Raw genomic sequence first — 72089 nt, 5'->3', positions numbered from 1 at the left:
TCGAAAAGAATGAGTATTCTGTTGTTCTGGGGTGTAGTGTTCTATATATTTCTATGAGGTGCATCTGGTCTAGTATGTCATTCAAAGCTCTTGTTTCTTTGTTGATTTTCTGCTTAGGTGATCTGTCTATTGCTGTTAGTGGAGTGTTGAGGTCCCCTACTATTAACGTATTTTTATCTATATGTCTCTTTATTCTGGGTAAGAGTTGGCTTGTGTATCTTGCTGCTCCCCTGTTGGGGGCATATATATTTATAATTGTCATATCCACTTGTTGGAAAAATCCTTTAAGAATAATATAGTGCCCTTCTGTATCTCTAACTACAGTCTTTAGTTTAAAATCTAACCTGTCTGATATGAGAATTGCTATCCCAACTTTCTTTTGAGGTCCACTGGCATGAAAAATGGTTTTCCATCCCTTTACTTTCAGTCTGGATATATCTTTAGTTTCAAGATAAGCCTCTTGTAAACAGAAAATGGATGGGTCATGTCTTTTTATCCAATCTGCAACCCTGTGACATTTTATGGGAGCATTTATGCCATTCACATTGAGAGTGATTATTGAGAGATATGATTAATGATGGCATGTTGCCTGTGAAGTCTTTGTTTCTATAGATTGTAAATTTCTGTTCTGTATCACTCTTGGGGCCTTTTTACTTTTATAGAACCCCCCCCCTTAATATCTCCTGTAGGGCTGGTTTCGTGGTTACAAATTTGGTCAGTGTCTGGCAATCCTGGAAGATCCTTATCTCTCCATCAATTCTGAATGACAGCCTTGCTGGATAAAGGATCCTTGGCTGCATGTTTTTCTCGGAGAGAGCTTTAAAAATATCCTGCCAACCCTTCCTCTCATTACAGGTCTGTGTAGACAGGTCTGCCGTAATTCTGATATTTTTGCCTCTGTACGTAAGAAATTTCTTCCCCCTGTCCACTTTCAATACTGTACCCTTGGATCTAATATTTGCGATTTGCACTATGATGTGACATGGCATAGGTTTGTCGTGGTTGACCTTGGGAGGGGTCCTCTCTGCCTCCTGGACAGGAATGCTTGTTTCCTTTGCTAGATTAGGGAAGTTTTCAGCTGCAATTTGTTCAAATATCTCTTCTAGACCTCTCTCTTTCTCCACCCCCTCGGGAATGCCGATGATTCTGACATTGGAACGTTTCATTGAGTCAGTAACCTCCTGTAATCTACATTCTTGAGATTGGATTTTTTGGAGCCAAGTTTCTGTTTTAACTTTCTCTTCTACCATCCCATCCTCCAATTCACTGATATATTCTTCTGCCTCATTTACCCTGGCCATCAGAGCATCTAGTTTTGACTGCATTTGATTCATAGCATTTTTAATTTCTGCCACATTCGCTCTCATTTCTGCCCTTAGAGATTCTATATTCTCATTAATATTTTCATTAATATTCTTTTCAAGTCTACACATCATCTTGACCATTGTTACTCTGAACTCCATTTCTGATAATTTGGTTATATCCATATCCATCAGTTCTGTGGCAGAGGCCACAGACTCATTATCTTTTCTTTGCTGGGGGGGGAGGATTTCTCCTTCTCGTCATTCTGATGAGGAGAGGTTGCGGGGTTGCCCAGAGCCCAAATTATTGATCAGGGTCCAGGCAGAGTGCACTTGTTTTATAGGGACCTTAGGGATGTGGGCTTCTTGATTTTTCAGCCTGCCTTCCGGGGGAGGGGCCTCCCACACTGATACTCAGGCAACCTCTTTGGGTAGAGTCTCCCTGTCCCCTGCGAGGGGGGATGGGGATGGGCACAATGTGAGCCTGTATTTCCGGGCTTTTGTTCTCTGGCGGCTTTCCCTGGAGGTTTTCTGAGAGTCAGAGCAGCAGTGGCCGAATCCTAGCCTCTGTCTCAGAACAGAGAGATCGCAGTCTGCTCTCCACTGAGGTCTCTTGGCCTCTAACTCAGTCGGTGCTGCTAAACCCTGCAACGTCCCGGGTTGTGTGCCCTCACTACCCAGGGCCTACACGTCTCTGTCCTTTGTGTTTCTAACACCGCCAGCCACCCCTGGGTCCCGCGTGTGCTCCCAAGCTCTCTGTTTCAGTGTGGTTGGCGCGCACTCTGGAGCACTGGTTTTCAGTCTGGTTGCACACGTGCTTCCGAGCTCCCGGTATCAGTCCGGTTCCAGTGAGCGCTCCGGAGCTCCAGTTTTCAGTGTGGTCGCACACCCTCTCCCGAGCTCCCGGTTTCAGTCTAGTTCAATTGTGCGCTCCGGAGCTCCAGTTTTCAGTTTGGACACACACTCCCGAGCTCCCGGTTTTAGTCCGGTTCCAGTGAGCGCTCCGGAGATCCGGTTTTCAGTCTGGTCGCAGGCGCGTTCCCAGGCTCACGGTCTCAGTCTGCTTTCTCACGGGTGCGGACCGCGAGTCCGCCTGCTCCCCTGTGCAGGTGGCTACCACTTCCTGGCGCCCGAACGCGGCGGCTCCCTCCCCCTTCCTTTTATCTTCCGATATCTGTGCGCGGTTTCACGACTCCCCACTTCGTACCTCAATACTCAGCTCTGGAGATGTTCATTTGTAGAGATCCAGATGTATCTTCCTCCATCTCAGGCTGATTCCGTGGGTTTTCAGGATGGTCTGGTACCTATCCAGCTCGACTCAGGGGACCAGCTGAAAAAGGAGACCCCTACTCCTCTGCCATCTTTTCCCCCTCCCCACTCTGAAGGGGTTTAATCAGGAAAGGAGGCTGTATTTTGTCAAATGCTTTTTCTGCATCAATTGAGAGGATCATATGGTTCTTGTCTCTTCTCTTATTAATGTGATCTATCACACTGATCTATTTGCGAATGTTGAACCACCTTGCATCCCAGGGATGATTCCCACTTGGTCATGATGGATAATACTTTTTTTTTTCAAAGATTTTATTTATTTATTTGATAGGGAGACAGCCAGTGAGAGAGGGAACACAAGCAGGGGGAGTGGGAGAGGAAGAAGCAGGCTCATAGCGGAGGAGCCTGATGTGGGGCTCGATCCCAGAATGCTGGGATCACGCCCTGAGCCGAAGGCAGATGCTTAACGACTGAGCCACCCAGGCGCCCTGGATAATACTTTTAATGTACTGTTGGATCCTATTAGTTGGGATCTTGTTGAGAATTTTGGCATCCATATTCATCAGGGATATTTGTCTATAATTCTCCTTTTTGATGGGGTCTTTGCCTGATTTTGGGTTCAAGGTAATACTGGTCTCATAGACTGAGTTTGGTAGTTTTCCTTCTGTTTCTATTTTTTGAAACAGCTTCAGGAGAATAGGTATTATTTCTTCTTTGAATGTTTGGTAGAATTGTCCAGGGAATCCATCAGGCCCTGGATGCTTGTTCTCATTTCTATCACCTGTGTTCACCACAGGCCTAAGCCCAGGGCAGACAGTAACCTGGTTAACAAGTGAGTCACTTCTCAGCTGGGGCCATGGGATGGATGAGAAGAAATCATTTTTCTGTGAGGATATCCTTAAGGGGGTGGGGGATGGAACAGAATAATTCTGGGTATCAGATTATTTCTCAATCAAACCCTGACCTCCCACAAGCCTCCCTGAGTCCTAGTGAAGTTTGACTGACACTAATATTTCATGAGGGCACAAAGAAGATCCAGGCCATGAAGATAAATCTGCTTATCCTCTGGAAAAACAGGTATCCATGAGAAAGAGCAAATCCTACTCACCTGTGGTTGCATTGTCTAGAAGTCAGTTGACCCTTTCTTCCTGTGTATTCTCACCAAGAGACAGTCCAATAACTAAGCAGACGAAGCTGAGGAAAGAGAAAGAACCCATGAGACTCATCTTTTCCAATATTCCTAGATATGCCCATCTTGAATCTGCAAATCTTCATATGGCAGTGACACCCCCCCCCATAGTCCAACTCACATGTACCAGCAGAGTAAACAAGGACAAACAGGGAGGGGAGCTCCCCTCTCCAAGAATCAACAATAAGAAGACTTTGCCTAATATGCTCATAAAGAAGATATTAATATCTCATTAAAGAGATAGCAAAAGCATAGAGGTGTCTAGTTTAATTAGACTTGGTATTCAGAGGTCCTGCGTATTTACATCCCTGGCACCAAAATCTTAGGAGAACCTGATTCCTGTCACATGGAAATTCTTGTATCAATAACTCAGGACACCATTTTGGAATTTCATATTTTATCATTCTTGGGTAGGTCTGCTAGCACTGTTTTCCAACACCATCTCAGCTCATGAATGCCCCGTGCTCTCCCTCAAGCAACACCTGCCCTCAGTCACCTTGGCTCCTCTATATGTGGGATTCAGGCAGTGTTAGCGCCTTAACCCAAATGTATACCTCGTGGCCTTGGATATATGGCCAAGCAACTACGGAATCTCTTTAAAGTTGGGCTGGAACATTTCAAAGACCCGACCGTTGCTCAAGTGTTCAGTGACTTTCATCATGTAAGTCTAGTACATACAATCCCTTGCACAGGAAAGGAGGAGCACATATGTCATAATGCTACACATTAAGGATTGCTACACAATTCCCACAGAGCAGACAGGCTCATAAAATATAGAGCGAAGAGGTTTAGTTTTAGAGGTAATTTATTGACTTCTTGGGGTCTGGAGTTCTAGTTATTTTTATCAACAAGATTATATCTACATTTCATAATTTACGTAAAAGAATTTGTTACCTCTACAGTACTATCTCAAACAATGTTTATAAATAAATAAACTGCATCAACAAACACTGATAATGTGTCAAGAACAGGATATGATTAAAACCCACTGACTCTGAGGACCTGGAGAGAGAGAAAAAACTACTGGTATTAACTGAGACTCTGTGAGTGGAATTTACATACACGTTGACATACATTGCACTTAATATTGATCAAAAATCCTGCCTTTATGGATTACTTACACATTTGAGTGATGTGCACTAGGTTCAGAAAACTATTTATATGACAAAACTACATGGCTAAAAATTGACAGCTAGGATATAAAATTAGCTCTGCCTGTCTCTGAATGTCAAATAACTTAAAAATTTCATCTTGAAGGACACTAGACACCAGAACAGTTTTACCTGCATATATCTTCTGTCAGATCCATGACCAGAGACTCCTCCCTCAAAACCTCTTCCTTTCAGCCTGTTCACACAATTTCTCCCCATGTTCAGGATTTCCTACTACATGGGAACCTCCAGTTCAGTGACCTCAATTTTCAAATTCAGCCCCCACACCTAATTTTTTTTTTTTAAGATTTTATTTATTTATTTGAGAGAGAGAGAGCCAGCCAGCCAGAGAGGGAACACAAGCAGGGGGAGTGGGAGAGGAAGAAGCAGGCTCCCAGCAGAGGGGCCTGATGTGGGGGTCGATCTCATAACACCGGGATCACGCCCTGAGCCGAAGGCAGATGCTTAATGACTGAGCCACCCAGGCGCCCCCCCCACATCTAATTTCTATCAATCAGTATAACATACACTTACTCATTCCAACATATACACCCCAAGACCAACAATTCTAATGCCCCTTAGTCTTTCCTAACATCTACTAATTGAAACCCCAATCCTAGATGATGCCAATATCTTACCTTCCCCTTGGCTGCATCTGTCACAGCTCAGAATGAAGTATTGAGCTGGTCTAATTATAGCGTCACAAATCTCCCAAAACCTTTTTCTAAATATCTGGCATCCGACTTTGGCTTAACAATCACTCTGTTATGCTTCATTAATATGTTAATATTCCCTGTGCCTTTCTAATTTTCTAATCTCACAAAGTCTCACTTTTTCCCTTAGTTTTCAAAAATCATTTCACTTCCTACTGCAGAGATGAAACTGGTAATTTGAAGAAATACTTCAGCTCACTGGCAAGAAAACTACAATTATTCCTGATTTCCAACCCATCAGTATACTGCTCTTGTAAAAACTGAAAAGTAAACTCTATTCCTAATTAAATCCAACTTCTCCAATTGTATCTTGTTCTTTCCACCTCCCTGAAATATTTTATGTTATTGATTATAAACCAGATTGCTTTTTACCAGTAACCCCTTCATCATTTCCCCATTCATCTCCTTACACTCATTTAGTCTCTCCATTCCTCTAAGAAAAACCTCCTCTAAAACAATTTATATCTAGTTGCTGACACAAGACCTTTTCCCTTCAAAATGAACCTGAAGAAACAGTACGTATTTAGCTACAGTTTCTTCACATTCCCTCACTTTGACTTACAAAAATCACTTATGATTTCTATGTTTAATGAATCTTGTTAAGATCAGTTATTCCCCATAATTAAATCTGGCGAGTGTTTCTCAGCCTTTTACTTGGAACCAAAGCAGTATTGGCACATGATCTCCATTTGGGAACTTTCTTTTTCCTAGGCTTTTCTGCAGCTCAGGTTCCTAACTGCCTTTCAAACAGTCTAGCCACTCCTTCCAGGAGTCCTCTGCAAGGTCCTCCTCAAACAAAGTGTCTCAAGGTTCAGTTGTACCCCTTTTCTCTCCTTTTACAATAAACTACCTCAGAAATCTCACTACATTCACTTGCTTCCATTTCTTCCACCATTATCTCTAAATCATAACTAAAAACATACCTAGATTCTATTTCTATGCTGTAATCTCTACCTGCGTGTATTATAGGCACATAAAAGGAAATAAATTTCAACACAAAGACATTAACTCTTCCACAATAAAAAGTTCTTCTAGTCTTCGAAGTCAGATAATGGTTCCACCAGATATCCAAGGATTAATCTTTGACACTACTTTTCAGAACCACACAATTAAACACTGCTGTTATCTCTACACTGAGCACTATCTTTCACTTCCATCTTGATATCTACATATATACTGCACTTCATACGTCATTCTGAGATTAAATGCTATTCTTTAGAGATCCCTCCTGTTTAAACTACTACCCAAGTTGTTCCTTCTCACCTCATTGTCTTGCATAGGACCTTACTTTTTTTCCTTCAGATTATTCTCCTAGTTTCTCACTAAGCATTTATATCTTTGCTCCTTTCTTTATTGGCAAGACTACCTGCAGAAAAACCACCTGCAGAATCCTAAGGCAACGTTCCCTTTGACTGTGATTTATGAAGTATGAATAAACAGAAATTCCATGTCCTCATCACCTAACCTACCTTAGATGTGGTATTACAAATGGCCCCCATCATATCAGTCATTTTCATAATTAAAGTTCACTGGCAAAATAAAAGAGGTTGGATTGGGCTGGGGAAATTTTCCTTCAATACTCACCAGAACCTAAGTAGATGGAAAACCTGTGAAGCCGTGTGGTTATTGAGTGTGCCATCACCACAGTCCTGAGCTCAGAACTTCATTTACTTTAAGAATAGACATATTTCGTTTTTGGACTCACTTTGACATAGTTGATAACTTCATCAGATTTATAATCCAATGGACAGACCCTGTTTATGTTGGATGTCAATCAAGATAAATATAACCAAGGAATAACTAGTTTAACAAAAAAATTCCCCCTCTAATTAATTAAATAATTTAGATACAACTATGAAAAACAGAGTAATTCCTTAAATCCTTTTGGGCATTCTAAAAGCATTCAAAGGCCTCTTTACTTTGTGGGTTTGGGCCTGTTCTGGCACACACTGCAGGGAATTTACAGCAAGATGATCAACATTTTCAAGTGGGTTTAGCCTACAAAATATTCTCAGGCTGCAGTTTTGAATGTGGCAATTCTACTTCCAAAGAAAACAGAAACACTAACTCAAAAAGATATTTGCACACTCATGTTCACTATAGCATTATTTTTTTAAAGATTTTATTTATTCATTTGAGAGAGAGAGAGACAGAGAGAGTACAAGCAAGGGAAGAGGCAGAGGGAGAAGCAGACTCGCCACTAAGCTGGGAGCCCAACAGTCAGGATATGCACATCATGACTTGAGCAGAAGGCAGATACTTAACCATCTGAGCCACCTAGATGCCCCTACAGCATTATTTACAACAGCCAAGCCATGGAAGCAAACTTAGTCTCCATCGACAGATGCATGGATAAAAAAAAAAAAAAGTGATATATATACACATAACGGAATATTATGCAGCCATAAAAATAAGGAAATCTTGCCATCCGGGATGATGTGAATGAACCTTATGGACATTATACTAAGTGAAGTCAGTCAGACAAAGAAAAATACTCTTATGACCTCACTTTTATGTAGAATCTAAAAACAAAACAAACACAGACCCATAGATACAGAGAACAGACTGGTGGTTGCTAGAGGTGGGGGTGAGCAAAATGGGTGAAGGTTACCAAAGGCACGAATTCCAGTTACAAAATAAATAAATCACAGGGATGAAATACATAGCACGGTGACTATAGTTAACAATATTGTATTATATACTTGGAAGTCAATAAGAGTACATCTGAAAAGTTCTTGTATAGGGTAGCTGAGTCGGTTGAGTGTCCAACTCTTAATTTTGGCTCAGATAATGATCTCAGGGTTGTGAGATTGAACCTGGCATTGTGCTCTGTGCTGGGGGGTGGAGTCTGCTTAAAATATTCTCTCCCTCTGCCTGCGCCCCCTAAAAAATGTTCTCATTATAGAAAAAATTTGTAACTCTGTGATCATTTTGCAATATACACAAATATCAAATTATGTTGTATGCCTGAAATTAATATATTGTTACTCTATTAAGCAAAAAAAAGGTATGAGAGGAAGGCAAAAAGTGAGCTCTAGTTTTGGCTCATCTCTAACTACTTCTTTGTCTTTGGTTAAATTCCTAACTCAGAGTTAATCCTTGTTTTCCCCTTATCTAGTCAGAACAGGCTATTTTTGCGAGCCTGAGAAGCCTCCTTTTCACCTCACAAGCTATTCTGCAGACCTTTCTTCGCTGTCGCTGGCACCTTTCTTCCCCATTTCCTGGGCTCAGGAAATGCACAGCTAGCTGATCCATACACTGTTGTGAGAAGTAGCTAATTCAGGAAGCTACTTTTGACCAATACCTTCCTACTGAGCACTACCCCACTTGAGGTGAAACAAGGTAAATACACTTTTTAAAGTAAAGCAAAAATTACTGTCTTTATAGAGCACCTTTGAGCCTTTAGCTGGTCTCTTGTTCCCTGATTTGAATTTATTTAAAAAAAAAAAAAAACTGAGATAGAAACACACTGGTGACATATCCAAAATTAAAATGGGGGCTAGGCACAAGAGAAAAAATGTTTCTTCTCATACCTATGATATAGTCAAGAAGCAGAACACATTGAGGGTTCTGTGGTGTGCATGTTTTAATACAAAAGAAGAGAAAGCCAACCCATCTTGCATCTGTCCAAAGACATTCAGGTATGTCTTAAGGGCTGTAAATCAAGAAGTTTAAAAATATTAGGACCTCCTGGGCACCTGGGTGGCTCAGCTGGTAAAGCGTGGGATTCTTGGTTTCGGCTCAGGTCATGATCTTGGGGTCCTGAGGATCAGGCTCTGTGCTCAGCGTGGAGTGTGCTTGTCCCTCTCCCTCTGCTCCCCCCCCCCAAATAAAAATCTTTAAAAAAATAAATCTTTTTCAAAAATTATGAAAATACATATTAGGACTTCTCACGATAATCGAACCACAATTTAGAAGTGATCTGAGTATAAACAGACTGTGTTTTAACTGATTTTTTAAAAAGTAAAATTTAGAACTCTCAGGTATTTCTGCAGTAAAGTAGAATAAACGATTCTGAAGAACTGTATTTTCATTTTTAGTACAACCGCTCCTTTAGAAATCCGGATTTTCCTTCCCTGTGTTTTTATGAACATCCTATAAATTTGGAAGTGTTCTAGATTTATTTGCAAACCCCTGTTACTGGGAGGTCCTACAGAAGATGACGTTTCAGTGACCTGACCTTTCTTCCCAATTCTCTACGGCTGTCACCGCGGCACGACATGAAGGCTAATTGTGCTAATACTTCAGTCTGACAAGGAGACGCGCTGAGGAGCATCATTTTAAACAGATTAGAGACACGGCAACTTCCCTTAAAAGGCTGGAAAGTGAAATTATAATACATTCTCATTTGGATGTAAATAAAATACTGCTGTGAGTTTTAATACACCTACGGTTCTATTTTTTGGCACTCCCTCGACTACTTTCACTTTCTGGGACAAACCACCCACTTCAACGAAGACAAGCGGGCGCGGCAGCGGCACACGCAGAGCCCTTCCGCCCGCGGCCGGATGTCTCGTCCCCCGGCCCTTCCCGCGCCCCGGGTTTCGCCTGAACACCCCGACATTTTGATCCGTCCCTTCGTCACCGCCCACGCGGTTCCCTGTCACTGAAGCTGCATTGGGGTTCCCCACCCACAAAAAACAATCCCGAACCCATAAAAATGACCACAGCATACTACAATTTCGCCCCCGAAGCCCCTCAATGAACGGACCTCCTGTAAAATACGTCCTGGTAAAACACTACACGGGAAAGAGTAAGGTACACGCGGCAGGGTGAAAAACGAGTTTCTTTTTCACTATTTATGAAAAACATCCCGCAGTAAAGGGGAAAAGTCCCTTCCCAGTGGTCCGGGCCTCACAGGGATGTCACTCACCAAAGATGTAGGCCCTCGTCCTCCGCAGCGTCGCCGCCTCAGTCAGTCACGAGGAACGTCGCTCCGGCTCTCATGCAGACGCGGCGTCGAGGGCAACGGGCGCGACGCGCATGCGTTCCACGCGGGCCTAAGGCACCGCGTCAGAAAAGGAGGGTTGGCGCGCCCCCTGCCGGCCACCAGGGTGCAGCGCAGAAAGCTCCCAGCTCTCTATGTCCTGGATGAGACCCCGACAGGTGCCCTCACAGGTGGAGTGGGGAGCAAGGGGCAAATGAGGAGACGGCTAGAATGGTCCATGTGTAGTGGATTATAGATGGCAACACTGATATGAATTTAGCTGTGTTTCCCTTAATGTAAATGAGGACTATTCCTTACCAAAATGCATCTGTATGTATTGATGAGTGGATGGGTAGACACTACTCATATGTATGTACACAGGTTATGATACACATAAATTTCTTCACGCTGTCATCTGAGAGGCCAAGGAACAAGCCTCCCCTGCTTCAGTGAGTACATTCAGATCTACGGTGGTGTTTTATCATGTTCACCAATAAAAAAGAAACCATATTCCCCCGAGACACAGAAATCCCTAGTCCATCCCTAACCCATTCTCTCAACCTAGGCTGTTCATTCAGTGCTGGGGGTGAACAAAAGTAGGAATCTGATTCCAGAGGATTGTTGTCAACTTTGTCATACTCCATGAGAACTATGAACCACGTGGGAACCTTGCTCCCGAAGAAACCCAAACCAGAGTCCTAAATCTGGCATCTCAAACCTCCCTTCTCCCTTCAGCCTCTTTGCAAACATATCTCAAGTACCTACCTAATTTTGGGGGGTGACTCTCACTTGACCATGTATGGAGTGTCTGCTCCTATTTTTAGAATGTTTTTCTTTACATTCGTACCCCCTATTAAAGGAATCATAATGAAAGAGGGACTGGTCATCGGGGTGTTTGGATGGATGGGCCAAGGGGACCCAGGATCTCCAAGTTCAAGTGAAAACTCTTCTGAAGTGTCCAGGATGAGAATGGGGGGTGACAGGATACACCAGAGTTTAGTGGTTTTCCAGACAGCAGTGGTGGCTTCTACCTAGTATTGGCTGAAGAACTTTCTCCTTCCTGACAGCCCATCAGAGGCCCACTAGGATTGAGACAGGAATGTTTTGGGTTGTGGTCACCCTGAGACTCAGACATGGATAAGATGAGGCAAGTGCAGGCATGTGGGGATGCCCAAAAGCAGTAGGGCCTGTGGGCAGAGGACCCTCCCTGATCCCTAGTTTTGCTCCTAACCAATAGGACTTAGACCCTGCCCAGGTTCCTCCCCTTCCTCCACCATGAGCTGAGAGTGAGGGCTTGCCAAGGGCTCCAGAAAAGAGGATCATGGAGGCTAAACCAGCTGAAGCAAAATAACCCCTTTTAGGATACTTTCCTTTAGAAAATGTCATCTTTAAAAATGTCATGGGGTAGGGGGTGTTCAGGGATGGTTTAAATAGATAATGGGGTTTAAGGAGTGCACTTGTTGTGATAAGCACAGGGTGATGTATGGAAGTGTTGAATCACTATATTTTACGCTTGAAACTAATATAACACTGTATGTTACCTAACTGGAATTAAAATAAAAACTTAAAGTAAAAAAAGTAAAATAAAAAATGTCATAAGGAAATCTGACTTTATTTTTTTTTTTAAAGATTTTATTTATTTATTTGACAGAGAGACAGCCAGCGAGAGAGGAAACACAGCAGGGGGAGTGAGAGAGGAAGAAGCAGGCTCCCAGCGGAGGAGCCTGATGTGGGACTCGATCCCTGAATGCCTGAACGCCGGGATCACGCCCTGAGCTGAAGGCAGACGCTTAACGACTGCGCTACCCAGGCGCCCGGAAATCTGACTTTAAAGAATATATGTAGATTAGTTTTCCTAGAATATAGAACCATTACCCTTCACTTATGTCATTGCCCACTTGGGAAAAGTGGGAAGAAACTCTAAAATGGTTCTGGAATATCTGGATGGTGCTGAAGGAAAATATATAACTCAATCTTACTTATGGATGTACGGATCAAGTATTAATTGAAGTAACCAAAATGAAACCAGCAGCGGATTTAAAATAATTTATTATAAACATATTTTCTAAGTAATGCACACCTGCTTTATTATTCCTTGTTTAATTGAAACATTCCCCAAATTAGAGAAAATAAAATGAAACTCTATATACCCTTAAGATAATTTCAAAAATTACCAACAATTAACAGTGTTGTGTAATTCATTCCGAACTCAGCTTGGTGGGTGGGTAGGAGGGGGAAGGAAGCTGGATTCTTTAAAGCAAACCTGGAATCATATCATTCTTTCCATGAATAATGTCCTAATGAGGAAAAAGTGATAGGATGTGAAAATATATCTGGAAAACCATCTGTCATTTAGGGACGCTCTTAGTATTACTTCATGTATGTGTGTGAGTGTGAGTGAGTGAGTATGTGTGTGTGTCTTGCAGGGAGATGGGTCTCCTTGAAATATGGCCACATGCAGGGACATCACCCCACTCCCCATCCTCCAAATCCCCCCCCCCATGCTTAACATTAAGGCTCTAGCACTTTCTCAGCCCTCACGTCCTTGCTGCCCTTTCTGCCATCTGCTGTCAGGATTAAAGAGATTGTGCTTTTGGGACTAACAGTAGCAGCAGCAATAATAAATCTTAACTGCTGTAATAATTAAGATCATGGTGATTAACAGCAATCATGACAACAGTCTTTATGATGAAAGTCATCATCATCATCATAATAGTAAACCTATGGGGATGGGAGAATAGACTACAGACCACCATGATGTAGGAGAAGATCAACTTTCCACGTGACGCTGAAAGACAAAGACATTCAATAGTGATGCAATAATGTTAAGCTGTCTCAATGTCTTCAGACTGATCACTTAACCAGCTCCTACTGAATAGGATGGTGCAAGAAAAATATATCGTCCTGTACTGCAGATGGGAACTTGAGGGTGCCATGTTGGGTTACACAGCCTGCAAAACCTATTCACGTTGAAAATACAAGCAAGCCCACAACCAGCATCACACCTGCGACTCTCCCTCAAAGTAGTAAAACCTATTAATTAAACAAAGACATTCATGTTGACATCCTTGCAAGAGGCAGAGAAAGGACACAAGCATATTAGCCAAGCACTGAGCAAGTGGTGAAACAATTTGAGGGTCACTTTTGCATGGCAACAATCAATTCATTGAATTATGTCTCAGGCAGAAGACCCAAAAAGCATTTCAGCCTGTGATTCTTTTCATTATTTTTGTAAGATTATGTATCACCAAATTAACAATCTTAGCAATTTTAAGGTGTCCAGTTCAGTGGTATTAAGTACATTCATACTGTTGTGCAACTATTTCCACCACCCACCTCCTGAACTCTTTTCATTTTGCTTAACTGGAATTCTACCCATGAAACACTCCCCATTTCCCCTCCCCCTCCATCCCCTGGTGACCACCATTCTACTTTCTGTCTCTGTGAATTTGACTACTCTAGGCACCTCGTATAAGTAGAATCACACAGTATTTGTCTTTTTGTGAATGGCTTATTACACTTAGCATAATGTCCTCCACGTTCAGCCATGTTCTAGAATCGTTATGTCAGAATTTCCTTCCTCTTTAAGGCTGAATAATACTCCATTGAGTGGATATACCACATTTTGCTTATCAGTGTATCTATAGCCTATGATTTTAACTCAGAAACATAATATGAATGGATTCTTCTAGAAAGTGTGGAGGTTTCTTAAATGACCTGGCTCTACCTCTGTGAATGATGACAAATTGTTAGCCTAGATGAGATGGACAGGGATTACAAGAGGGAAGATGGAGGAGATAAGTACCATCTCTACAGGAAAGACACCACTTTGTTAAAAAAAAAAAAAAAACCCACAAAAAACAGCAACAACAACAACAACAAAACACCCAAACCTTCAGCGGACAGCAGATAGCCATTTTTCTAGAGGATCCAGTTGGCAAAGGAAGTCCTCCTCAGGGCTCCCCTATCATCACAGACCTGTCAAGATCTCTAGAGGGGGACACGCTCTATTTCATAGGGGTCATCAGAGTAACACACTCCAACTCATACAGTGGGGATGTGGAAGAGAGTGTGTGAATTATAGGTTTTTGGGGGAACCCTCCATAATCATCTTCAAAAATCTGAACTGTTCAATGAAAAGAGAGACTATAATGTCATACAGCTTCAACAACAAAGATAATCCATGATAAAAAATTTACTGATAAAAATAATGAATTACAGTTGTCATCATGAGTAATATTAATTCCACTACTATTAACATGGGAAATAATGAAAAATAAAGAGGTTGGGTATTGAATCCCCTAAGTGAATGACGAAGGGACTGTACTGGGCCTTACAGAGTGGAGGGTTTGGAGCAATGGGTGTGTACATGAAATCTGTGACATGAGGCAGATGAAAAACAGGGAAAAAAGCCAGTCTGGAGGAGGGTCTGAGCCAACTTGGGAAATTGCATGCAAACCCCTTGAGGGCATGCCTTTGGGGCAGAGGGAGTGGGAACCTGGTGTGGGCCCACTTACAGCAGGACAGCCACCAGATTTCAGGAGATTGGCCCCTATGTAGGAGAGGCAGGACTCCATGTCCACGCCTGGCACAAAAAAGCCCAGCATTGAATGGACACCCAAGCTGCCATTACTATCTGCCCGACACCCCTTCTGCTTCTTTTCCACTTAGACCCTGGAGCCTCCAGACTTATCAGTTTACATCTTCAAGGTCACTTAAAATATTTGCAGAGGATCAGATGGCTCTGGGCTATAGGAGGCATCACCCATGGTGCTTCCTTGCCAGCAGGGAGGATACGGCCTCCCGAGTGGCTGCCAGCCTCCCTTGGAAGACTGAGAAAAGTCATGGATTGTACAGCATGGGAGTTCACAGTCTCCTTGCCTTCTGGTACTGCACCGGCCTATCCTGTGTACCTGAGGGGACTTAGATTTCTGGAGTCTCAGGCTGGCCTAGGGAGCCATTGTTGCACCTCCATTTTTAACTACAATGGTCCCATGGTTCCAGATCAGATCTAGAAACTCATGTGGACATTCATATGGGCAGAGACGCCATCTCCCACTTCTCCAGGAAAGCAAGAGTGGTTATGGGTACTCCGATTTGACTAAAATAATTTTAGTCAAATTATTGTTCACCCAAGGACAACTTCCCTGGTCTTCCAGGCTGGCACAAGCAGTTTGTGGGCCCTAGAGGGGATTTTAAATTTTAACAGAGGCATGTGTGTAAAGGACGCCCTCCAGGAGGCTCCCCTGGTATCAGGGGCTGGTCCTGCTTCCAGAGGCTGACTTGGAACATTTCAGGATGCTCCTCAGAAAAAGAAGTATCATGTGGTATAGCAGGAATTGCTTTCCTGTGGAGAAACTCTGTTGAAGGTTTTATATCAACCAACTACAAAAATAATTCCTAGTAAGAAAAGTAGCAATGAAAATAATGATGAATAACAATAACAATAATAGTAATGCTCATAGTCAGGGAATTACAATTATTATGTTAACGATAATCATAACCTAAGGAGATGGGAGATCAGAAGACAGGAGTAACATGGTAATATCAGTTCTCATGGGGTCGTTGGAGTCAACATTCTAGATTTAACAGTGAAATATGTTCCACAGGGGCAAAGCCTATTAGCAAGAAAAAAGAGAGATCCAACCCAGTGAGGGCATGAGAGCTAGTGTCACAACCATGGAAGAAGAGCCTTGTGGGCAAAGGTAGAGGGACCATGGTATGGGGCCCTGAAAAACCCCCACCACCCTCTAGGAGTGAGGGTATGGCTCCGTGCAAGGAAAAGCAGAGGACCCGAACCGCACCGGGCGTGCAGAAGTACCACTCGGACAAACCCTGAGCTCCCAGTGTTCTGTCAGCCCTTGTATGCTAGCTGCCTTTCTGCCATCTGTACTTTGCCAGGCCCGCCAGTTTCAGACGTCTAGATTTGCCCATCTGGGTCAGTTCTCGTAGGAGACCATCCTTATTACTCTCCGATCTGCAGGTGGTGACAGGGAACGGGAGGAGCCATACACAGCCTTCCCATAGGACTTTGTCAACAGATGCAGGGTTTGACTCAGCTGCAAAGAGCCACCTGCCTCAAGGCACTCGCTCCCCAGAGTGACTGACATGCAATCATTATTGATAGAGGTGGGGAATATATAGGCCTGGTCACTTTGCTTCAATTTAGGACAAGTGTGATGGCCCGGATAGTTCTCCAGCACCCTGTGGGGTGGGCTGACGCTGTAAGGCTGTGGCAATGGTGGCTAAGTTTCTCCCTCCGCCTGTGTTTCTTCCTCCCCACCCTTTCCAAACATGTTCATCTGGAGATCACTGCCTAGTAAACAGCCAGCACCCTGAACTCCACCTTGTCTGCTGTCTGGTAACCTCAACTTCAGAGAACAACAGAGAAAAGACTCCAGGGTACAGAGGGCTTGCAAACAGGAGGAATCAAATTCTGCTGAGGTTGAAACTAACATAAAGAATGATGACACTCTGTGACTTTTTTTTTTTTTTTTGGTTGTTGATTAGAACGTTTGAATTGTCAGCAAGAAAGAAGTCCATGAATTAATGGGGACCAAAAAAAAAAATCAGATTGGTGTGGGGTGAGGAGAAAAGTCCATGAGCAGATCTTAACTCCCCCTTGGATTGCAAAGAAGATGAGAGAAGCAGTTGGAAATACATGGAGATCGAAGTGTTTTTGCCCTTCAATGCAAATTTCAGGCTGGGTGATGCCATCATCTGCTGAAACGGTAAGGGGTTGGATCAGATTGAGAAGGACTACTTTCAAATACGGGGAATATGCTTTAAATCATAGCAAGAAATTCGTGATACAGTAGGAAAGAATAGGAACCAAACACAAATGCAGAAATAAATTGCCTGAGATGAAAGGTAATCCCTTTCCTGTTCTGAGGGAGATGAGCAAAAAGTGTTAAATCTGGTTGTTGGAAGCTTTTACATCCCAAATTATCTACTTCATTTGTGAAGTCATTAATATACCATCTGATGAAGGTGAAAGTAGAGTCCACGGAGACTGCATGGTAACAGCAGACTTACTCTTTGCTGAGCACCGATAAAGGAACTGACATGCATGGCTTACTAGAACTGCCAGGCATTTCTGGAGAAAGAAACAAAATATCCTCAGCTACAATGGAATACTTACTATGTCCTCTGGTTTACTTATTTCCTCTTAGAAATTTTAAGGAATTTAAATCCAGAAGACTCTATCTTTGCAAGTGTAAGAATTCCACTCAAATGTGTAAATCAACTGGGAATAGCCTGGAACCAAAGCTATTGACCATATTTTATTATGTGATTCTGTTTTTATTTATTTCCCCACTAACCAAGAAATAAAATATAAGACTGTTTCCCCCATTTTCTTTGGATAATTAATAAATTTGTAACATGGTCTTAAAAGTAACATGTGGCCAGTGCCCAACAGTCAAGTAAACATTTTTATTTTTATTTTTATTTTATTGATTGATAAATTTAATTAGTTTCAGTGGTAGAATTTAGTGATTCATCAGTTGCATATAACACCCAGTGCTCATTACATCAAGTGTCCTCCTTAATGCCCATCACCCACTTACCCCATCCCCGCATCTTCCTCCCCTCCAGCAACCCTCAGTTTGTTCCCTAGGGTTCAGTGTCTCGTATGGTTTGCTTTCCTCTCAATTATCATCTTATTTTATTTTTCCTTCCCTTCCCTTATGTTCATCTGTTTTGTTTCTTAAATTCCACAAGAGTGAAATCATGTGGTATTTGTCTTTCTCTGACTTATTTTACTTAGCACAATACCCTCTAGTTCCATCCACATTGTTGCAAACGGCAAGATTTCATTCTTTTTGGTGTCTGAGTAATATAACATAGTATATATATACCACATCTTTTTTTAAATTCAATTAGCCAACATATAGTACATTAGTCTCAGATGTAGTGTTCAACAATTTATCAGTTGTGTATAACACCCAGTTATAAGAAGACATGCGTCTTCGGGATTAGAGTTAAGATGGCGAAGGAGTAGGGGACCCCTTTTTCAGCCGGTCCCCTGAGTCGAGCTGGATAGGTACCAGACCAGCCTGAACATACACGGAGTCAGCCTGAGACACAGGAAGATACATCCGGATCTCTACAAATGAACATCTCCAGCGCTGAGTATTGAGGTACGTATCGGGGAGCCGTGAAACCACGCACAGATATCGGAAGATAAACGGAAGGGGGAGGGAGCCGCCGCGTTCAGGTGCCGGGAAGTGGTAGCCACCTGGACGGGGGAGCGGGCGGACTTGCGGACCGGCACCGGCCAGAGAACAGACTGAGACCGTGAGCCGGGAGCGTGCGCCACCAGACTGAGAACGGGAGCTCCAGGAGCGCGGGGGCGGCTGGCCGCTGGCAGTGTTAAAAACACAAAGGACAGAGACACGCTGGCCCTGGAAGTGAGGGCTGGGATGCCGGGTGTGGGGCGCACATCCCGGGACGCTGCAGGGTTGAGCAGCACCAACAGAAACAGAGTTAAAGTGGCCAGAACATCAGTGGAGAATGGTCCGCGATCCCTCTGTTCTGAGACAGAGGCTGAGATTCGGCCACTGCTGCTCTGACTCTCAGAAGAGGCACAGCAAACTGCCAGGGAAAGCCACCAGAGAACAAAAGCCTGGAAATACTGGCTCACAGTGTGCCCATCCCCATCCCCCTCGCAAGGGACAGGGAGACTTTACCCAAACAGGGTTGCCTGAGTATTGGCGCAGCAGGCCTCTCCCCCAGAAGGCAGGCTGAAAAATCAAGAAGCCCACATCCCTAAGATCCCTATAACACAAGGGCACATGGGCTGGGTCCCGGTCAATAATTTGGGCTCTGGACAACCCCGCAACCACTCCTCATCAGAATGACGAGAAGGAGAAATCCCCCCCAGCAAAGAAAAGACAATGAGTCTGTGGCTTCTGCCACAGAACTAATGGATATGGATATAACCAAATTATCAGAAATGGAATTCAGAGTAACAATGGTCAAGATGATGTGTAGACTTGAAAAAAGTATTAACGAAAATGTTAATGAGAATATAGAATCTCTAAGAGTGGAAACGAGAGCGAATGTGGCAGAAATTAAAAATTCTATGAGCCAAATGCAGTCAAAACTAGAGGCTCTGACGGCCAGGGTGAATGAGGCAGAAGAACATATCGGCGAATTGGAGGATGGGTTAGTAGAAGAGAAAGCTAAAATAGAATCTGGACTCAAAAAAATCCATGCTCAAGAATGTAGGTTACAGGAGATTACTGACTCAATGAAATGTTCCAATGTCAGAATCATCAGCATCCCCGAGGGGGTGGAGAAAGAGAGAGGTCTAGAAGAGATATTTGAACAAATTGTAGCTGAAAACTTCCCTAATCTAGCAAGGGAATCGAACATTCATGTCCAAGATGCAGAGAGGACCCCTCCCAAGCTCAACCACGACAAACCTATGCCACATCACGTCATAGTGCAATTTGCAAATATTAGATCCAAGGATACAGTATTGAAAGCGGCCAGGGCAAAGAAATTTCTCACGTACCAAGGCAAAGCTATCATAATTACATCAGACCTGTCTACACAGACCTGGAATGAGAGAAAGGGTTGAGGGGGGCATTTTTAAAGCTCTTTCAGAGAAATACATGCAGCCAAGGATCCTTTATCCAGCAAGGCTGTCATTCAGAATTGATGGAGAAATAAAGACCTTGCGAGAAACAAAAAAACAAATCATAAAATGGGCAGAAGATATGAATAGACACTTTTCCAATGAGGACATACAAATGGCTAACAGACACATGAAAAAATGTTCAAAATCATTAGCCATCAGGGAAATTCAAATCAAAATCACACTAAGATACCACCTTATACCAGTTAGAATGGCAAAAATTGATAAGGCAAGAAACAACAATTGCTGGAGAGGATGTGGAGAAAGGGGATCCCTCCTACGTTGTTGGTGGGAATGCAAGTTGGTACAGCCACTCTGGAAAACAGTGTGGAGGTCCCTTAAAAAGTTAAAAATTGAGCTTCCCTATGATCCAGCCATTGCACTACTGGGTATTTACCCCAAAGATACAGATGTAGTGAAGAGAAGGGCCATATGCACCCCAATGTTCACAGCAGCATTGTCCACAATAGCTAAGTCGTGGAAGGAACCAAGATGCCCTTCAACAGACGACTGGATTAAGAAGTTGTGGTCCATATATACAATGGAATATTACTCATCCATCAGAAAGAATGAGTTCTCAACATTTGCTGCAACATGGACGGCACTGGAGGAGATAATGCTAAGTGAAATAAGTCAAGCAGAGAAAGACAATTATCATATGATTTCTCTCATCTATGGAACATAAGAACTAGGAAGATCGGTAGGGGAAAGAAGGATAAAGAAAGGGGGGGTAATCAGAAAGGGGGAATGAAGCATAAGAGACTATGGACTCTGGGAAACAAACTGAGGGCTTCAGAGGGGAGGGGGTGGGGGAATGGGATAGACTGGTGATGGGTAGTAAGAGGGGCACGTATTGCATGGTGCACTGGGTGTTATACGCAACTAATGAATCATTGAACTTTACATCAGAAACCAGGGATGTACTGTATGGTGACTAACATAATATAATAAAAAAACATTTAAAAAAGAAAGAAGACATGCGTCTTCTTTATCCAAGTAAACATTTTTTAAAATTTTATTTTTAAGTCCGTATTTCCCCCAGTTTCATGTCCACAAAATCCCACTGGAATTGATGCCCTGCATTGCCCGTACAATGTGTTCTGGTACATAGAATGCACATAAAAATATTTATGAATGAATAAAGGGATAAATGTATCTTTCTAATATCTCTTCAGAGTCTCCTTACATCTCAGCTCTCTGATTTTACGTGAGGGTTATAATTTTGTATTAGTCTGGGCAATCCAATCAAACTGGGTAAGGTGTGTCCCACAGGCTGAAGCCCTGATTAGGTTTAGGATTTATCCAATCAGGGTGTGACCCCTGAAATGTAGCTCTGATTAAGTTATTAATGTTTTTTTCCCAGTACAAAAGGGAAGTTAATTAGTCATTTTCCCTGAGAAGAAGCAGAGAGGTCTGGGACATTGGAAGAAAAAGAATTGGCTGCTTGACCATGGAACTCACAGAGAATCTGGCTTCCTGTCTCCTCCAACTCTGTGTTCTGGTGAGTTCTCCAGTGAGACTTGAGCTGGCCTGATTCCTTTAAAATTATGTAAGTTCTCAATGTGGTTTTGATTTGAATTTCGCTGATGGTTAGTGATGTTGAACATTTTTTCATGTGTCTGTTAGCCATTCATACGCCTTTTTTGGAGAAGTGACTCTTCATGTCTTCTGCCCATTTTTTGACTTGATTATTTGTTTTTTGCGTGTTGAGTTTGAGAAGTTCTTTATAGATCTTGATACCAGCCCTTTTTCTGTAGCGTCATTTGCAAATATCTTCTCCCATTCCATGGGTTGTCTCTTTGTTTTGTTGACTGTTTCCTTTGCTGTCCAGAACCACCTTACATCAGTTAGAATGAACCTTACAGTTAGAACGGCAAAAATTGACAAGGCAAGAAACAACAAATCTTGGAGAAGATGTGGAGAAAGGTGAACCCTCTTACACTGTTGGTGGGAATGTAAGCTGGTACAGCCACTTTGGAAAACAGTGTGGAAATTTCTCAAAAAGTTAAAAATAGAGCTACCCTATGACCCAGCAATTGCACTACTGTGTATTTACCCCGAAGATACAGATATAGTGAAAAGAAGGGGCACCTGCACCCCAGTGTTCATAGCAGCAATGTCCACAATAGCCAAACTGTGGAAGGAGCTGAGATGCCCTTCAACCGACGAATGGATAAAGAAGTTGTGGTTCATATATGCAATGGAATATTACTCAGCCATCAGAAAGGATGAATACACACCATTTGCAAGGACATGGATGGAACTGGAGGGAATTATGCTAAGTGAAATAAGTCAAGCAGAGAAAGACAATTATCATATGGTTTCACTCATTTGTGGAACATAAGGAATAGCAGGGAGATCGGTAGGAGAAGGAAGGGAAGAATGAAGGGGGGATAAACAGAAGGGGGAATGAACCATGAGAGACTATGGACTCCGGGAAACGAACTGAGGGTTTCAGAGGGGATGGGCTAGCCCGGCAAGGGGTATTAAGGAGGGCATGTCTTGCATGGAGCACTGGGTGTTATATGCAAACAGTGAATCATGGAACACTACATCAAAAACTAATGATGTACTGTATGGTGACTAACATAACATAATTAAATTAAATTTAATTTAATTTAAAAAATAAAAAATAAAATAAATTATGTAAGTTCTGTCTCTCTTTAGACATCTGTTCTGTCAAAGCAGATTCTTATGATCTTGATATTTCATTGTGTCGACATTTATGCCACCATTGTCATTCCCCATTTTTGACTATTTGTGTCCCCTTTCCATATTGGTCTTGAATCAATTTAATTATTTTAACTGTCTACCCTAAGATCTTAGATCTTTGCTTTCCAATAAGATAACTACCAGCCACATGCGACCATAAAATTTAAATTAATAAAATTAAATAGCTAAACGTCAGATCTCAGCAGAGCTGGGCAAATTTCCAGTATTCTGTAACTATGTATGTCTGGCACATACTGTATTGTACAATGCAGATATAGAGTATTTCCTTTATCTTGGAAAGTTATATTGGCACAGCGATTTACATCTTTTGTTTTTATTATTTTTTGTTGTAAATACTTCATTTTCTGCTCCTCTGAACTAATTTCCTTTCATGGGTTTCATCAAGTGATTTTCTTAGTAAATGTCTTTAGATACATGATTATTTAATCATTTAAAAATTAATATAAGGGTGCCTGGGTGGCTCATTCGGTTAAGCATCTGACTCTTGATTTAGGTTCAGGTCATGATCTCAGGGTCATGAGATTGAGCCCCACAACGGGCTCCGTGGTGGGTGTGGAACCTGCTTGGGATTCTCTTTCCCTCAATCCCTCCCCTCCCCCTTCCCCTGCTCCCACTCTCACACTCTTTCTCTTAAAAAAAAAATATATATATATATATATATATATATGACAAATAATTTCCTGTGAATATTATTTTAGCTTTCCTCCATTTGTACTTATGCATTACTGCATTCAAACGTTATTATTTTCCATAATGTACTTAAATATTTTTGTGTCAACTTTATTTAAAAGAGATTTTTTTCCACCTTATTTTTTTTTTTAAGATTTTATTTATTTATTCAACAGAGATAGAGACAGCCAGCGAGAGAGGGAACACAAGCAGGGGGAGTGGGAGAGGAAGAAGCAGGCTCATAGCAGAGGAGTCTGACGTGGGGCTCGATCCCAGAACGCCAGGATCACACCCTGAGCCGAAGGCAGACGCTTAACCGTTGTGCCATCCAGGTGCCCCTCCACCTTATTTTTCAGTTGACAAGTTGTGTCTTCTATAACTGTCACTTTCTGGTATTATTTCCTTGTTTATAGGGCTGTTGCCTATTCCCTTTTTAAAAAATATGAGATGTTATCCATCCTAGTACATAAACCATTGGTATGCAGGGTCCATTATGCACCTTGAAAATAAATCTTCTGTTTCAGGATATGGTGCTTTCATAGACAAAATTCTAGAATAATTGTAAGCTTAAATCTAAGTTGACCATTCCTGAATTGCTTTGAATATATTACATGTTGAAAATCATGAAAGGTTGAACTTTGATTTGTATTCCACCCTGAGAGGATATATTTCTCCATTTTCAGTATGAATTTGATGTACATTTGTTTTGGTTTAATCCTTTCTTCATATTTAAAGCTACTTTCTTGTACCCTGTGATTTGTCTTTGTTTTCCTGTCTGTGCACTGCTAAAATGTAAGACGCAAACTATTTCAGTTATGCTGACTGCTGTATCCTTAGCACCTGGAATAGTGCCTAGCCCATCATAGTGTTGGAATTTGAGAGAGCTCACCTAATAACATCACTCTCCAGACTGTACTTCCGAATTGAAGAAGGGGTCAAGGCAAGTGAGTGAATATGAGTAGATAGCAGTCATTTTTACCGACAGATCTGTTGGGGAACACAGTTTTGGTATGGGGGGGCAAAGGTTCCTAAAGCACCCAAAAAGTAACAAAGTGTGTCAAAATAGCCCTGGGATGGCTAGAAGTAAAAGCTCTACTCCTCCCTGGTTAGCAGCGCCCTTAAAATATTAAGGCGATATTGAGGAAGCAGAATGCATCCTTCTAGGTAGCTCTTTGAGACCTGGAGGAAGAGCCTATGGCGTGCATTCACCTGTCCTGAAGTCACCAAAGATTTAAGTCATACACCTTAACTCATCTGAATCTACTTCAGACTCATACTTAATTCCACTGATATATAGAAACATTACTTTTATATATTTTGATGTAGATCTCTTTGAATTTATCCTATTTAGCAAAGGGCATTTTCCGGATATGTTTATTAATCTTTTCATCAAATTTGAGAAGTTTTCAGCAATTATTTCTTTGAACAGTTTTCAGCTTCTTTCTCCTCCTTCTGGTATTTCCATGACGTGTACTTTGGGGTGATCAGTGGTGTTCCACATCTGTCTGCAGCTCTGTTCACTTTCATTTTTTCTCTCTCAGTTCTTCAGACTGCATTATCCATCTTTAAGTTTATGGACTCATTTTTCTTCTAATTCGAATCTACTGTTGAGCCCCTCAACTCCAGAAATTCCATTTGGTTTATTTTTAAAAATTATTTCTATCTTTGTTTATATTCTCTACTCGATGAGGCATTGTTATCATACCTTCCATTACTTCTTTAAGCATGGTTTTCTTTTTTTCTTTGAACACATTTATAATGAGTGCTTTGATGTCTTTGTATGTTAAATCTGACATTTGGGTCCCGACACTGGTGGTTTCTGTGGCCTGCTCTTTTTCTCATGTATTGGTCACACTTTCGTATTCTTTACATGTCTCACATTTTTGTTGTTGAAAACTAGTCATTTGAGGTACAATATAGTAATTTTGAAAACTACCATGCTCCCTCTTTGGGACTTTTTTTATATGTGTTTGCTTTTTTGTTTATTTAGTGACTTGGATGGACTGTTTTAGCATATTTCCCCCAAAGTGTGAAGCCTGTGGCTACAGCCTTTCCATGTGAACAGCCATCCTGAGATGAGAGTATCTTTGACTGTCTTTTCCTGATTGCTCTGTTAATATCTCTACCTCGTTTGGTATCATACCCAACTATTAGGTTCCAGTAATGAATGGCTGGCTGATTTTATTGTTGTTAATGTCCTAGGTGCACGGATTTCTTCAGAGTCTGATCCAACTTTTCAGGGGCCATTTTCAAGGCCACTCTTTGAGCTTTGTTCCAATCCCAGGAGTGCTCTTTCCCTGGTTCTCTCTGGTGAACCAACTGGCCTACAGTGTAGCTTCGTGTCCCATAGAGTCTCAGCCTTGTCTTACTGGTTTACCATTAAAATACCCATTAGGCATGAAGTTTCCAATACTCTGTTTCAAATAATTTCAGTTCCTTTGGACAGAACTTCTGGGCACTTTGTTCTTAGGGACTGCCTCTGCCCCTGGCAAAATCTCTGAGCTACGGCTTCAAAGCTGAAGGGCAGGATGACATCCTTTCTTAATGGAGAGTGCATTGGCCATGAGTGGTAGCCTTTGGTCTTCTTTGATTGCCTCTCCTATTATTGGACCTTTGCTTATGGGTGAGCTCGGGCAAGGGTGACCAGAGTCCTAGTATTGCTGGCCTGCCATACCTCGTGTGGAGCATCCACAGTATGATGGGGACTGGGTGGAGGAAGGGAACCCCCAACCTCTTGGCCATATCTCCAGGAATGTAGCCTCTACAACTCAAAGCTGGAGGCAATGAGAAATGCAGGCAGTTTGCCCTTCCCAGTGATTTAATACATCTCTTGACTGGGAACTGAAGGGAGAGGGGGCCTTATTTTCTTGACCACACTTGCCCAGAGTGGAGTTTCCATTACACTGCTGGACAGGAATAGGGAGCACATTGTGCCTCAGTTGTTATAAATTCTTGCTCTTACTGAGATTTAGTAGATTTTCTTGAATAAATATTACTTTTTTTGCTGTTGGAAAATTGATAGAACAATTTTAGAGACTGAATTTTTTAAAAAGCACCAGTTATGGTTGTTTTACCGGGCAGTAGGTCTGTGGAGCTCCTCACCCCACTATTCCTGAAGTACCATTATAATTTATAAAAATTTCTTTCAAAGTCACAACTGAATTAAAAATTCACAACAGAATATGAACACAGGTATTATTTTACAGTTGTAAAACAAGACTTGAGAAAAAGAATATGTCATGAATTTCAATAGAATATTCCACCCTGGGGTTGCCTGGGTGGCTGTCAGTCAAGTGTCTGCCTTTGGCTCAGGTCATGATCCCTGGGTCCTGGGATCGAGTCCCTCATCTGGCTCCTTACTCGGCAAGGAGCTTGCTGCTCCCTCTGCCTGCCCCTCCCCCTGCTTGTGTGCATTCTCTCTCTCTCTCTCTCTCTCTCTCACACACACACACACACACAAATGAATAAATAAAATCTTAAAAAAAATAAAATTCCACCATGGATAAACCACATGGCCCAATAGGATCCAAACAAAACCTTTAATACACATGATAGAAAAAGACTTCTTTCCTTAAAATTAATCAGCTTTCTGGCTTTTTATTTCTGCAAAATAAGGAATGCCTTTACTAAAATTCATGGACAAATGTCATGAAAAGTCATTTTGAGGAAAAAGAAATAAATGAATCCATAGGAAAATAATTTCAATTCTATTCTAATTAGAAAAATTGAAATAGGTTGTTTTTTTTTTTTCCACAAAAAAAGTGGCTGTTATAAACTGGTAATGGTGCATATATGAGAAAATGCTCAGGCACATAATTTATGTGAAAGAGCGTAAATCGTTATGGAAGAGAATTTGCCATTATCTTTCACAATTAAAATGTATAAACCTGGGGCACCTGGGTGGCCCAATCAGTTGACCGCCTGACCCTTGATTTTGGCACAGGTCATGATCTCAGGGTTGTGAGATCTAGCCCTGCACCAGGCTCTGCACTCAGAGGGGAGTCTCTTTGAGATTCTCGCTCTCCCTCTGCCCCTCACCCTGCTCAAGCTCTCTCTCTCTCTCTCTCTCTCTCTCAAATAAATAAATAAATCTTTTTTAAAAAGTGTGCAAACCTTCTGAACTAGAGCCCCCTAGTTTTGTTTCTAGGAATTTGCATACATGCATACATATCATGACTCCCCCCAAAATATTTGTGCAGCATTGTTTCCATTTGAAAAGTTTAAAACAACATAGGTGATCATCAGGAAGAAACTAGTTAACTAAATGTTACATACCTTTAACAGAATTACATAAGATGCATGTGCTCATAGGGAAGCGTGATCAAGATATATCATTAAGTAGAAGCATTAATTGCATGGCAAAGCATTGCATCTATTATATTCTATTTATATGATATAATATAACATATTTTCCATAAACTTGCAGAGACATTATTGGTTTCTTTGGGGGAAATGTACCTCAGGTTAGGAAAGTTACGTATTGGGGCGCCTGGGTGGCTCAGTCGTTAAGCGTCTGCCTTCAGCTCAACGCATGATCCCAGAGTCCTGGGATCGAGCCCCACATCAGGCTCCTCCACTATGAGCCTGCTTCTTCCTCTCCCACTCCCCCTGCCTGTGTTCCCTCTCTCGCTGGCTGTCTCTCTCTCTGTCAAATAAATAAATAAAATCTTAAAAAAAAAAAAAAGGAAAGTTAAGTATTTAATTGTCACTTTATACTCTTATCAACTTTATTTTATTATTTATTTATATATATATTTATTTTTACTCGTGGATTTTAAAGCTGAATCTGTTACTCAAAATAAATTAAGAATTTGAAAATCATTAAATACAATTTACTTTGATTCTCTAGGCCTTAGTTCAAGCCATGAAACAAACTCAATATAATAAAGAACATACCATTTTATAAATTTTTCAAGTCATTAATATAATAACTTGAATGCATGTTTTATAATGCATAGATTCTACCTTTAACAGAACTATTACATCTCACAACTTCAAAACTTTCCAGCTTCCTAGGTTTTATAATACTACAATCTCAAAAACAGAATTATTACCTTATTATTTTTTCACAATATTCCAAAGAATGTAATGAGTTAAAAATAGATTTGCAGGGCACCTGGGTGGCTCAGTCAGTTAAATGCCTGCCTTCAGCTCACGTTGTGATCTCAGGGTCCTGGGATCGAGCCCCACATTGGGCTCCCTGTTCAGTGGGGAGTCTGCTTGACCCTCCCCTCTGACCCTCCTGCTCATGCTCTCTCTCTCTTAAATAAATAAATAAAATATCTTAAAAAAATTAAATAATAAAAATAAAAATAGGTTTGTTTTAAAAAAGCATATTGAATAATTAGAATGATTCTTGAAAAATACGTGTTTTAGTTTCAGAAACGTGTTGTAGTCCAAACAAAACAAAACAACCACATAGATTCTCTCCTAGATCAACTCATATTCTCTGTGATTTGAACTTCAGATTGTTGGGGCACCTGGGTGGCTCAGTCCATTAAGTGTCTGCCTTCAGCCAGGTCATGACACCAGGGTCCTGAGATCCAGCCCCACATCTGGCTCCCTGCTCAGTGGGGAGTCTGCTTCTCCCTCTCCCTCTGCCCCCCACTCATGCTTGAGCTCTCTCTCTGTCTCTCAAATAAATAAAATCTTTTAAAAATACTAAAAATTTAAAAAAATAAATTTCAGATTGTTTGGGGTTTACTACTGGCTATATTCTACTAGACTCACTTTCCCACTAATGGTTGGTTCAGACATTTATTTTTTCTTCTTACAAAATAAGGTAGTCGCACTTTGTTAAGATGGCACCTAATTTTCCAGGACATCATTATTTTATCATTATTTTCAATATTAGGTGGTCTAATTCCTCTGCTGCATTCCCCACCATCATCACTGGCCCTTGGGAGTTAGATACCACAGGGCATTTTAAGAATACTGATGCCCTCCTTACCAAATCATTTCTTAATGCCTTCATGATGAAAATGTTCTCCAGGCTTTCCACATGGTATGTTTAGAGGGTGGCTAAGCATATTGCATTAGACAGATTCCAAAACTCCCATCTTCCTGAGCCCAGATTCCTTTTTCCACAGGGTACCAGGGAATTTCCAGCTTTTCAACCTTATTGACCATAGACTGTCATTGAGTTCAAGCTTCAGGTAGCCAGTTCATCATAACCTGTGCTCTGGATGATAGGACCAATGCCATTAAATTCAGATCATTCACGTTTTATATTTCATATTCTTTAACATCCACTCCCATAAGTGCTTTCAAATTTCTGCTAATGCAAACCTTAGGGAGCGGCATTTCTTTTAGAGTAAAATACGACATTCTGTGGAGCAATACTTGAATGTGTGTAATGACCTTGTTCTGTATTTATAATTTTCCCTGGTGATTAGCAAGTACATTTCCTTTTACTTTTTTTCATTTTCTATTTTTAATTGAAGTATATTTGACACACAGTGATACATTAATTTCAGGTGTACAACATAGAGATTCGACAACTCTATATGTTATGCTAGTCACCACAAGTGTACCTACCCTCTGTCACCATACAACACTATTATGATACCCCTGACTATATCCCTTATGCTGTACCTTTTATTCCCTTGACTTCTTCATTTCATAACTGGAAGCCTATACTTTCCACTCCCCTTCACTCATTTTGCCCATCCCCAGCCCTGTATTTGTGGGTCTGTTCCTGCTTTTATTTGTTTTGCTTTCTAGATTCCACATGTAAGTGAAATCATATGGTATTTGTCTTTCTCTGTCAGACTTATTTCACTTAGCGTAATACCCTGAAGTTAAATACTTTTTTATGTATTGGCCATTTAGATAGGTGAAGTGACTGTTCTGTTAGATTTTCTGTCTTTTTATTATTGATTTGTAGGACTTCTTTGGACAGTACTTTCTCTGAGGTAGACAGACAGACTCGCACACACACATTGCGTGCATTGCCTCTCTTAATGGACCTTTTGGTAAAGAGATGTTCTTAATTTTACTATTTTTCAATTTAAACAAATTCTTCTATTATGGTTAAAACTGTGTCTTATTTAGTAGATCTTTTCCTACTCAAAATTCATGAAGAGAGCCACCTCGGTGGCTCAGTCAGTTAGGCATCTGACTCTTGACTTCACTTCAGGTTATGATTTCAGGGTCATGAGATTGAGCCCCACATCAGGCTCCAAGCTCAGCTGGAGTCTACTTGAGATTCTTTCTCTCCCTCTCCCTCTGCTCCTCCCCACCCCGATTCACACATGCTCTCTCTCTCTCTCTAAAAAGAAAAAAAAAGCTTTAAAACTCATGCAGAATATCATTAAAATCCATGTTGTGCTTTTCACATTTATACCCATAATCAAGTTGAAATTGACTTTTGTGTATAAGGTTTAAATGTCTTTTCTCCTAAAAGGACATCCATTGACCTGGAACCATATATTGAAAGACTGTCCTTTCCTTCCTGCACTGCAGTATGCAATAGTCGTGACACATGTGTCTTCCCATGGATTTCTCCTTCCCTCTACCCACCTACCTGTTTTCTAACCAGCTTCTGCGTCTCTCCTGTTTCATGGATCTTCACTCCTGGGGTTGCAGTTGCTAGCCAGGGACCGACTACTCTGCTATGGGTGTTTGCTCTATTTTTAGACCTCCACTTAAACATAGACGATGTCCTACATGACATGGTAGGGAGGAAAACTGAAAGGTTGTATGCAAATTATTTTGATGTTGAGAACCCTCTAGTAATGCTACCCAAGACAACCTAATTTCTCTCCCACTACCCTAATAGAGTTGAATACACTTTTCAGTGTTAATAATTCAGCCAAGAAAAACTTGGAAGAAAAACTTTCATTTTCCAAAGTACAAGATGAATATTCATCCTTCTATCTAAATAGAGCAGAACTATCCCCACACTGCTGCCCCTTTTGTCCAATTATCACTGTGAACCTTTATGCTGGCGGGAGGAGGCTACCCCTGCTTCTCACCATCCTCATTCATAGACCCAATTAATAATATTAACATGTTTTCATGTCCTCCTGTGGAAAAGAAGCCAAGGAGGAGACATAGCTGTGCTGTGAGTGATCACGAATTAGTTTCCCCTTATGAGCAATGGTGAGACACCTGGGGATCCTGAGTCTCTCCTAAGCAATTACTGCATATTGATAATTGCTCAGAAACACAAAAACAAAGTAGAATGAAATAAAACAATTCTCTCTGAAGAGAAGTTAACAATTTCCAAATTCAGCTATTTTCTTCATTTTGGATCGAAATTAAAATCATCATTACAATTACTCTTATTATATACAAGGCTAATATGAGTGAAAATAATTATAAGAACTTTGTATTGTTCTTTGTTTTACACATACACTGTGTAATATGATATACTGCAATATACAGTATAGGACACATTTTTGTGTGTTATGTCTTAGTGATTCTAAAGACCTTTTGTGGACATTATTACTCTTTTTTTTTATGTGGATGGAAACTGATACCCAGTTTCATATCATAAAAGTATCATAGAAGAAGTCTTGTGACAAGCCCAGAATGACGAGTAATAAACAGCAGGCAAAAGACTATGGTCTACGTCTTCAGACTCCATGATTTTTTTAACTGAACATATCTTCTAATAAATGATCTAAAGTTTTGAAATAAATTTAATTGACAAGTTCATTTATAATTTCATCATGGAACAGCAGCTGATGTCTCTTATAGCAATCTACCAAATGAGTAAGAGGAGAAAGAAATAATGAATATAAAAGTAATACAGAAATGCCACCATAATGATTTGCTAGGCATAATAGAAATGTAGCTTAGAGTTTAGAAATGTTGCCTCTTCTATTTATAACATGTTATACTATGTAACCCCTTGTAACTACAACTAGATATAGGTCCCAAAAAATGTTTTGGTTTACCTTGCTGGCGATTTATGTTATAGGAACATAGAGCATTAGTCCAGTAATTATCTTAGAGATTGGTCATCAATAACAACAAAAATGTCAATGTTATTATGATTGAATAAAATAACTGTCTTTCTGTTCCCCTCTAAGATAGACCAAAGATTAATAAGGAGAACAAAAGCATAGTAATCTAAAATATGCCTGACAACCAGAACCATTAATGAGCAGTTTCAGACACTAGAAGGATCAAAGCAGGGACTGAAGACAGAGTGTGTCCATCACTGCTGAGCTCAAAATGGACTGAAGAAGCCAGGTTTCTCCAAACAAGTGCTGGGCTTAGAGTAAAGACACTCTCTTGTTTCAACAACAGGAATGGGGAATGAAGGCTGGCAATATAAATCATCCTGGATCTCTGTGTGGAGTCTTACAAAAGCAGAAGTAGGAATCATGGAGGTAAGTCACTTTCATGCTACAGAGGAAATGTATAAAAAATTAGGAGACTGACTCATTGCTACAGTAAGATAAATAGAGGTTTCCTTTTTTGTTATATTTTGAATTTTTAAATTTGGCATATCAACTTCTTTAAAAAAACTTACTGACAGTTTGATGTTTGTAATGAGTTTATATATTAGTATGAAAATCTGGACATCTTAACATTCAGCCTTCCAATAACAAGCATGGTAGGTCTTACCATTTAGGCTTGTTTACTCTCCCTCACCGCCTTCATGGTTTTCATTTTTCAACATTTCCTTGGCGATTTGGGGTCTTTTCTGGTTCCACACAAATTTTGGGCTTGTTTGTTCCAGCTCTTTGAAAAATGTCATTGGTATTTTGATCAGGATGTCATTGAAAGTGTAGATTGCTCTGGGTAGCATAGACATTTTAACTATGTTAATTCTTCCGATCCATGAGCATGGAATGTTTTTCCATCTTTTTGTGTCTTCTTCAATGTCTTTCAACAGTGTTCTGTAGTTTCTAGAATATAGATGCTTTACCTCTCTGGTTAATTCTGAGATAACGTATGATTTTTGGTGCTATTGTAAATGGAGTTGATTCCCTAATTTCTCTTTCTTCAGTCTCATTGTTCATGTATAGAAATGCAACTGATTTCTGAGCATTGATTTTGTATCCTGCCACATACTGAATTGTTCTGTGAGTTTTAGTAATTTGGGGGTGGAGTCTTTGGGTTTTCCATATAGTGCATCATGTCGTCTGCGAAGAGAGACAGTTTGACTTCTTCCTTTCCAATTTGAATACCTTTTATTCCTTTTTGTTGTCTGATTGCAGTCCTAAGGGGAAAATACATAGCCATCCAAGCCTCACTCAAAGGAATAGAAAAATCTAAAATGCAGTTTTTATATTCTCACCTCAAGAAGCTGGAGCTGGAACAGAAGAACAGTCCTAAACCACACACAAGAAGGCAATCAATCAAGATTAAAGCAGAGATCAATGAATTAGAAACCAGGAGCACAGTAGAGCAGGTCAACAAAACTAGAAGCTGGTTCTTTGAAAGAATAAATAAGATTGATAAGCCACTGCCCAGACTAATTCAAAAGAATAGAGAAAGGACCCAAGTTAATAAAATTATGAATGAAAGGGGAGAGATCACGACCAACACCAAGGAAATAGAAATGATCTTTAGAAACTATCATCAACAACTATATGACAATAAATTAAACAACCTGGAAGAAATGGATGCCTTCCTGGAAACCTATAAACTACCAAGACTGAAACAGGAAGAAATTGATTATCTAAACAGACCGATTAACTATGAAGAGATTGAAGCAGTGATCAAAAACCTTCCCAAAAACAAGAGTCCGGGGCCTGACGGATTCCCCAGGGAATTCTACCAAACATTCAAAGAAGAAATAATACCTATTCTCCTGAAGCTGTTTCAAAAAATAGAAGCAGAGGGAAAACTACCAAACTCATTCTATGAGGCCAGTATTACCTTGATCCCCAAACCAGGCAAAGACCCCATCAAAAAGGAGAATTACAGACAGATTTCCCTGATGAATATGGATGCCAAAATTCTCAACAAGATCCTAACTAATAGGATCCTACAGTACATTAAAAGGATATCCATCACGACCAAGTGGAATTCATCCCTGGGATGCAAGGGTGGTTCAACATTCACAAATCGATCAGTGTGATAGATCACATCAAGAAAAGAGTCAAGAACCATATGCTCCTTTCAACTGATGCAGAAAAAGCATTTGACAAAATACAGCATCCTTTAGTGATTAAAACCCTTCAGAGTGTAGGGATAGAGGGTACATTCCTCAATTTCATAAAAACCACCTATGAAAAGCATACAGTGAATATCGTTCTCAAGATCAGGAACACTACAAAGGATGCCCACTCTCGCCATTATTATTCAACATAGTACTAGAAGCCCTTGCAACAGCAATCAGACAACAAAAAGGGATAAAAGGCATTCAAATTGGAAAAGAAGAAGTCAAACTGCCTCTCTTCACAGATGACATGATGCACTATATGGAAAACCCAAAGACTCCACCCCCAAATTACTAAAACTCACAGAACAATTCAGTAGCGTGGCAGGATACAAAATCAATGCTCAGAAATCAGTTGCAATGAAGCATGAGAGACTATGGACTCTGAGAAACAAACTGAGGGTTTCAGAGGGGAGGGGGGTGGGGGAATGGGATAGACTGGTGATGGGTAGTAAAGAGGTCACGTATTGCATGGTGCACTGGGTGTTATACACAACTAATGAATCATCGAACTTTACATCAGAAACCAGGGATGTACTGTATGGTGACTAACATAGTATAATAAAAAAACATTAAAATAAAAAAAAAGAAATCAGTTGCATTTCTATACATGAACAACGAGACTGAAGAAAGAGAAATTAGGAAATCAACTCCATTTACAATAGCACCAAAAATCATATGTTATCTCAGAATAAACTTAACCAGAGAGGTAAAGCATCTATATTCTAGAAACCACAAATCACTCTTGAAATACATTGGAGAAGACACAAAAAGATGGAAAAACATTCCATGCTCATGGATCAGAAGAATTAATATAGTTAAAATGTCTGTGCTTACCCAGAGCAATCTACACTTTCAATGCCATCCTGAACAAAATACCAATAACATTTTTCAAATAGCTAGAACAAACAGCCTTTAAATTTGTGTGGAACCAGAAAAGACCCCGAATCAGTAAGGAAATGTTGAAAAGGAAAAACAAAGCTGGGGGCCTCACGGTGCCTGATTTCAAGCTATACTACAAAGCTGTGATCACCAAGACAGCATGGTACTGGCACAAAAACAGACACAAAGATCAATGGAACAGAATAGACTCCAGAAATGGACCCTCAACTCTATTGTCAATTAATCTTCAACAAAGCAGGAAAAAACATCCAATGGAAACAAATACAGCCTTCAATAAATGGTGCTGGGAAAATTGGACAGCTACATGCAAAAGAATGAAACATGACCACTTCCTCACACCATACACAAAGATAAGCTCCAAATGGATGAAAGACCTCGATGTGAGACAGGAATCCATAAAAATCCTAGAGAGAACATAGGCAGCAACCTCTTTGACATCAGCCACAGCACTTCTTTCATGACACATCTCCAAAGGCAAGTGAAACAAAAGCATAAATGAACTTTTGGGACTTCATCAAGATAAAAACTTCTGCACAGCAAAGGAAGCAATCAACAAAACTAAGAGGGAGCCCACGGAATGGGAGAAGATATTTGCAAATGACATATCAGACAAAGGGCTAGTACCCAAAATCTGTAAAGAACTTATGAAACTCAACACCCAAAAAACAAATAATTCAGTCAAGAAATGGGCAGAAGACACGAACAGACACTTCTCCAAAGAAGACATACAAATGGCTAACAGACACATGAAAAGATGCTCAACATCCCTAGCCATCAGGGAAATACAAATCAAATGAGATACCACCTTACACCTGTTAAAATGGCAAAAATTAACAAAACAGGAAACAACAAATGTTGGTGAGGATGTACGGAAAGGGGAACCCTCTTACACTGTTGGTGGGAAAGGAAGCCAGTACAGCCACTCTGGAAAACAGTATGGAGGTTCCTCGAGATGTTAGGAATAGATCTACCCTATGACCCAGCTATCGCACTACTAGGTATACAAATATCTTTGCACCCCAAAGATACAGATGTAGTGAAAAGAAGGGGCATGTGCACCCCAATGTTCATAGCAGTGATGTCCACAATAGCCAAACTGTGGAAGGAGCCAAGACGTCCTTCAATAGACAAATTAATAAAGGAGATGTGGTCCATATACACAATGGAATATTACTCAGCCATCAGAAAAGATGGATATCGACCATTTGCATAGACATGGATGGAACTGAAAGGGATTATGATGAGCAGAGAAAGATGATTATCATATGGTTTCACTTACATGTGGAACATAAGGAATATCATGGAGGACATTAGGAGAAGGAAGGGAAAAATGAGGGGGGGAATCAGAGAGGGAGAGGAACCATGAGAGACTATGGACTCTGGGAAACAAACTGAGGGTTTCAGAGGAGAGGGGGTTGGGGGATGGGTTAGCCTGGTGATAGGTATTAAGGAGGGCATATATTGCATGGAGCACTGGGTGTTATATACAAACAACGAATCATGGATCTTTACATCAAAAACTAGGGATGTACTGTATGGTGACTAACATAACATAAAAAAGGGGGGTCTCTCTTTCAAAGACAGTGAGTTTTGGGGGTACTACTGTAAGCATTTTGAGATCAGCAATTAATTTGATATTGTTCATAGCTGCATGGTTTCCTATAATCTACATTGGCTTTCTTTCTTCAGTCTTTTTCTTTCTTTCTTTTTCTTCTCTGACTGGTTTGTTTCACATGACCTATCTTCAAGCCATTGATTTTTTTCTTCTCCTTGAATACTTTTCTTCATTTCATTCATTGTATAACTCAGTTTCAGAATTTTTCTTTGGTTCTGTTTTATGATTTCTATCTCTGTTGAATCTGTCATTTGGTTCATGTATTGTTTTCCTGATTCATTGCACTGTTTAACCATGCTCTTATGTAGCTCAATGAACTTTCTTAAAATAATTATTTTGAATTCTTTGTCAGGCAATTAACTCATAGATCCCCACTTATTTGGGGTTGGTTACTGGAAAATTATTGTTCTCCTTTGGTGATGTCATGTTTCCTTGATTTTCCTGTTCCTTAAAGTCTGCTGTTTCTGTCTTTGTTTTTGAAGCAGTCACCTCCTCCAGTCCTTACTCACTGGCTTTGAAAGAGAGACCTTCACTGGTCAATCTGACTAGGGATTCTGATGCTGTCAGAACTTTTTTATGGATGTACACTTTTTGTTCTCCCTTGGCAGGTAGACAATTCTTAAGATTGTGCACTTTCTCTCAATCCCACAAAGCCATGATGAGTGCTGAGGGCCTATTTGTATTCCCTAGGCTGGTGCCTCAACATGCTCATGTTTGTGGACCTTCTTCCAAATCAACAGAATCAGGCTGGTTTTCTGTGCTTGCTTGCTCTCCATCTGCAAAAATCACACTCATCTTCCCTGTGGGTGGGATCTAGGATTTGGCCACGGAGTGTAAGGGTATGCTTTAGGTATGTGGAGCATTAGGGGTACCCATGGGTCAGTTTGGGGGGTCTGAAGGTTAGGCAAGATGAATACAGAAATACATACAGATGAAATAAATGATGTTTGGAATTGGTTTAAAAATAAGTATTGAAGTGGTAATAAGGAGTATAAATTAGACAAATTGGCCCAGATATCAATACTTGTTAGAAGTTCTGTGACAGAGACATCAGATCTACCATACTATTCTCTTATATTTATTTTTAATTTTTTCCATTAATAGATAAGGTGACTCTATTAAATAAATAAAAATATAAGGTACAGAATTGGAGAAGATATTTCTAGTGCATTTATTTTATAAGCACCTGTATCCAGAATATGTAAAGAGCTCTTAAAAATCAATAAGGCAAAGATAAAATCTAATAGAAAAAAATGGATAAAAGACTTGAACAGACATTACACAAAAGAGGATACATAAATAGTTAATTTGAAAAGTTGTTTGTCCTTATAGTCATTTGGGAAATGAAAATTAAATCATAAGGAGATACCATTATCTCATTATGCCAAATAAAAAGGATACTTTTTTCAAAAACTGATGTTACCAAGTGAAGAGGCTATGGAGAAAATGAATGCTTATAAATTCTGGTGGGAGAATAAATTATCTTAACCACTTTGGAAACTGGTTGGCAGTTTCTACTAAAAATAAATGTACTCAATACTGTTTAAAACAGAAATTTTATTCCTAGGTATAGACCCAAATAAATGTATAAATTTGTTCACTGAAAGACACTTACTATACACACACACACGCATATGTGTATATATATGTTATAATATATGTTATATATTTGTAATATATATGTTATGCATATTTATATCTACATATGTATTATATGTATATCAACATTGTTTGTAATATCTCCCAATGAAACTATCACATTAGGAAAAATAAATAGGTGCCTCATATTCATAAATGTAGAAGCATATGGTAATGTGAATGAGTGAACTGATGGTACATGTAAAAACAAAGTGAATCTTGCAAGCATAATGTTGAGATACCAAATAGTATATAGATACAAAATAGCATATGCCACATTATTCAATTATTTAAATTTCAAACCCAAGCAAATATGACTTATAGCTTCAATAATCAAAGTCGTGTTTGAGGGGATAGTGATGTGGATGAGCCACATGGGGAACTTTTGACTTGGTAGATATATTCTCTCTTAACTCTCTGTGCTGCTTACAGGAGTCTTTCTACTTTAAAAATTCATTGAGCTATACATGTATGAGTTTTATGTTTTTCTGTATGCATGTTATAATTCATGAAAAAAATGTAAAAAGTCAAACCTTAAATGACAACCAAAGGTTTTGTTTTACATGTTGGCAAATGGCCAACCCCCTAATATATAAAGAGCTCCCAAAAATCAAGAAGAAAAAAACTTAGAAGCTAATAGTGAAATGGGCAGCAGCATCTTCAAATATGGACAGATATTTCACAAATGGACAAATCACCTTTAAATATATTTTTAAAATATCAGTCTAATTCATAATAATAAAAATGCAAAATAAAATGACAATAAGACACTACTTGTCAAATATCAGATTGAAAAAGAAGTCTAAATAACTGAAAACAAAATAAACAAAAATAAAAACACATATCTTTAAAAAAAAGTACTTAGCCCCTGGGGCGGGGGGGAAAGGAAAACCCAAAAGTTTGACAACATACTATATTGGTGGGGCCCTAGGGAGAAGTAAATAATATATTTCATATTAAGCTCTAGTGAAAAGGTGCCTTGCATAAAGTAAACACTAAATATTCATTTTAAGGTTTCTGAGTTGGGTAAATATGTATCTATCAAGAGAGACTATAGAATTAAAATTCAATTCAGAGAATGTATTTTTCCACCACAATTCTCAGCCCTCAAGGAAGCATTGATTCCTGGAAGAAAAACAACTATTTCAATAAAATGACCCTGAAAGTCTTGGTTGGATTTGAAATTTTCCATGAAGCTGGAAACTGGTTAAAATGTCTATTTATAAATACAGAGGTAGGAAAAAATCTAGAGAAGAGCTAAATCTGAAAAGCAGTATTTATTCTACAGGAAGGAGAGATAAGTGGTGGAATCAGGGAGAATTCATTTGCTTTGTAAACAGCTTATGCTATTTTAATATTTTCCCCGTGGCCCAAGCTCCTTTCTCCATGAGTTTTGCTTAATTGCAAATGGGAAATTGGTTCCCCAATGTCAAAACTTCTAGCATGCTCCAATTCTAGAATCATGACATTTCCTGAGGAATATAAGACTGGGAGACCCCAGGTATCCCTGTATTCTTTCAAATGATGGAAAAGATGAGTAGTAGAGTCCAAGGAGTGAAACATGACTTTCCAAGGTGGAAAATGCAGCAAACTAAGAGGTGAGAGGCATGAGAAACCTCTGAGACACTTTCAGAGGACAAAGAGCCTTCGTTCTCAGAGGGAAATTGCTTTTGCTCTTTATGCTTTTCTTGATCTTAGAGACTAAAATTTTTGCTTAGAGTAATGTCATTTTGACAATCAAGGGGTTTGTCTTATGGAAACAGAGACTTCAGAGAATAGCAGGAAAGAGGTATAATCATGGCATGTGGATTAAAAATAATTTTAAAATAAAACTTTTTTAGAGCAAAAGAAAAATGAATAGTGATATTTAAATATTTGAATAAAAAGAGTGAGTAGGGTATTGAGTTTAGATTTTTTTAAATCTTTGGGATTGCTACTCATGGGAAGATCTAACTGACAGATGGGGGAATTATGCTGGGTGAGTCTTCTGAAGCATGAACTGGTCTCTTCCCCCAAACCAGTGTAGATTTGGTAAGAACTCTGCTTAGAGGTTTGGGGAATGACTGACAAGGAATCATATCACTGCGTATATGTGATTCAAAATCTGGGGTGGATTACCAGCGGATTTAGGGATGTTGCAAATTCATTTTAGGAACACAAGAGAAGAGTGCACAGAGTTTGCTGGCATGCACCTTGCAAATGTCTCAGTGAGGTTATCACTATCCTGTTAGGCATCACAAATAATACAAAGAGATACACTTTCTTGTCAGGACCGATTTGATTATGCCCTTTGGTCACAGTTATGTCCTATTGTATAGAAGATAAAGAAAAAACATTTTATATTATTTGATACTAAGAAATTATATACTTAAAAATATACTTTAAACTAAGAAATCATGAGGAAAATTTGTTTTGAATGATTGTTGTGAGGTTTCTATTTAGATTAATTAGGATGTAAAAATATTTTCTGAATACTTTCTGAATATTTTAATGAATATTTCATGATCCTTAGTCTTCAAAATCTACCTTTATATTATAAAAGCTCTTCTTAATGATTACTATTTCCAGGAAATGTCATTAAAATCAGAATTTTCCTCCTCCCTCCCTCTCTCTCCTTCTCTTTCTTTCAAATAAAATAGAAAATACTAGCTTTTGAAGGGGTAAACATTACAACTGACCATGGACTAAATTTTGAATTAAGTGAAATTGGGTTTTGGGGACTTCATTTCTTTCTTTTTTTTTTTTATTTGATTTTTTTTTTAATTTTTTTATTATATTATGTTAGTCACCATACAGTACATCCCTGGTTTTTTATGTAAAGTTCGATGATTCATTAGTTGTGTATAACACCCAGTGCACCATGCAATACGTGCCTTCCCCACCACCCATCACCAGCCTATCCCATTCCCCCAACCCCTCCCCTCTGACGCCCTCAGTTTGTTTCTCGTGAATATAGAAATGAAGTCCTCCCCCCACCCCCCTGCCGGGAGACTGTGGACTCTGGGGACTTCATTTCTATATTCACGACCTTACTTCTGTTAGGTCACCTTCTCAGTGTGGAAGTTTCTCTACACCATCCAAAGGGCCACCCATGCATAGAAGTTTTCACAGGCTGTAAAATGACCTCTCCTTTCCATACAAATTACTCTCATACTGTCATCAAACGAATCACAATTTGAATGGTGAATGATGTATCTATGGGAACAGTGTACATTTTATCAGGATAATAATTTAATCCAAAGGACCTAAACTTTAATTTTTTCCTTCCTATCAAATAATTCTGCATATTTGTACAATGGATACAATTAATTATAAATAAATCTACAACTCAAGTATTTTAGTGGCCACAGGAAGATAACTGCCACAATAAAAGCAGTCAGGATTTCAATCTTTTATTTTATCCAACTCCGTGCTGTTTCATATCAACTAATTGAACCTCCCTAACAACTCCCATGTGAAAATTACCTGAGTCAATTGTCCAAGGACAGAAAACTAATATTATACAAATGGAATATATGTAGTCTCTACTCTCAGTAACTGCCTCTTTGAATGATTTAATCATCAGTCTGAAGAGAGAATACTTAAAGCACAAAATCAGGTATATTGTAGGCAATAGAAAAGTTGTAACAAGCATGAGGAGTTCTAGGATAAACAATAGCAAGACCATTAGGTATAACTCAATAAGGACTATCTGGTATAACCAGAATAAGTAGGATTACATAGGGAATACTCCTTGGTTGAGGTGCCTTATTTAACATCTTTTCTAGAAGGCCTCATTATAAAATGAATGCCTAATCACTGAATAAAATTTGAAAAAGCAGAACACAAATATATAATGAAAATCATTAACAATCTGAAGGTCATAGAGAATCCCAATCATTATTTTTCTAGTGTGTTTTTCAATGCTTTTGTATGCTTATAGTCACAAAAATTTCCGCAATATTTGGAAAATATTTCATATTTTATATTATGTCTGTCCATATACTAAGATATTGTAAGCATCATTAATAGGTACTGCATATTTAAAATTAATTTTATTGGGGCGCCTGGGTGGCACAGCAGTTAAGCGTCTGCCTTTGGCTCAGGGCGTGGTCCTGGTGTTGTGGGATGGAGCCCCACATCGGGGTCTCCGCTATGAGCCTGCTTCTTCCTCTCCCACTCCCCCTGCTTGTGTTCCCTCTCTCGCTGGCTGTCTCTATCTCTGTCGAATAAATAAATAAATAATCTTAAAAAAAAAATAAAATAAAATAAAATTAATTTTATTGACTGTGTAATAATCTAATCAATGCATAAATGATAGTCAACATTTTTCTATTCTGAAATATTAAAGGTTCTTTTTCTTCTAATTTAACTATAATGTATATATACCAATGATGCCTGTCCTAACATGTAAATATTTATGTGCAACTAATAATGCATCTAGAATATTTTCTTAAGGAGAAATTGCCAGATAAATGATGTTACCATTTAAAAATAGGATTCCATCATTCTTTTAAATTCCTGATGATGTATCAAATTTTTCAGTAGGAAAAGATTTTACTTATATTTCTAAAGTAATCTTTTGAAATTGTGTTTTAGTAACTGTTCATTTTGTGAACTTGATTTTCACAGCATTTTTAAATACCTGAATCTCAGGATAGTAACTATGTGTAAATTATGTCAAAATGTTTTATTTTTCCTAGTATTTTTGCTTCTTTGTTAAAAATTCTTTATTTAAATTCAATTTAGTTAACATATACTGTATTATTAGTTACTGGGGTAGAATTTAGTGATTCATCAACTGCACATAACGCCCTGTGCTCATTACTTCAAATGCCCTTCTTAACGCCCACCACTCAGTTACCCCATCCCCCCACCCGCCTCCCCTAACCAACCCTCATTTGTTTCCTAGAGTGAAGCGTCTTTTGTGGTTGTCTCCCCCTCTGATTTCATCTTATTTTATTTTTCCTTCCCTTCCCTTCTGTTCATCTGTTTTATTTCTTCAATTCCACATGTGAGTGAGATCATCTGGTATTTGTCTTTCTCTGGCTGACTTAGCTCACTTAGCATAATCCCTTCCAGTTCTATCCACGTTCTTGCAAACGGCAAGATTTCATTCTACGTTCTACATTCATCTTCTTTATCCATTCATCTGTCGATGGACACCTGGGGTCCTTCCACAGTTTCACTATTATGGACATTGCTGCTATAAACATTGGGGTGCATGTGCCCCATTGAATGACAATGTTTGTATTCCTTGGGTAAATACCTACTAGTACAATCGCTGGGTCATAGGGTAGCTCTATTTTTAACTTTTTGGGGAACCTCCATACTGTTTTCCAGAGTGGCTGTACCAGCTTGCATTCCTACCAGCAGTGTAAGAGGGCTTCCCTTTCTCCACATCCTCACCAATCTATTGTTTCCTGAGTTGTTATTTTTACTTCTTAATTTTATTATTTCGTTGTGCTAGCTAGAAAAGCAATTCACCGTTCTTAGCAGAACACAATCCTGTTTTGCTTAATATGCTTTGCCATCTTTAAGTTCAGACAGAAGAGTGGCTTTTAATTCAAACGTGGACATTGGAGATGAGAGATTTTGTATCTTCACTAGCTAATATCTAATGTCATAAATAAAATATGTTAGTATGTGAATGTTTAACTATTGATCCTTGTGGCTATACAATAGTAGTTTTTTTTTAAGATTTTATTTATTTACTTGACAGAGAGAGAGAGAGACAGCCAGTGAGAGAGGGAACACAAGCAAGGGGAGTGGGAGAGGAAGAAGCAGGCTCCCAGCAGGGGAGCCAGACGTAGGTAGGGCTTGATCCCAAGACTCCGTGATCACGCCCTGAGCCCAAGGCAGATGCTTAACGACTGAGCCACCCAGGCGCCCCTACACAATAGTGTTTAAAAGCACAAGGTTTTCTCTGAGGCAGAAACCAGGCATCTGATGCCCGCACTGATGTTTATTACCTATATAATCGTAACCAAGTTATTCAGCTTCTAGGGCACTTACTGTAAAGGGCTTATAAAGGCCCTTTACTCATAGAATCACTTCATGAATGACTTATTATTATTATTTTTTTTATTATTGCTCATAGAATCACTTCATGAATGACTTATTATTACTATTATTATTTTATTATTTTAATAGTAATACTTATATTTATGTGATGCATTGGATATAGTTCAAAGTTTGAATAAACATTCTTGAATTATACATTTGCTTGATGCATAAGGAAAATGAAACACACAAAGGGCATGCGTGTGTGTATATGCATGATCATATATTTGGTAATTATCATGTCCTGGACTCAAACCAGAGAATTTATGTGATATTCTTCACAGCTCTTTCCATTTTGCTACATAAAATCCATTGTGTAGACATATTTTCCAGAAAATAGGAGATTATATTATACTGAAGCTTTATTATAGGACAGCCTGTTTTGAGAATCTTTGTACTTGGAGGTGTGGCTACATGGAGGGAATAGCGAGCTCATCTGTGAAAACCACACTTTTTTAAGTTCATGGTATTCGATATAAATATAAATGCGTTTTTGACATAAGCAAAGTAAATGAAAATGCTTGTGCTATTAGTCCTAGCTATGTTAACTCCTACTAATTATCCCTTGGCTAAATATCATGATAAATTCATTCCATGAGTGTATTCCCTATGGTCCTTGGAGATTTAGCCATATTGACTTAATTATCAAAAGCAGAAAGAATTTAGCTTCTCTAACCAATAGTCCCTTTCAAAGACAGTAATTTTCACATGCTATAATAGAAATGCATTAAAAATCAACAAGAAAAATGAATTGAATTGAAGGGAATGAAGTTAGAAAACATTGAATAAATCAGATTTACTGAAGTTCAAGTCAAGTCACAGTTTCTCTCAATCCTAATAGATCCGAGACCTTCTTTCTTAATAGATATTTTGTAATACCTCTTTACTATCTTTGCCTTTGTGATATCTCTACTTGGCAAACTAGGAGGTTGCTAAGTAGAAGTCGTGAATTAAAATATGGTCGTTAAGATACAAATCCATAATGGTTAATTCTCATTGTTCTTGCTGAGGTAATAAAATGAAGTGTGTTCATGATTTTCTCCGTTTAGCATCCCATGCCCAGCTCCTCTGTTGCTTGTAGGCTCATAAGCTAGCAACAAGTTCTACAGGAGAATCAAGCTGCTAGGATTCTGATTGTGTCATTTCCAGCAAGTCGTGTCTCAGAAATGGCAAGTTTCAACAACACCTTTCCTCACCTCAATGGCTTTGTTCTGCTGGGCTTCTCCGAATGGCCCACACTAGAAATGGTTCTTTTTGTGGCCGTCTCCACCTTCTACATAATGACCCTCCTTGGAAATTCAGCCATCATTTTCTTGTCCCGCCTCGAGCCCAGACTCCACACCCCCATGTACTTCTTTCTGGCTAATCTCTCCTTTTTGGACCTCTGCTATACTACCTCCACTGTCCCACAGATGCTGGTCAACATCCAGAGCCGCCTGAGAAACATCAGCTACACAGGATGCATAGCTCAGCTTTTCATCTTCCTTGGCTTGGGATCCACTGAATGTGTACTTCTTTCAATAATGGCCTTCGATCGTTATGTAGCTATCTGCCAACCTCTTCATTACACAGTTATCATGCATTCTCGGCTTTGCCGACAAATGGCAGCAGTGGCTTGGGTAACAGGTTTCAGTAATTCCTTGGTGCAAACAGTGTTGACTTTCTCATTACCTCGCTGTGGTCAATATCGGGTAGAGAATTTCTTCTGTGAGGTACCTGCCATGCTTCAATTATCATGCGCTGATACATGGATCAACGAAGTCGAGATGTATGCAGCTGTGGTAATCATAAAAGTTATCCCAGTTGGATTAATTCTGTTCTCTTACATCAACATTGTCAGAGCGGTAGTTAGGATCCAGTCTTCTGAGGGTCGCAAGAAGGCCTTCAACACATGTGGGTCTCATCTGCTGGTGGTCCTTATGTTCTATGGCTCAGCCATTAGTGGTTATGCATATATGGCACCCAAGAGCAATTCAGCCAAATTGAAGGGCAAGCTTCTTGCACTCTTCTATGGACTTGTAACTCCAATGCTCAACCCTCTAATCTACACCTTGAGAAATAGAGATGTCAAGGGAGCACTAAAGAAGCTACTGGGGAGAGAAGAGAAGGGGTGGAGGATGGCTTAGGAGAAGGTGGTTCCTTACAATTAGGATTCCTCACTCCCAGAATGCCGGCTGCCAACTGCCATCACCTCCACTCCCAAATAATGGCGGCTGACTGTTAGTCCTACTACCTTTGTATTTCAGAGGAAGTAAAATACTGATGACTCTCCCCTTAAAATAATGAAAGAGCTCTAAAAATAGGTAACAAATATCATAGATTTTAGTAAAATATTGCATTTGTTACTATGTTGTCTTTTCTAACGAAGCCTTAAAATTAATAACCAAATATGATTTCTTGTCACATAGCACATGAAAACTGATGATTAAGGGATTAATCTTGAAACTTGTTTAAAAAGAAGAAAGATGACTGCTCAAAAAGATGAGATCATGCCACAAAATTAGCAGAATGCCCTTATAATCAAGAGGGAACTCCTCCCCCTCCCCTCACATTTTCTTATGTTAGTGTAGCTGTTGTGTATCTGATCTCATTTTAATCAATAGTAGGAGGGAGCATCCTCAGGGAGCCTAGTGCATGCTCTGATCGTTGGTACTTTGTGGAGAAAAAGGTGTACACACATAGAAGGCTCTGTGCAATGCCTCTGCCTGTTTGTTCATTTATCCAGGCCTTCTAGCAGACTCTTTTAGCATATTTTTTTAAATTCTACATGTTATTATATGAAAGACCTATGGCTTAAACTATGGCTAACATATGGAGAACATGTCTATCTCAGCCTTTGATCTAAAAACATCTTGCTTCCCAATCAGTGTATATTTTATTTGTGGTGCTCAATCGTCTTTATCAGCATTATGATAGCTATTCTCAGCAGGCCAAGTGGAAAAACAGACATTTTTCTACAAACTGAAAGCAAGAGATCATGTAGGTTCTGAAGACAGGAGAGATATACCCAATACTATGTATTTTTTAAAAATTCTATTTAAGTTCCAGATAATTAATGAATGGTGTAATATTAGTTTCAGGGGAACAATATAGTGATTCAACACTTCCCTGCAACACCCAGTGCTCATCACAATAAGTGCACTTCTTCATTCCCACCAATCACCTATTTCACCCATTCCCTGCCCGCCTCCCCTCTGGTATCCCTCGGTTTGTTCTCTGTAGTTAAGAGTCTGTTTCTGGGTTTGACTCTCTCTCCCCAATACCATGTGTTACAGATTCTATGTTTTATGTGTTGGTTACTGGATGAAAGGCCTACCTCGAGGCAATGAGGTCTAGGCTTGACATAACTAAGTGTCTTACAGGTACTAGGACCATAGCCCAAATATCTGAAAGAATGTTCCTATTATCAATACATCTTTCATTTTAGTTTTTGGTTTTTTATTGTTTGTTTGTTTTTGTTTTTAGATATATAATTGTTTATATATTTCATAATTTTAAATTTTTAATCCAGTTTTAAATTTCTTTTTTCTTTTTTTTTTTTTACTATGTTCAGTTAACCACGTATAGTACATGATTAGTTTTTGATGTAGCGTTCAATGACTCATTGAAAAAAATGACTACATATTCATTCATCTGGGTGAATTTACAGCAGAAAGATATAAAACAGCATCTACTCTCAAAGATTGTAATGCAATAGGTTATTTTATCAATGGTGACATACACTTGTACTTTCCAGATATGTTTGAGCATTGGATGTATAGTTCATTTCTCCCAAAGAGTATGGAAAATGAGCTGTTTGAAGATGTGATAAAATGTAGGTCATCTTTCTTTTTATCAAGGATTTAATTTTTAGAAGAGCAGACTCACAGATAAAAATGAGATCTAGGTTCAGAGAGATCACATATACCCCTTGCCCCTGTACACATAGCCTCCCCCACCATCAACACCAAAGGGCACATTTGTCATAACGGGATGGACCTACATTGACATGTCATTGTCAGCCAAATTCCATTATTGACATTAGGGTTCACTCTTGGTGTATTCTATGGGTTTAATATTAAATATATAATGACATGTATCTATCATTACAGTATCATTCAGAGTATTTTCACTGCCCTAAAAATCCTCTGTGCTCTGCCTATTCATCCTCCCTGTCCCAACCCCAGGCAAACTCCAAACTCGTCATGGTCTCCATAGTTTTGCCTTTTCCAGAATGTCATACAGCTGGGATCATTACAGTATGTAGCCTTTTCAGACCAGCTTTTTTCACTTAATATGCATTTAGGGTTCCTCAGTGTCTTTTCAAGGCTTGATAGCTCATTTCTTTTTAGTGCTGAATAATACTCCATTGTGTGGATTGACCACAGTTTATTTATTGACTCATCTGCTGAAGGACATCTTGGTGGCTTCCATGTTTTGGCAATTATGAATCAAGCTGAGTTAAATATCCACGTGCAGGTTTTTGCTTGAACGTAAGTTTTTAACCACTCTGGATAAATACCAAGGTGCATGATTGCTGGATCACATGGTAAGAATATGTTTAGTTTTCTGAGAAACCACCAAACTGTCTCCCAAAGCAGCTGCGCCATTTTGCATCCCACCAGCAATGAATGAGAGTACCTGTTGTTCCACATCTTCACCAGCATTTGGTGTTGTCAGTGTTCTGGATTTTGACCACTCCAGTGGGTGTGTTGTCGTTTCTTTTTGTTTTAAATTGCTTAGTTCACATTTCCCGGAGGCCATATGATGTGGAGCATCATTTCATATGCTGAGCTACCATCTGTGTATCATTTTTGGTGAAGTGCCTGCTGATGTCTTTGGCCCTTTTTTTAAAATTTTTTATTAAGTTATGTTAGTCACCATACAGTACATCATTAGTTTTTGATGTAGTGTTCCATGATTCATTGTTTGCATGTAACACCCAGTGTTCCATTCAATACATGCCCTCCTAAATACCCATCACCGGCCTGTCCCAGTCCCCCACTCCCCTCCCCTCTGAAGCCCTCAGTTTGTTTCCCAGAGTCCATAGTCTCTCATGGTTCATTCCCCCTTCCGTTTATCCCCCCCCCCCCACATTCTTCCCTTCCTTCTCCTACCAATCTCCCTGCTAATCCTTATGTTCCATAAATGAGCAAAACCATATGATAATTGTCTTTCTCTGCTTGACTTATTTCACTTAGCATAATCTCCTCCAGTCCCGTCCATGTTGCTGCAAATGTTGGGTAATCGTTCTTTCTGATGGCTGAGTAATAATCCATTGTATATATGGACCACATCTTCTTATCCATTCATCTGTTGAAGGTCATCTCAGCTCCTTCAAAGTTTAGCTATTGTGGACAATGCTGCTACGAACATTGGGATGCATATGGCCCTTCTCTTCACTATGTCTGTATCTTTGGGGTAAATACCCAGTAGTGAAATTGCTGGATCATAGGGTAGCTTTATATTTAACTTTTTGCAGGACCTCCACACTGTTCTCCAAAGTGGCTGTACCAATTTGCATTCCCACCAACAGTGTAAGAGGGTTCCCCTTTCTCCACACCTCTCCAACATTTGTTGTTTCTTGCTTTGTCAATTTTTGGTCTTTGGCCCATTTTTTAATCAGGTTATTTGTTTTCTTATTGTTGAGTTTTAAGTTCTTCATACATTTTGGGTAAGTCTTTATCAGATATACCTTTTGCAAACATTTTCTCCCAGACTGTGGCTTGTCTTTTCATTTTCTTGGTCTATCATCTTTTAAGTAATATATATCAATTGATTCTTCCTCCTCAATCCTAAACCTTACCTATTTTAATACTATGAAAATATAAATTCCCTTATTTTTTTCTAATATGTATTATATGTGCATATTCATGTGCATATATGTCATAATTCAGAAGGATATACAGGAGACAAAAAGTTCTGTTTCAGATATTACAAGCATTGTCATCCCAATCCTCTCTAAGAGAATGGAATTATCCATCCCTCCAAGCATTTTCATATCTTACATTGTTTGTGGTTTAGTAGGGGGGTAGGGACTCAGTTTTGTGACTAAGTCTAGGTTTTTCAAATACATTGATCTTTTCTGGATTCTATCTTTATTAAAATAGAAGTTGATAATCAAGTAAGAGAAGTTATCATTAGACTCGGCTAAATTGTTTGGCAGAGTTAAAAAGAAAAATTAGTGTGGTCTTAATCCTTATTTACAGACCTGATATTTACATACAGAAAGGTGAGATCTATTGGGCAGTGTCTATTCTGATTATTAGACATCTGCTGTGACTTTTCAGTGCACAGGATGTGCGGGATGCTAAATATTTCAAATATTCTTGCAAGCATGGTCCAGAATTTTTAGGCTTCATCTCTTGGTCACATATGGTAATTACAACCCCGGGCAATTAACATTAAAATGGTTAGTTCTTCAATTTTCTTGGATTTTTTGAGCATAAGGATGACCATCTCTTGTTATAGGACTTCTACAACTACCCTTTATCAGATGAAGAAAGTTCCCTTCTATTGCTAGAATGCTGTGTGTGTTGTATGTTAATGTAAATGGATGCTATATTTTATCAAAGGATTTTTCTACATCAATTGAAATGATTATATTATTTTCTCTTTTTATTGTTGCTAATATAGTATATTAAATTGATTGACTTTTTAACATTAAAGAACTTTGAATTCCTGAAATAAAATCAACTTGATTATAATCTATTTTCCTTTTTATATATTGCTAGATTAAAATGCTAATAATTACCTTAGAATTTTGGATTGTGTTCATGAGGGAGACAGGCTTGCAACTTTACCCACTTGAACAAAGTTGAAGGACTTGGAATACTTGATATCAAGATTTATTATAAAGAGACAGTAATTATGGTCTCTTATGGTACAGGAATAGACAAGGAGAACAACAAAACATGACCCACATGAATCTGGACATTAGATTTATAACAAATTTGTCAGTGTAAAGGGGAAGGGGCAATATTTTTTTTTAAAGATTTTATTTATTTATTTATTTATTTATTTATTTATTTATTTGACAGAGAGAGACAGCCAGCGAGATAGGGAACACAAGCAGGGGGAGTGGGAGAGGAAAAAGCAGGCTCCTAGTGGAGGAGTCCAATGTGGGGCTCGATCCCAGAGCACCGGGATCACGCCCTGAGCTGAAGGCAGACGCTTAACGACTGCGCCACCCAGGCGCCCCATGGAAGGGACAATATTTAAACAAAATAAATGGTACTTTGTCAATTGGATGTCCCTATAAAATATTGACACTTTTCTCTCAAAAGTTATTTCCCATAGATTTTAGATATCAAAATTTGAATGGCAAAACATTAAACTATCTGGAAAATAACCCTGAAGAATATGTTCATGATCTTGGAGTTGACAAAGTTTAAAAAATAATAACGCATAAGTAGCTACTTATGCATGAACTATAAAGGAAGTGACTGACAGATTGGACCTCATTAATCTTAGAAACTTCTGTTAATCAGAAGATACTATTAAGGAAGTGAAAAGGCAAACCATAGAGTGGGAGAGGATGCTTTCAGTACAGCATCAAAAAGTTAGACCAGAATATATGAAGACTACCTATAAGTCAAGAATAAAAAGACAGATGACCTAATAGAAAAATGTCCTGAAGTGTTTCACAAAACTGGTCCTGAAATGACCAATCAATACACAAAAAGATGTTCTAGATGTTTTAGAGGAGATCATAGGCAACAACCTCTTCGATCTTGGCCATAGTAACTTCTTGTTAGACACGTCTCCAAAGGCAAGGGAAACAAAAGCAAAAATGAACTATTGGGATTTCATCAAGATAAAAAGCTTTTGCACAGCAAAGGAAACAATAAAACTAAAAGGCAACTTATGGAATGGGAGAAGATACTTGCAAATGACATTATAGGTAAAGGGCTGGTATCCAAGATCTATAAAGAACTTACAAAACTCAACACTCAAAAAAACAAAAAAATCCAGGTAAGAAATGGGCAGAAGACATGAATAGGCAGTTCTCCAAAGAAGACATCCAGATGGCCAATAGACACATGAAAAGATGCTCAACATCACTCAGCATCAGGGAAATACAAGTCAAAACCACAATGAGATACTACCTCACACCAGTCGGAATGGCAAAAATTAACAAGGCAAGAAATGACAGATGTTGGTGAGGATGCAGAGAAAGGGGAACCTTCTTTTTGAAGCCCCATCCCTTGTCGGTTCTGACTTCTGCGAGTGACCAGATCATGGAAATTTGACCTGTACAAGTCAGCTTTTCTTTCCAAATGAACAAGCATGGGCAGAAGATAAGGTTGTCCAGTTCTACTCAGACTACAAATTTCAGAGAAAAAGCAAGTACGTAGGAACTTCCCAGTGCCTCTCATTATTGATATGAATCTCTTTCCTCCTTGCTTCTCATTTTAACTACAGTTTAGATAAGATTCATGGGGTGAAACAGCCCACTGTAGATATTTCAGGGACAGAACCAGGCATTTAGAAAACTGTTGCACATGTTGGAGGAGACAAACCCGGGAGGTGATGACTGGTTTCCAGCACTGTCCTGAGAGCCTGAGATTCGCTTAGTCACCCAGCGGTTAGCACCTAAGGCAAACTGCTTCTGTTGTTTATATGTAAAATGTCTAGGAGTAGTTTCAAGTGGCTCCAGGCCACACAGGACAGTTTTGAGATAGCATTAGGTTTTTCTTTTGGGGGAGGGAATAAGTTTCTTGTATTTGCATAATTTCTATTTTGTAATTATATGAAACAGTGTCTTTATAGGACTAGTAGGAGTAAAACCATGGAGATCACCTGTTAGTAAAATAGTCAGGATATTTGCTTTAGTGTAGACTTTAATTTCGATAAGTGAGGGGTTTTTTTCTTTGTAAGTTGCCTTGTTGTCAATAAGCGGTCGCTTTGTTTTAAAATCTTTTTAATAATAATTTTTTATTATGTTATGTTAGTCACCATACAGTATATCCTTAGCTTTTGATGTAATGTTCCATGATTCATTACTTGCCTATAACACCCAGTGCACCATGCAATATGTGCCCTTTTTAATACCCATCACCCACTTCCTATTATTCAAGTACCATAGAAAGTTAGAAATCTAAGTTTCTTTAATTCTAACATGATGTAAATCAAGCAGACCTCTTTTGTATTTTAAAAGAAATATCTTCATTATTTCCCTCTCTATGAAGACAAGGAATACTGATCTGTTTGCTAAAAAAAATTATTTATAAAAATTGAAAATCTTATCAACTCTTGTGCAAATTAGATCAGTAAATGCAATAGAATATAATTTAAAGTAGACACCAAGGCGTTCATATACATTAAAGAAAATAGAGACATATAGGTAAATATCATTAGATCTCTCCAGAGAGCTCTCTGATGAGAAATCTTAGTAACATGATTGTCTGTGAATTTCATGGGTCATCCTCTGTTTTCACTGTTCACGACCCTTAACATAATGACATCGGTGTCCATAAGTTTTTCATTAAAAGATGACCTGGCTAAGGGTTGGGAAATGTTAAATCTGGATTTATACAGCTCTAGGAAACTCTCATTTTCCTGAATCAATTTGTTCAATTTGCAATGGTAAGTTTTTTTCTCTCTGCTTTTCTTAGCTTATTTAAGGAGTCCTGAGGGACTCCTATTAAAATTCTTTAATCATTTAAAGGTTTTAGGAAACTGAAGAAGGCTGAATGTAAGAGCCTAGGGATTCAATTTCCTTTCATTTTAAGGGTCTTCCTAAGTATGCAATTTTATTAACACCAAAATATCTGTTGGAGAGCATGGGATACTAAGATACACTTTGGTGCACAAACTCTGTTCTGCTCACTGACAGTTGTTGGGCCTGCAGTGGATGTACATTCAAGAAGTCAGTGTTGGGAGGAGCAATGAAGTTCTGACCTTTGGAGCTGAGAACACATGCTGCTACAGATACTTACACACAGAGAGGATTCCAGCAAAAGTTAGAAAGACCAAAGACAATCTCTCACCCTCACATCTCCTAGGCCAGAAAACAACCTGCTAGAAATATTAGACTCCTCGCACAAATGAACAGGCACACACACCAAAAGGATTAGATTCACTATTCACCTGGCTGGGCCTGGAACCTAAGATCTGTCAGAGGACAGAAATAACTTAATACTGGGAATGTAAAGATCAAAACTGAAAATCCAGGACTGCTGGTGCCACCATGGACACAATAGGCTATGAGTAATCAAAATATCAACAAAAAGCTAACTTGACAAAGAATCAGGTGTCAATATAAGGACCAAAAAAAGCTCAACCACAAAACTCACCAGGACAACCACGGGAGGGTGGGCTGAGGAGTTGAAGAGAACAGAGCAGGTGAGGTCACCTTCGGACCACATGTTTCTGTTTGGCCAATGTAGGATCCAGAAGGGCGGTATCTCAGGGAACTTCTGGGAACGCACTGCTAAAAATTAACTCAAAGCTAGTTAGCTAATAAATGGCACACTGTGTATTTATACAACAGATCAATCAATTTAACACAGCAAAGCCAAGATCTATAGAAGACAAAGGGCTGACACTGGACAAAGTTAACTGCAGAGATTCTGGGCACAGTAGGTCATATCTGCACATTAAGTCAAGGCTTGGCCGGCACGTAACAAAGACGTCTGTCCAGATAGGCAGCAAGGAGAGAGAAGAAAGCTCTCAGCTGCTTGTGGATTTTCCAGAAAGTTTGTGAATTTGGTTCTGCATCATGCGCACCAGGTTCTCTGGATATGGCCTCCTGGAGCCTTTCCTTCAGCTCTTGCACCTGAGGCCAGGTCTGTGCCTTCACCTCAGCAGGACTTCTCATGCTGCCAAGCTCCATCTCTTTGTACCAGCCTCCTCAAACTCTTTACCTGTTCCTCAGAGTGTAGTGAGGGGGTCGAGGGTGGGGATCGCAGCAGTGTACAGAGGTGTTACGAACGCTCTTTGACTGTGCGTACAGGAGCTGCGTGTAAATGACAGTGCTGGTCCTGGGGAAGAGGGACACAGCCATCAATGCTCCCAGGGCTTCGGGCCAGGCCTGCACTGACCTGATGCTCATTGCTGCATGGACAAAGCACCCGTATGAGATCAAGAGAAGCACCAGAGGGAGGAGGAGCGAAGCAGGGAAGATGCAATGAGCTGGACCTCATTGGCACGAATGTCTCCATCAGCCAATCTGACCATAGTGAGCTCCTCACAGACGAAGGGGTAAATCCTATAGCTCCCACTTCGGGGCAGCCACTTCAACCAACCATGCCATTCCTGCAGGAGCCTGTCAGCATCATGAGTGCATGTCTGAGGCATATAGAGCAAACAGCTTCATAGGATGGAAAGTCATGACAGGAGGACACATCCAGCAGGGTCCAACCCAGGTGACATGGAACTGGACAGCACAACCCAGGGTCTGATGGTCTTGGTCAAACCTGGAGGTTCCATAGCAGCTGGAGAGCATTGCTGGTGATGAGCCAAGGTCCACAAAGTAGAGGTTGTTGAGAATCACACATAGTACATGGATGTGTGGAACACAGGGTCCTGGCAGGAGACCAGGAGGACGGCTGTGTTCCCTGCCAGGCAGGAGGTAGGAGAGTGATACAACCACAAGAGTGTCTTTTCAAGCTGCAGCTGCTCAGAGAAGCCCACATATGAAACCACCTGCCTTATTCCCATGGATTGTCATCAGTCTGCTCCGAACAGGAGAGAGACATGTGGGGATGTACAAGTGTTGACTGGTGAGAAGCAGTCAGAGTCAGATTCCTTTCAGCTGAAAGGAATTGAGACTGAAGGTGGGGTGTGTGTGGGGGGGGGGGGTGTCATGTGGGGGGAGTCATGCACATCCAGGAGGAAAGTAGAATGCAAAACTCACAGAGTGTGTATGGTGACATATAATGGGGAATACAAGAAGGGATTAATTATTGCTCAGTTCTTTCAAATCATTTCATCTTTTCCTAGAAATCCACCTTCTTTTTCCTCAAACCATGTTGTAATATTATAACTAAATGAAAAAAAGGAGATTTTGTCCAATCAACAAACACCTTTTCAGCCATTCTATCAGTTGTCCGCAGCAAATATAGCAAATAAGGGTCAGTGTTTTTTTCGAAAAAAGTCATGTGGTTATTGTAACACTCTACCCTGATACATGCATTTGTTGATACCGTATAAGGCTACAATATGAAACAGCCAGTCATCACATAGTTTTAATTACTTAACAGATACTATCTGCATAATAGTTTTTCAATATTTCTTATGTAAAAATGGGAAATCTAGTTTAGATGATGTTAAAGGTGTTCAGAAAGAAGCATTGTTGTCACCATAGACATAGTCAACATCAAATATTTTTTCAAGTTTTTAATTTAAATTCCAGTTAATTAACATATGGTGTACTATTGTTTCAGGTGTACAATTTAGTGATTTAACACTTATATACATCACCTGGTGCTCATCACAACGCGTGCACTCCTTACACCCCATCACCTGTTTCTCCCATCCCCTACCTGCCTCCACCGGTGACTATGAGTGCGTTCTCTGCAGTTATGAGTCTGTTGCTTGGTTTGCCTCTCTCTCTTTTTTTTCCTTTGCTCATTTGTTTCTTCAATTTCACATAGTAGTGCAATCATACGGTACTTGTGTTTCTCTAGTGGATATATTTTGCTTAGCATAATAACCTGTAGCCCCATCCAAACAGATATGTTTTGAATAAATTAATACCTCCACTCATTCCACTGAACTGCTTTTCTCCCTATTTTGTGTTCCCTAACTAGTAAAAATTATGTATTTGGAACATATATTTAAACATCAAGCAACATAACTACATATAATAATGATAATTAAAAAGTCGAATATGAACACACTAACTACGTAATTAGTCATGCATATTACATTTTTTAGAATAAGTATTATGTCTTTTTCTTTGAAAACTATATTACTTAACACACTTTAACAATTTGAAGGCACTATCAAATTGAATACACGCTAGTGGCTTCTACTGCTATGTCAAGCTCTTACTCGTATTCATCAGTGCACACACCAAAGTAGTTTAGGGGAAACAAAGCCATGAGAGTGCTTCTCGCAGCCAGCTGTCTCCTCCTCCTGGGCCGTGTCCCCCTGCACAAGCACCTTCTGCAGGTCTGAACATCAGCCTTAATTTTCTCCTCTCTTCCCCCCACTTCCAGTCCTGTCTCCTTCTACAAAATTCTCCTTTTAACTCAGCTAGCTACAGACTGTTTTCCTTAGCTTTCTTTCAGTGCTAGGGCCAGTCATTTAATGATATTTAAGTTAATGTCCTTGGTTTGGAAAGCCCTAACAAGCCCATGTGCTCCCTAGTGCTGATGAATGCGGAGAGGTCAACTTTCCGTGTCCAAGATAGAGGGTACGCAGAATCCCAGCAGCTTTCCTCAACTCAGTGCACCCACCTGCTTGAGAAGTGACTACTGAATCTGCAAGGGTTGGGTTCTGGGACGTATAATAAGAAACCCCCAAACACCAAAGCCTTGTTAAAAGAGACAAGTTGATCCGTCTCACACAAAGAAGTGCAGTTTGTCCGGAATACAGCATCCTTCTAGCCTTCCATTCCAAAGTCCCTCAGCGTTGTGGTTGTCCTTATGGTGCAAGCTGTAAATCAGGCCAAGGCAGACGTCACACTGAGGCATCCCCCTTCCCTTTAAGGAAACCTCCTGGGCAGACCAACCGACTTCTGTCTGCACATCTTATTGACCAGAATTTGTTGTGGGATACACCTAGCTGCGAGAGACGCTTTCTCAAATGCAACACAGTGCATGTGGCACGCTCAAAAAATTCCGTATTCTGTCACTGAGGTAGAGAATGTTGGAGAAGACAACTCTCTTGTCCAGTATTCATAAATCTAATAAAGATCCCCTTGGCTCTAGGTTTGAAGTAGGGAGTGAGAACTATGTGTTAATCATATTCAAGCCGTCAGGTTCTAATTCAGGAGTACTAAAAGTAAAAATTATAAACCAGAATATATAAGGTTGGGACAATAAGTTCTTTATGTGGATTTCCAAAGAAGCTTTTATGCATATTTCATTTGACGGGGCAGCATTAAAGGGAATTTTTTTTACCTCGATGACACTTTCTTTTTCCCTATTCTCTCTCCTTTGCCTTTGTAATATGACAATAATAGGTATATAGTACCTTTCACACTTTTTTGTATCATTTAAATAATAAGCATTCAGTACCTTACAGTTTCTTCCACTGTCCTAATATACACCCTTTGACTTTTGGCCATTTTATTATTACTTTTGATAGAAAACAGTAGATACTTTGTCAAACTCATGGGTAACTAGAAGATTATTATGACTTCTTAACTGAGTCTTTTATAGTAATCAAAATAAATAATAATTGCTTCAATATAGTACAACATGAAAGTTACTGATATAGTTTTCATAACTGTATTTCATGACCTTTGTTTGATCAGACAAAATATTAAAATCTGAACCTTTCATAATAATAGTTTAGAGTCACCAAAGATTTGATTGCAACAGTACATTTTATTGAATTGATATCATACTCTGTACACAGACTATGATAGCAGTAACCTGTAGTATAAGCTATTCATTATATTTAACTATTGAGTTTTCTTTCCATTTATTTCTGTTGCCCTAAATGTTAGCATTTACCAACAGAGACAGACCTGCCCATGACAATTCCTCAGAGACAGAATCAAACTTCTTCCTGACACTCTCCAGTGAGAAGGCAATGTGCCTCCTGGGGGAGGGAGGAAGGATACAGATCCAGAAGAAGAAGAATTGAAATACAAGGTGCTCACACTCCACTGTTTTTCAAGAAACAGGAAGGCTCAACTATATTGCCCTGTGATTGGCACAGCCTTGCACTCTTCCGTGGGGTGGGGGGTGTGGGGAGCATTGTGGGCATGGCTGGAGGGACGTGATGCTCTCCCATGAGACACACAGGCTTCCTGAGACCAGACGCGGCATGACTACCACAAAAGCTTCTGGGTGCACAGTCTTAGAGGACTGGAGGACTTACATCCTCTGGATTGTGAGAGGTTGTAAGGTAAGGGAGGGTGCAGAGAAAATCAGGGAGTGGCTCATCAGAAGCAACAACCATCTAGTTTTTCCCTCAAATGTGATGATTACAGGTATGGGGCACAACGGGTGTCTGAAGAAAAGAGGGCTGTAGAAGATGGCGGATTACAGTGTGAACATGGACAGCCAAGCCCGGAGCTTTCTCGCTGCTGAGCCTGACTTTAATCAGCTGTTTTCTTCCTTCTCTGAAGAGTATAACTTACTCAGTTTACCAGTATTTCTGTCATAAGATTCCTGTGAGTTGTTCTAAACTAATTATTTCACAGGAAGTATCTGTTACTGTTGGGGAAGGAAATACCTAGATTCCCCTGCACACCTTAGTCCTATCAAATGATAAAACAGTTTCTGCTGCATCGTGGTAAGAGTCACCTTGTTATCAGGTCCTCGGTGAAGCGACTGTGGGGAAATTGTGGAAAGCAATGGGTAACCATCTCTATAATCTGTAATGAGCCATTTATATAAATGGTATCTCCTATGAAGACATTTCAGAAATGGAAATTCCATAATAATGAGGATTGATATCTACCGTTTCTTGCACACCAGGCACTGTGCTAAGTGTTTCAGATACAATGTCTAATAACGTATAACATGTTTTCCTTTGGTCGCTAGGAAAAAAGAAACGTTTTGTTATGAAAACAGAGATTCATAAGAGGCTGAGTCTGTCAAGGAATATTTCTAATTATGTGGAGATGACCCAAAATGAATCACTTGTGCTGGGTTATTTCCAAACCAGAACTACATACAGAGTGCTTGTCTGGGCTTTTAAGGCTGGGGAGACTGGCACATGAAGCTGAGCCATTAAAATTGCCTTATTTCCCTCCTGTTTCTCTCCTATATCCAACTGTCACTGAAAGTCCATCTCAATATATAAACCCTCAGAATCTCACCAGGATTCAAGGGCCACTTAATCTTTATTACATTGAATAGGAATCTGCAGACAGAATTTCTCATTGGGCATGAAACTCCTATATCTTTGGATTACATGAGAGTGCCATTCGCTTGATCATGGACTCTTAATAGGAAACTTTTATAGTGCTCGTCACAACATGTGCCCTCCTTAATACCCATCACCTGGCTACCCCATTCCCCCACACCCCTCCCCTCTGAAACACTCAGTTTCTTTCCTGGAGCCCATAGCCTCTCATGGTTTATTTTCCTCTCTGATTTCTCCCCCTTCAGATTTCCCTCCCATGCCCTATGGTCCTCTGTGCTGTTCCTTGTGTTCCACATATGAGTGAAATCGTATTACGTGATGTTTTAAATGACAAGCGGTTTTGATGCTGAGAGATTTCATTTTAATGGTCATTTCTTATGTTTTTATTCATGGTTTGCCTCTACAGTGTTTGCATTTTTTTTTTTAAGATTTTATTTATTTGACACAGAGAGAGAGAGAGAGACAGCCAGCGAGAAAGGGAACACAAGCAGGGGGAGTGGGAGAGGAAGAAGCAGGCTCCCAGCCCCGATGTGGGGCTCGATCCCAGGACTGAGCTGAAGGCAGATGCTTAACGACTGAGCTACCCAGGCGCCCCCAGTGTTTGCATTTTTAACCCCAGACAACGCAGCAAGAAAGACAGGAAGGGCTTCATCATCCTTCCTTTACACGGAAATGATGAATCAGAAACTTTAGGTCAAGAAACTGCGTCAGGTGAGAGACAGAAGCAATGTTCAAACCCAGTGGTTCTACTGGCTCGATGCTCTTTCTGCAGATTCCTGGCACCCACTTCGAGTACCTCACTCTTTTCATAGCAGTGATTAAAACAAAATGCTCTTGGTAGGTACATAAAGCTGGTTTGTACTATACGGACCTCAGGTCCCCAGTCTAAGGTCAGTGGAGAGTAACTCCTGAAAGCAATAGGAAGTATAATTTTAAAAAATCAGATTTTACTTGTTTCAGTATTAAGCCAAGTGACAGGGAGGGAGAAGAGAATCTGACTATTGAAGACTCAGGATGTCTAAGAAAATCTTGTGGGTCAAAAAAAAAAAAAAGAAAGAAAAATAACCATGGTCTGTTTTCTTTTTTTTTTTTTTTTAAGATTTTATTTATTTATTTGACAGAGAGAGACAGCCAGCGAGAAAGGGAACACAAGCAGGGGGAGTGGGAGAGGAAGAAGCAGGCTCATAGCGGAGGAGCCTGATGTGGGGCTCGATCCCAGAACGCCGGGATCACGCCCTGAGCCGAAGGCAGACGCTTAACCACTGTGCCACCCAGGCACTGCCATGGTCTGTTTTCTTTGCTTCAGCCTTAATGGATATGCATTACTTCATGGGAACTATACATATTAAAATTAATTACAATGCAAGGAGAATGCTTACAAATGCATTAATATACGTAGAAATACGTTATAATAGACTACCTGATGTGTGAGCAAATTTTCCAATAGTCACATGCATTGGGACTCCCTGTCATGCAGAGTTGTTATTTCATATTTCCCAGTTTTGAATTGGTCTGCTTGCTCCCCTCCTTAACCTTAGGCACTTTTGAAAACAATAGAATAAAATGATCCATAGCAAGTTTTTTTCCCCAGGACACAGCGCTTGGGTGACATTTTTATGTGTGTATGGATCTGTGTATGTATTTCCTGCTGTTCTTCTCTCCATCATGGCAGGTGCATAGCAAAACATGAAAAGGGGATGAAGATGATTAGGGATTGGGATAAAAAATTGCACCAGAAGGAGTATATGAAGGTAAATCTATGGTGACATACACATGGAAACAGGCACAACTATGGCCAATACTTAGTACTGAACCACTTTTCCAAGTAGTTTTATGGGAATTAACTCACTTAATCCTCATAGCAACCCCACTAGGGACATACCACTATCACCTCCTTTAATAATTGGGAACATTGAAGAAACAGAAAGTTTAAGTAAATGTTAACTTTGACCCAGTATTGGATGGCTGTATTAGGATTCGAACCCAGGTAGAATATCTCCAAAATACTCTTCACCCCTATGCTACTCAGTACAGATTTGAATGTGTATGCTTCTGTGTGGGTGTACAGATGAATGTGTATATGCAAAAATGTACATTTTTTGCCTATGTTTTTGTGAATGCACTTAATGTATTTGTCTACTCATAGTAACTTGGAACCTCCAAAAGCATACTTTGTGTTATATATACTGGCGTCAAATGTTATTGTGGAATAAACAGTGATGTGTTCTAGACAAATGTAGTATAAACATGGTCTCCAGTTATGCTAATGAACAGACAGAGCCCAGAGAAATGACGTACAACCTCCTCCTTCTTCTGCCCTTTTCATGGCAAACATTGTTTAGAATCTTGCTTGATGACATTTCAAAAGAACAAGCCAAATGGCAGTACACCCACAAAAAGAACAAGGAATGTTTTGTCAGGAATTGATAGGTATTAAATTGAGAGACAGGGGCGCCTGGGTGGCACAGCGGTTAAGCGTCTGCCTTCAGCTCAGGGCGTGATCCCGGCGTTGTGGGATCGAGCCCCACATCAGGCTCCTCTGCTATGAGCCTGCTTCTTCCTCTCCCACTCCCCCTGCTTGTGTTCCCTCTCTCGCTGGCTGTCTCTATCTCTGTCGAATAAATAAATAAAATCTTTTAAAAAAAATTGAGAGACAAATAACTGTCACATTTGGGACATTTGAGGGAGACGAGCTTTATCATAATTAACTTCAGAAAATAGACTCGGCACCCGTGGGCAGATGTTTGGGCAGCCAGAGTAAAGCTTAGCATTCAGCTTTTCCTCATTACGGGAGAAGTTATTCCCTGGTAAGTGTGGTGGATATAATGGTAAATAAATGTAGAGAGATACAGTTCTGCTCTCCGTGTCTGTGTCTGGGCTATATGCTTGGGAAGAAATGAGCAATTGATTGTCCTTGGAGTGGTGTGAGTGCTCTGATGGAGGTTACCAAGGGGTGGGAACGCATGGAGGGGCATGCCCACGCATAGTACGGGGGCGAGGCAGAGCAGGAGTGGGGAAGAAGTTTCCAGAGAGGAGAAGGCGCCATCTTCTAAACTGAAAGCACTAAGCAGTTCACTGGGTGGACAGTCGGGGAGGCAGATGTCAAGCGCCTGACAGAAAATGAGCACAAAGAAGGAAATCCCTGCAAGCAAGGCACACCCTGAAAGCTCCTCGTGTGTGTAGTTCGATATACCGTAACATGGGGTCCTTTGCTTAAGGGGTAAGCTCAAAGTTTCTATCAATCATCAGTTAGCCAATCTACGGATTTTCAAGAATTACATGAAGACATTTGAATTTTAACATGAAGGCAGTGGTAATTTCCATTTGGCAAAAACCTTGTGATGGGGAAAGGCTGGCAGATGAGAAGTATTAAAGGTAAAGAAGTTTGTCACCTTGAGCAGTAAACTCAGGTTACAGTGTAGACGTGGTGTGAGTGGGTGTTGGGGTTCTCACACCTGGGCTCCTGCTGCTCCATGCCCCAAGCCCCCTTCCAACACCCAGTCCCCAGGGCACACCTTGGCTTTCATGCTTTACAGCAATTCTTCTGCTTTACAGCGATTCTTTATCCATTGAATACCCATATAATTTCTGCTTCCTTTCATTAAATAAGTTCCATTTGGGGAGAAATGGTGGGGGTTTTTTTCGTTGTTAAATCTCCGGACCTGCAGCAGTAAGTGCAGAATACTCCGTGTTTGATAAACACTTGCTGATTGAATGTGTGAAGAATTCAGTGACAACAGAAACAGAAAGAAAAGGACAGGTGTGAGAGGACCTTTGGCAATATCTGACGCTGATTAATGGAACAAATGAAGACAGAATTGAGCTGAGGTTAATTTTTTTTTCAATTTTATGCTTGGTGACTAGGTGTATTTTTGAACAGATCAACTGGCATTGTGAACACAGAACAGGATTTGGTTTGTAAAGGCATGAGGAGGGGTGTAATTTCCAAACTTTTTGAATTTTAGAATTTCAGGTAAGAAATGTATCTCTCTGACTTACTAGAGCTCATTAAAAGTAATATAAAGATTTGCCTTTATAGCGGAATGACACTTTCCTTGCTGTCCTCTTCCCCAGGTCATGAACCTCAGCTGCTCCCTGTGGCAGGACAACAGCCCATCTGTCAAGCATTTTGCCTTCGCCAAGTTCTCTGAGGTCACTGAACAGTGTTCCCTTTTATTCACCCTCATCCTACTCATGTTTTCAGCATCCCTCACGGGCAATGCCCTCATAGCCCTTGCCATCTGGACCAACCCAGTCCTCCACACGCCCATGTACTTCTTCCTGGCCAACCTGTCTCTCTTGGAGATTGGCTACACCTGCTCGGTCATACCCAAGATGCTGCAGAGCCTTGTGAGTGAAGCCAGGGGCATCTCCCGGGAGGGATGCGCTACGCAGATGTTCTTCTTCACATTATTTGCTATCAGTGAGTGCTGTCTTTTGGCAGCCATGGCTTTTGACCGCTACATGGCCATATGCTCCCCACTCCACTATGCAACACGAATGAGCCGTGGGGTGTGTGCCCAGTTGGCAGTCATTTCCTGGGGAGTGGGTTGCATAGTAGGCTTGGGCCAGACCAACTATATTTTCTCCTTGAACTTCTGTGGTCCCTGTGAAATAGACCACTTCTTCTGTGACCTTCCCCCTATCCTGGCTCTTGCCTGCGGTGATACATCCCATAATGAGGCTGCAGTCTTTGTCGTGGCCATTCTTTGCATTTCCAGCCCATTTTTACTAATCATTGCTTCCTATGGCAGAATCTTAGCTGCCGTGCTGATCATGCCCTCACCTGAAGGCCGTCGTAAAGCTCTTTCCACCTGTTCTTCCCACCTGCTTGTAGTGACACTCTTCTATGGCTCCGGGTCTGTCACCTACTTGAGACCCAAGGCCAGCCATTCACCGGGAATAGATAAACTCCTAGCTCTGTTCTACACAGTGGTGACATCCATGCTCAATCCCATCATCTACAGTTTACGGAACAAGGAGGTCAAGGCTGCTCTACGGAGAACCCTGGGTAAGAAAAAAGTTTTGACTCGTGGGTAGATCCTGGAGGACCATGCGAATTTGCTCTTTGAAAAGATGCACACACAACCCAAGAGCAAAGAAAGAAACAAAAACTATGCTCTCTGCAACGTATTTTGTAAGGACCTTCTTTAATAATAGTAGCTGTAATTTTGGAGACACCTCTATACTCACAGTCAAACTTCTGATTGCCAAATTCTGGAAGGAAGTTGGCTACCAAAGAATTTTAATAGGTGAGTCCAATATTAGACAGATTTTCCAAAATATGTCAGTCCAGGCTTGCTGTATAGATTGCCAGATTATATCTCAGAAGTCTGACAAATTCTCATTCTGTACTCTTAGGCATTTTCTAGCCCCTGAGGGTCTCATCTGACTCTGCCCTGGTCCGTGGGGGAAGTTTTCCCACATACATCTGTCCCACATGACTCTCAATTCCCTAATAACTTCATGGATCACATTATTTCCTTCCATAAAAATGTTTTAAACACTTCAACCTTAATTATTGTTACATAATATAGAATTAATTCTGTGAGTTGCATGTACTATAAAAATATTTAAATATGCAAAAAAAGCAAATACATTTCAGAGGTATTTGTTGCAGAACATTAAAAGAAAAAAGTGGGAAATTTTTATCAAAAGTCTCCAAGGGGGAAAATGTTTTTAAAAAGAAGATCATATTTAAATGCAAAGATAGAAGGAGAAAAATGAACTAAAAATAATTAACATAAATATTTTAAAAGATGTGTATGTAATTTCCTAAATTTGCATATATGCAAATGAATTCTGAGTCCATATGTTTGGAAATCACCCATACACTTGCTCTGAAGAGAAATGAGCTGTAGGCATCTGCAGAGGCATTGCCTGGGATGTGAGCACCTAGTTCTCAGAGAGGTGCTGTGGGGTATGAGGGGTTGGTAACCGTTCATGGAGTAGCTGTAATGGGACAGAGCGGAGGTCTGTGACTTAATCACTGTGTACGATGAATTGTCCTGGGTGTGATGGATAGCATGGTCCCCTAGTTAGCAATGCTGTATTGTACCCTTGACGAGTGCTGAGAGAGTAGATCTCGTGTTCTCACCACACACACAATCGCTGTGAGGGGAGGGGTGTGTTAATAACTTGATTGGGCTAATCACTTCACAATACATATGTGTATCAAATCATCACATTATACACCTTAAAGACATGCAGTTTTACTTGAGATATAAATCTCAATTAGCCGGAAAAGATCAAAGAACGTGATAATTCTATCAGGGGATAATGGTGATATGCACTAATGACCAAGATGTGCGTTTTGCCAGATATCCGTATTTTACCAAAAACTGTCCAATTCGTTCAAACACGTAATTTATGTATAATACCAATATTAAAATATTTAATTATGGACATTTTTATTAAAATAATATAATACATGCTTTTCAGAGCAAATGTATAAAATATATAAAATATAAAAATTAAAATTTAATTCATTTATATTCCTTCCATGCAGGAATAACCAATGTAAATATTACATTTATTTAATTTTAGCCTTTTGCTTTCTGCTATCCACACACACATGCACACACACTCAAGTCCCTTCTCATGACAGATTATTTTATCAAAACATATATACTATTTTGAAAGCAGCTGAAAAGATAAAAAGTACCAACAATACATCTTCTAGAACATTTCATGTTTGTTTTAAATATCTACATTGTCATGAATTAACTTATCCTCCATATTTTCTCTATTAAATATTCCTGAATGTTAATAAAGGAGAAATTCTTTGCTAACTTTGATCCTCAAACCCTGTGCCATTTGGTTTCAAAGAGGCTTTGGAGTCCGTTCTCTTCAGCACCAGCTCTCACAGCAGCACCAACCATAGGATAAGCACCATTTACTGGATTCTGAATATATAAAAGGGCAGCTCAAGCTGCTTCAATGTTTGTCTAATGATTGACCTTAAAAGCCACCTGTGTACTATTATTCTCATTCTACACATGGACACCAAGGTACAGAGGCTGGAACCGCTCGCGCCAGGAGTCAGCAAGGACCAGCATTGGGTACAGATGGTCTGGTGCAAGATCCCATGGTTCTTGGACATAAATTCCAGGAAAGCTTATTCCATTAATTCTGATTCCACGCATCTTCTGTCCCCAAGAAAAATGAGTGAAAAGACCAGAGAATATCTCTGCTGGGAAGGGACAGCCCTGGTTTTCAGGCTTCTTTCTAACGTGTGAGATTTTTTTTTTTTTGGATATTTTTTTTTATTATTTATTTGTTTATGTATTTTTATTTTTATTTTTTTGACTTGTTAATTTTTTAATAATTTTTTTATTATATTATGTTAGTCACCATAGAGTACATCCCTAGTTTTTGATGTAAAGTTCCATGATTCACATGCAAGTAATGAATCATGGAACTTAACGTGTGAGATTTTTTCAGAGGGGTGATTTTCTTTTTCTTTCCTGAAAGCCTCTCCTTTGGTTTTAATCAGCATATGTGATGTATACAATAACTTCTGATTTATATTTAAGAGCAATCCCAAAGAATATGCCTACTATCTTTAAAGTACACATATTACTGTTTACCCCCTGTTTACATAAAACTCCAGTCACAAGCATGTTGTCTTAGAGCAAAATTCTCAAACAAATAGATTTTTAGAATGTGCTAAAAAGTTTATTTGATTCAATAATGGATGAACCAGAAGATAAAAACCAGGTGGCCCGGGCTGAACAATAAGGAAATATAGGCAGAGAGAGAGAGAGAGTTTGAAAAGGAATTTATTAATTTTATAATTCTTAGAGTTATTTTTCCTTTTTCTTTTTAAGATTTTATTTATTTATTTGACAGAGAGAGAGGCAGCGAGAGTGGGAACACAAGCAGGGGGAGTGGGAGAGGAAGAAGCAGGCTTCCCGCTGAGCAGGGAGCCCAATGCGGGGCTCGATCCCAGAACACCGGGATCACGCCCTGAGCGGAAGGCAGACACTTAATGACTGCGCCACCCAGGTGTCCCTTAGAGTTATTTTCTTTTTTTTTTTATTATAATAATATTTTTTATTATATTATGTTAGTCACCATACAGTTTACCAAGTTACAAACATATCATCGGCCTCTCTAAGTCAGCCTGTCTCCTTACAGAATGGCCACCCAGGGCTTGGTTTGCCAATTGTCAGCAGAGAGCCAAATCGGACCTGCTGCCTGTTTGTGTAAATAAGGTTTAATGGAAGCCAAGGAGCTCTCACTGACATACTGCCGAGGGGCTGCTCTCCTGCAGAGCTTAGTGCTTGAACAGAGACCTCAGACACTAGGCACCTGCCCTTGCAGGAAACCTCTACATGTAGCAAACATACCAACAAATGCGAGCTGTGCAACTTTTTTGGATCCTGACTTGAACAAACCAAAGAGAAAAAGACGTTTTTAGGACAGTTAAGAAAATATAAACATGGGCTGATGGATTATAATTAGGAAGTATTATTCATTTTCATTCTAAATTATTTACATTTGCAATGATATGATGTCTGGGGTTTACTTTTAAAAATTACAGCAGAGAAACTGTGGGAGGAAATATTTGAAATAAAATAAGCGTGTTGCTGATAATTGTTAATGTTTACTTGCTGTGTCCCTGGATTTATCTTACCTTATCCTACCTCCATTTACTATGCCTGAAATGCTCGCACATGAAGAACAGTCATACTTTGTTGATTATGTGTTAATAATTTTATCTTGATTTCGTTTTTCTCAGATAAAATGCTTCTCTGCATTTAACTTTGGAAATGTGTTCAGACTTGCTTTGTTATTCACTACGTGATCAGCCTGTCCTGGATGTTCTGTGTATGCTTGAAAAATGACCGGGTGTGCTTGCTAGCTGTAGTGTTCTCTCTGCATTTACGAAGTGATTTTGGCTGTGTTATTCATACTTGCTGCATATTCTCTCACTCGTGTGTGTGTGTCTTTTCCACCAATGATTTATCCAACTCCACCTGTGGATTTCTCTAGTGCCTTTGCTATTTGTCAGATTTTGCTTCATATTTCGAAGCTATGTTACAGAATGTATGTAAATCCAGGAGTATTATAATTTCCAAGTTGATTAAATATTTTAGCAGGATGAAACTTCCTCCTTATTCCTGGTAACAGTTCTTCCCTTAAACTCCCCTTTGTCTGGTATCAGCACGACTGTGCCAGCTTTCTTTTGGCCATCCTCCTAGGGTACGTCTTTTTGTACCTTTTACTCTGTATCACCAAATGTCGTTTTTATCTTAGTCTCCAAAAAAATTTTACTATGAAAATGTTTGTGTTTATTTGAACAGTTTAGGCCATTTACATTTACATAATTTATATAATAAAATTTATACATATAATTTACGTAATTTATATAATTGCTGGAGTTGGTAGCAATTATTTTTCCATGTGATTTCTTGCCTGCCTTTCCTTCTATTGCAATTATATTTTTATAATTAATCAAATAGTTGTACGATGACACTTTCTTCACCTTCAAGCTTGTTAACAATACATAGTATATTGTTCTTTTAGTGAATATCTTAGACATTCCAAGATATATCTTTGATCTGTGATAGGCTGAAGTAAGTTAGTGCTTTTCCCAATCAATTTGTTTTCTCCATGAAATTATTTTGAGTGATTCCCAATCTATGCTGTTAATTGAAAAAAAAAAAAAAGACTTAAGATAAACAGGGCCAAATCTTTCAGAACTGGCAGGTGAAAATGACAAACCAATGATTTTAAAGGACTTTTCTCAGATTATATTCACTTATCACTTATCAGATTAAAATAAGAAATCAATACAATATAATAGCCAAAAAAAAATGCCATTTACAAACTCGTAGTCAAACATCCCATGAGTTTGCTTCTACAAACCACATTCCTAAATAATTTCAAGTTACAGAATCAATAGAAATTAAATTTACAAAGCATGTGTAACTAAACTTCAATAAAAATACATATTAAAATGTGTGGCTTACAGCAGTATTTAAAGGGAGTTTACAGATTTAAATGCATTTATCGAGAAATAAAGGTGTTTGGAAGAACACAGACTAAGCATTCAAGTTACTGAGTTAAGGAAAGAACAACAAAATAAACCCAAAGAAAATAGAATAAAGGAAATACTAAAGATAAAAGGAGAAATGAATGAAGTAGAACACTCATACGGCAAATTAAATAGCGCTTATCAATAAAAAACAAGCTGATTCTTTGATTAAACTAATAAAATAGTTAAACCTCTGACTGTTTACATGAGAAAATATCATCCAGATAAAGAGCAGCACACAATATAATAGAGATTTAATGACACAGGACATTATTTCAGGTAGAATGGTAAGCCAGTAACTTAAAAATCTAAACGCAACGGATGATTTTCTAGAAAAAATATAAATTATCAAAATTCATCCAAGAAAGAAAAAGCTTGAATGAAACAATATTTTTTAAATGAGTCCAGGATCATAAACATACAACAATGCATCCCCAACATCAGAAGGCTGTATCTGTTTTATGGGACTTCTAGAAAACTCAAGGAACTGTTAACTCCAGGCTTATTTAATATCTTCCAAATTTAGTAAAAAATATAGAGTTACTCATTTTATGAGACTACTATAACTTTGACGCATAAAACAGATGACATAAGAAAATGATATTATTGGCCAATTTCCATTATAAATCCAAATGGTTTTATGGTTTACATAATTTTACAATAATTCTCAAAAGATTGTATTAAATATCAAAGGAATATCCTAAAAACAATACATCACAGACAAGTACAGCTTATTCCAGTGACACAGGTATAATTTCAAGTCAGAAAATCTGCTGACACTAACTACACAATAGGTTGTAATAGGTGGAAAACAATGCGGTCTCCTTAATAGTTGCAAGTTGAAGCAACCACTTTCAGGATTTTAGGTTAGCAACTTTTTAAACAATCAAATCTAGCCTACACCATTTGCTGAATGGAGGAGGAGCAATGAGTTTCTCGTTCAGTCTTGGTGGAAGTGTAAATTGTTATGCTGACCCTGCAGAAACATTTTGCAGTCTCAATTTTTAATGGGCATATCCTTTCACAGAAGTATTCCATAGGTAAAGTCCAAGATGGCAGAGGAGTGGGAGACCTTTATTTCATCTGGTCCCAGGAATTCAGCTAGCTAGTTATCAAATCATTCTGAACACCTGTTAACTCAACCGGAGATCTAAGAAAAG

General features: G+C 39.5%; 3 protein-coding genes across 3 annotated transcripts in view; 2 read left to right on the top strand and 1 right to left on the bottom strand.

Annotated features, from left to right (window-relative positions):
• Positions 1 to 3753, bottom strand: part of LOC123804144 (zinc finger protein 705A-like) — a 19615-nt gene extending 15862 nt beyond the window's left edge. The window contains exon 1 of the mRNA XM_045816122.2: positions 3679 to 3753. Coding sequence (XP_045672078.2) covers positions 3679 to 3690 — 12 coding nt within the window. The 5' untranslated portion in view covers positions 3691 to 3753. The remainder of the gene's footprint in view (positions 1 to 3678) is intronic.
• Positions 3754 to 46081: 42328 nt separating this feature from the next.
• On the top strand, positions 46082 to 47041 carry LOC123804145 (olfactory receptor 2B8-like). The gene has a single exon (XM_045816123.2). The coding sequence runs from the start codon at positions 46082 to 46084 to the stop codon at positions 47039 to 47041; it is 960 nt and encodes a 319-aa protein (XP_045672079.2).
• Positions 47042 to 64964: 17923 nt separating this feature from the next.
• LOC123804146 (olfactory receptor 10C1-like) lies at positions 64965 to 65927 on the top strand. Its single transcript, XM_045816124.2, has one exon. It carries the CDS (start codon positions 64965 to 64967, stop codon positions 65925 to 65927), a length of 963 nt encoding a protein of 320 aa, XP_045672080.1.
• Positions 65928 to 72089: the final 6162 nt, after the last annotated feature.

This window comes from Ursus americanus, chromosome 27 (assembly GCF_024610735.1).
Source record: "Ursus americanus isolate L20-20 chromosome 27, mUrsAme1.1.p, whole genome shotgun sequence".
Classification (NCBI taxonomy): domain Eukaryota; kingdom Metazoa; phylum Chordata; class Mammalia; order Carnivora; family Ursidae; genus Ursus; species Ursus americanus.
The sequence above is the reverse complement of the archived record's forward strand: the minus strand, read 5'-3'. Positions and strand labels throughout refer to the sequence as shown.

What these genes read in the sequence shown, in the direction of transcription:
- LOC123804145 (XM_045816123.2), top strand. Translation starts at nt 46,082, where the DNA reads ATGGCAAGTTTCAACAACACCTTTCCTCACCTCAATGGCTTTGTTCTG.
- LOC123804146 (XM_045816124.2), top strand. Translation starts at nt 64,965, where the DNA reads ATGAACCTCAGCTGCTCCCTGTGGCAGGACAACAGCCCATCTGTCAAG.